The sequence below is a fragment of the Leptodactylus fuscus genome, chromosome 6 (assembly GCF_031893055.1).
Source record: "Leptodactylus fuscus isolate aLepFus1 chromosome 6, aLepFus1.hap2, whole genome shotgun sequence".
In the NCBI taxonomy this organism is placed as follows: domain Eukaryota; kingdom Metazoa; phylum Chordata; class Amphibia; order Anura; family Leptodactylidae; genus Leptodactylus; species Leptodactylus fuscus.
Genome location: NC_134270.1, coordinates 54,923,396 through 54,995,484, shown reverse-complemented (window position 1 = coordinate 54,995,484; position 72,089 = coordinate 54,923,396).

Genomic DNA, 72,089 nt, shown 5'->3' with positions numbered 1-72,089 from the left:
TATGATTAAGAACCTCTAAAAGGCCGGAAATGCGTCAGAGTGTTCGTACTTTGGACTTAGGGAACTATGTGAATAAAGCCTACAATTTTACTTGAAGAATACATCTAAATGCTCGACTAATTTTTTTCTCATTTTCTACTCTGTTCTGGCCAAGCATGTCCATGCATTCAAAGCAGAAATAGGCAAGGATTAGTTATTGCTATGCCATAATATAATATAATATAATATAATATAATATAATATAATATACAAGAACATAACTACTATAATACTGCCCCCTATGTTCAAGAATGTAAGTGCTATAATACTATCTTCTATGTACAAAAATATAATTACTATAAGACTTCCCCCTATGTACAAAAACATAATACTGCATCTGGTGGACTAGAGTTGTCACTATCAATATTACTTATTCTACTTTTTTAGTAATTTCCTTTTAAATAGTATATTTCAGTACTTGAGATAATCTGCACTTTGTCTTCTTCTTACTTGGACAAGTGACATGTTGGAGCTGGACTTTTAGTAATTGAGGCATTAATGGCAGCCATTACTTAGCGCTTATCTGCGGAATACATAATGAACAGTATTTCAGTGGCAGATGAATCAGTCTCCAGCATGGCTGAAAAATAATGACGCCTCCAGCTAATCTTGCCTTGGGTTACCTTGACATGGAAAAGCTTTTTGTATCTCTGTTCTGTGCAATGCGTATTTGTGTGGCTGGTACTGTATTTGTGTTAGATGCAGATGGCAGAATCCTGGTTTATTGGTTCTCACAGCGGGCATATTCAGTGTCTACTGAACAGTTGCCAACATGAATAATTGAGCCTGAAAACAAAGGTATTTCATTTATTACCTGTCCTGTGTTAATCATGAGCTGCATTCTATTCACATTACGCAATCTGCATGCAGAATGGTCACTTAGTACTTGTGCCCTGAATCTGTCAGCTGTGTGATGTCTAATACCCAATAGATATAGCTAAGGTTCCCTAATACACTCTGCAGTGCATTGTGGAAAGTTTTATACGTGTAAATATGCACACAATGCAGTGAATACATGCTATACTATAGGTGAGCACAGTGTCGGACTGGAATGTCTAAGGCCCACCAGTGGAAAGGTATCTAGGGGCCCACTGCCGGGACCCCTGCAGATCAGCTGTACCAAGACAGCGTGGCTACAGGTAATATCAATGTCATGCTGCTCACCCGCCATATGATGTACACCATTGCACTACCTAAACTCACTACTACACTCTGAATGGCAAGCGAGCAGCGTGGCTCTTGGAATTGTTAACATTACCTGTAGCCACACTGTCCTGGAAAAGCTGATCTGCAGGGGTCCTGCCAGTCAGCCCCCCCCCCCACACACACACACACACAGATTTAATATTGATAGACCCACCATCAATATTAGAACGATGGATAAGCCCTTTAAAGAGGTCCAGGAGGGGTGTGGTGTGAAGCTACAGGCGACCAGACGTATATTGCATCTGCCCTGGCCCTACAACTGTTACACTACCAGATATTGGGGTCCCCACCTCCTATCATATGTGAATACGTTGCTGACCCCAAGGATTTCACCCGACAAGGTCTGAAAGTCTGTCGGCTGCTGCACTGCAGCTGAATCAGCATCCCACTCCTCCACGTGATGCGGCCACCATATTATTATCACTGAAGCGGCCTTGCCTGATCGCTCTACTGGCTGTCTTCCTGAAGTTGTTCTCAGTACCATCAGTTTGCTGCAAGTTTTCCCATGGCATCTATTCTGTGCCCGAGAGCTGTGCACTCTCGAGTGTTTCTCAGCCGCCGACTGATCCTCTGCCTGAGAGGCTCAAGGTACTCAATTAGTGCTCTATACCTCCCTGCCTCTCCAAAGGTGCCTGCTTCTACCTAAACTATATAAGAGTCCATTCACACGGAGTAACGTGCCGCGTGATGTGGCACGTATACGGCGTGTAAGACTATGCGCGCCGTAAAAGCTCCCATTGATTTCAATGGGAGCCTGGATCCTATACGCGGCGTTATTTTGCAGCCGTATACGATGATTTCAATGGGAGCTTTTATGGCGCACATAGTCTTACACGCCGTATACGTGCCACATAACGCGGCACGTTACTCCATGTGAATGGACCCTTAGTGTGTCTTCCATCCTCAGCCTTATGTTTCCTCCTGGATATTAAGATCCCCTTAGTAATGGCTACTATATGTTGCTGTTGCCCTAGTAGATTTGCACTCTTGTTCTTTGGCTGGTGAACAATTTGGACTAATTAATTTTACACTATACTTCACACTCTTGTCAGGCGCTCTTGGAGACATATCTGGGTACTTGCTGGATTGAGTGCCCCACTCTGTGCAAAGCTGTGACATGCCAATACCTGCTATGATGTACTTAATGTGGCCTATGGCCTACAAGTCAGGGAGTGTTAGAGCCTGTGGCTTACTGCTCTACCAGTAGCAGAACTGGGTAGGGGTGTCACTTCTCCCTTGTTCTGTAAACTGATTGTGTTTTTAACAACTGGATAGGCAGAACTAGGAAGAACTGGCTGCATCACTTACCCATCCCCACGTCTGCTCATGACCTCCTCTTCCCTCTTTAGCTTTCAATGGACCCTGCCTGCTGCACATCATAACGTAATATGCAGTGCACAGGGGCCGACTGGAGGTTGAAGAGGAAGACTACAGTGAGCAGGAGCGGGGATAGACAAGTTAGAAAGCAGTTGGGGTCGGTAGAGCCCTCTAAAGGTTCGGGGCCCACTGGTGGATTCCCTGTTACGCCAGTGGACCTGTCCAAGCCTGGGTGAAAATGCAGGGTACAATGGTTGAGTTCAGCTCTCTTAACAGTATTTGTGAGTAAGTGGAAAGATGAGCCCACCATAGGAATCACTCTCTTCTATGTGAGTCAGTCTGAACCTATTCTCTTGTTAGTCTTAACTAAAAAATAAAAAATCATTGGATTTGCATATTTCCATACTGCCATACCCAAGCCATGTTTTTGGAGAAAAAAAAAAAAAGCGTAGAAGGTCACATGGGCCCCTATGGAGATTTTAATTGTCCACGAGATATCAACATTATACTTTATACTCTAGTTGCATACAAAACCAGAAACATAATTCTGGCTATAGAATATCCAAAAAGAAAAAAAGACATGGCCCGCACATCCCAATCTAATACATTGATCTTGTGCTTCTCAGCAAATTCTACAATACTGAATATGAGGTTCTTAGTATACATATTGAGCAAGGTGTAGAAGCCATATATCCACTTCACGGCGACCTCTTTATGGTGAGTCCTTACACCACTGGATGCTGCACTGAGCAGCCACTGCCACCACGACAATACAGCTCTCACAGGCAGGGCCGCCATCAGGAATTTTGGGGCCCCATACAGCCTAAGTGTCTGGGCCCCCCCCTCCCCCGCCATTTTAAAACTACCTTATTTTGCGTCATACCCATTATGTATTACATTTCCCTTTATTTAGCAGCATTACAAGGCTTAATCAGATTCTATTTGCAGGTAAAATCTGCTATGTGTGACAGTGCATATAGAGAGCCAACACCATCTATAAGAGCCCTCTTAATAAATCCTCAGGGCTTTTTCACATTGCGTTTTTGGCCTCCCTTGCCGGGATACGTTGGTAACCAGTCAGAATCAGCTGTCAACTTATCCTGCACGAAGAACTGGCCATTAAAAAAAAAGGGGGGCCTGCAGTTCTCTGTGCAGGGATAAGTGGGGAGCTGATTGTGACTGGTTACCAATGTATCCTGGCAAGGGAGGCCAAAAGCGCAATGTGAACACTCCTTTAAAGTGAAAGTCCCACCCCCAAACAGGCTGCTATGCTAGTAGCATAGCAGCCTACATCATTATTATTCTCCAGCTAAAAACTTATATATTATATATGATTGTCCCAGTTCCCTCTCTGCTGTGCCGCACACCCGATGTCCCAACAATCCCCCCCCCCGTCCACCTTCTAACATCTTTCCATTGCCCCCTGTACCCATACCTCTCAACTTTTGAAGAACCAAAAGAGGGATAAAATGTGTGGCGCGCTTTGCGCGCCGTGGGAAATTTAGCCCCACCCACTGTTATGTTGACTCCGCCCACTCATTAATTTTCCATTTGCCCGCACACTGTATAATCCTCCTACAGTCACCCGTAAATTATATGTCCCCCCTCCGTCTCTCCCCCAGCTTCATATAGACCCTTCATCTGCCCCCAGATTCATGTCCCTCCATCTCTGCCCCCAGATTCATGTCCCCTCCATTTCTGCCCACAGATTCATGTCCCCACATCTCTGCCCCCAGATTCACGTCCTCTCCATCTCTGCCCCCAGATTCATGTCCCCTCTATCTCTGCCCCCAGATTCATGTCTCCTCCATCTCTTCCCCCAGATTCATGTCCCCACATCTCTTCCCCCAGATTCATGTCCCCACATCTCTGCCCCCAGATTCATGTCCCCCATCTCTGCCCCCAGATTCATGTCCCCTCCATTTCTGCCCACAGATTTATGTCCCCACATCTCTGCCCCCAGATTCATGTCCTCTCCATCTCTGCCCCCAGATTCATGTCCTCTCCAGCTCTGCCCCCAGATTCATGTCCCCTCCATTTCTGCCCACAGATTCATGTCCCCACATCTCTGCCCTCAGATTCATGTCCCTCCATCTCTGCCCCCAGATTCATGTCCTCCCATCGCTGCCCCCAGATTAATGTCCCCTCCATCTCTGCCCCCAGATTCATGTCCTCTCCATCTCTTCCCCCAGATCCATGTCCCCTCCATTTCTGCCCCCAGATTCATGTCCCTCCATCTCTGCCCCCAGATTCATGTCCCTCTATCTCTGCCCCTAGTGTCATGCCGTCCTCTACTTCATCTGCCCCCAGTTTCACGTTCCACCTCCACATTACACTTACCTTCTCCTTCGTTCTCCCGCTGCTCTCTGCGCGCCTCTCTCTCTTACTGGCGCACAGTTGTAGACGCGATGTGACGTCATCACATCGTGTCTACACTGCCAGGTAGCCGGCGGCAGCGGCGAAGTGAGGAGCATGACACAGGTCAGCTCCTCGCTTCAGCGGCTAAAGCGAGCTGACCTGTGTCAGCTCCTCGCTTCGCCGCTGCCGCCTCTCTCGCTGATGCTGACACATATGCGGCTGAAGCGAGGAGCTGGCCTGTGTCAGCTCCTCACTTCGCCGCTGCCGCCTCTCTCGCTGACACATATGCGGCTCCTCGCTTCAGCCGCGTATGTGTTCAACTCAGATCTGCGATCAGATCCAGGGGGCCGGCACACGGTGGCGGGCCAAAACCGGGCCCCCCCCATTTTTAAATTTGGCCGGGCCCCTGAGCAGTAGCAGTAGTACTGGCCTATCGGCAGCCCTGCTCACAGGGAGAGAGGCCCAGCAGCAACACCCCTGCCCCCAGCCTAGGCCCTCCAGGCTCTGGGCCACATTCCCTCATAAGACTGCACCCAGAAATGGCAGACACCACACAGCACCGCACCATGTGAATAGATCACAAAAAAGTTCACCTTACCATATGGTGTCAAAGGACTGCAACATGTGAACAGGTCTCAAAGAATTCACCTTGCCATATGGTCTCAGTGAAAGGACTGGGCCAGTAAAAGGCTTCCTTAATTCAAATACACCTGGGCCGAATGGTAAGACTGCTGGTACCAAGGCCAAAAAATAAATAAATAAATAAAAAAAAAAAAATATATATATATATATATATATATATATATATATATATATATATGGGATAGAAAATATTGCATAAAATATTCAAACAGAAAAAATACATGGCTATTTAGAAGCTCTTCCATTAAGCTACTGAACAGCAAGCTTTAAGTGTCAATCTGCTACATTACAATGTGGGAGTTGTAGCGTTTATCCTAAAGGCTCTCATGTGGTTTCATAAAGAACTGATACATAAAGTATACTGCAAAATAGTATAATGTTTTAGTATACCAAGAGTAACATTTGCTGTATTTACTGAAACTGGACAACCCTTTGGCTAAGGTCCCATGTTTCAGAAATGCAGAATTTTTCACTACCAGCAAAGTGCATGAGATTTCATTAATCTCATTCACATGGGATGAGGGGATGTGGGACAAAAAGAAGCTGCAGAAAAGTGGAGGTGAGTGAAACGATTCCTCATAAGTCAGATTCAACCCCAAAATTCCAAATTGTTTAGTTTTTAACGAAACCTAATAAATGGTGATTTTTTTTCTTGGACAAACTAACATGTATCATGCAGGAATAATGCAGAAGAGAGATATATCTTGTGAGTCACTGTGACATTCTGGCATCACCTGATATCAGCTGATAGCGCCTTAACCAATATTCAGTGGTACATAGGCACCTTACAGATTCAGTGGTAAGTAGGCACCGTACAGATTCAGTGGTACGTAGGCACCTTACAGATTCAGTGGTAAGTAGGCACCTTACAGATTCAGTGGTACATAGGCACCTTACAGATTCAGTGGTACATAGGCACCTTACAGATTTAGTGGTACATAGGCACCTTACAGATTCAGTGGTAAGTAGGCACCTTACAGATTCAGTGGTACGTAGGCACCTTACAGATTCAGTGGTAAGTAGGCACCTTACAGATTCAGTGGTACATAGGCACCTTACAGATTCAGTGGTACGTAGGCACCTTACAGATTCAGTGGTAAGTAGGCACCTTACAGATTCAGTGGTACATAGGCACCTTACAGATTTAGTGGTACATAGGCACCTTACAGATTCAGTGGTAAGTAGGCACCTTACAGATTCAGTGGTACGTAGGCACCTTACAGATTCAGTGGTAAGTAGGCACCTTACAGATTCAGTGGTACATAGGCACCTTACAGATTTAGTGGTACATAGGCACCTTACAGATTCAGTGGTAAGTAGGCACCTTACAGATTCAGTGTTAAGTAGGCACCTTACAGTGCTCATGTCACATACACTATATAAGGTGCTGTGGGGCTGAACACAAGACATTTAAGTAATGGTGGATTTAGGGATGGATGTGTTATTCATCTCACTGCATGCTACAGAACACTATGTGCTGCAAAGCTTGCAAATCGAAAAAGAGCTAAAGGATTTTAAAAGTAGGCGAGTTTAGTCCGATTTAATCAATTACAGACAGATTAGTGATTTAACTCTTGAATAGGAGCGAGGGAGACTATTCATACTGTGTGAGCCTGACTGCAATAGTAATACAGACAGATTTAAGGACAGTTAACCCTTTAATTGTCAATAATCTAATTTTGTCTAAGTCTCTTTCACAATAAAGCAGTTTCAGCTGCCTATAGAGGGTTTAAACATAGTTTGTACTGACAATCAGTAATGTTGGTGAAAAATCTGAGCAATTGTTTAAGATTTTTTTTCATGAATACATACAAACCGCTGCTCTAACAGCAAAACAATTATTCTAACTGCGCTAATCTGAAGAAAAAAAAAGACAAAAACAGACATGACATATGGAACCTGCTTACTTGTTTCAGGACATGAGCCCCTTAGTCATAGCACTCAGTTCACAAAGAAAACTGGCTACTTAAAGAGGACCTTTCATGGTCCGGGGCACAGGCAGTTCCATATACTGCTGCAAAGCTGACAGTGCGCTGAATTCAGCGCACTATTGGCTTTCCCGATCTATGCCCCGGGTAAAGAGCTTTCGGTCCCGTACACCCCCTCCCTCTGCTCACAGTGCTCGTCCATAGATGAGTATTACCAGGAGGGGAGGGGGTGTTCCTCCCCACTCACACTATACAGCGCGATAGGCGCTGCTTTGAAGAAGGACATACCTGACTGACTGTCAGGAACGCCCTTCTGACTGTAAAGAGCTATGGTACCAGGACCAAAAGTTCTTTACCTGGGGCACAGATTGGGAAAGCTGACAACGCTCTGAATTCAGCGCACTGTTGGCTTTCCAGCAGTATATAGAACTGCCTGTGCCCCGGACCATGAAAGGTCCTCTTTAAGACCAAAGTTTAAACCAATCAGGTCAACACATTAATTCATAAAACAATTGCAAGGATTTAATCTTGAAAAAAAAAAAAAAAACACCACCCTATAAGACATATACCAATGAGCAGGTGAAAAATAATCATACATGATAGAACATTGTATAAAAAATTACAAAAAAGAAAAAAAGACTAGCTATTAAAATACAACATCTATGCAATATACATACACTATATAAAATATTCATGTTTTTCTAACATGAAATCAGAATAAACCTTTTGCATTTTAGTTCAATTAGGATTACCAAAATTATTTATATTTGCCAAATGCCAGAATAAATTTTTGCAACTTTTACATACATTTCAGTGACCCTGGAAGTATGGTTCCGATCCCAGGAGGAGACCAGAATCTCCTGCGAACTATTGCGGAGGTTTTGGCCGTCCTCCTCTAGGGCCCAGAAGTGCTGGACCCGGTACAGAAGACAGAACAGGCCGGCAGCCTCCATGCAGCGCAGCTAAGGCTCTGGGCCAAAGTGTAACAATACTCTTCCTGTTATGTTGGCTGACTTCTTTAGATTTTCCAATGATGTTACACAAAGGAGCGGTGTGTTTCAGGTTTGCTTTAAAATATATCCACAGAAGCTTCCAAAGACATGACATCATCATATGGGCTGTCTCAAATTGTTTAAAGGCATAGTAAACTTAGTGTATGTAAATTTTTGACTCTGCAGAAAGTTATAAAAATGGCTTCAAAAATTCTCTCTCATTATACTGGCATTTGGCAAATATAAAAAATTTGGGTTATCCTAATTGACCTATTCTGATTTCATGTCAGATAGTAAGAAAAACGTGCATATGTATCTTATTATATAGTGTATATAAACTTCTGGTTTCAACTGTATACCGTATTTTCCGGACTATAAAATCCTACAATTTCCTCAGAAATCGTAAGTGCGCCTTATAGTCCGGTGCACCTTATATATGGAAGCGGCGGCACACGAGGAGTTAAGCGGCGGCCACCGGCAAAGTCTGCCTGCCGCTTCCATACATTGCAATGGGAGCGCGCTATTCAAATAGTATTCGTTCATCTCTAAATTCAATTGTAACTTCTTACAATTGAAGTTAGAGATGCGCGAATACTATTTGAATAGCGCGCTCCCATTGCAATGTATGGAAGCGACCGCCGCCGGCAAAGTCTGCCTGCCGCTTCAAACGATTCTACCATTAAAATAAGTTCTTTCCTCTGACCACGTCGGAATATCCTTAAAGGCTATTCGTCTCCTACCTTTAGCCAGCGCCACCTTCTTCCCGAGCTGCGTCCTCCCCTTCTGTGTTGTCTTCTATGGGCCTCATGGATGACGCATGCGCAGTCGGCTCTGGCTGCGAGAGCCTGTTAGAGCCGACTGTGCATGCGTCATCCATGAGGCCCAAAGAAAACAACACAGAAGGGGCGGACGCAGCTCAGGAAGAAGGCGGCGGCTGGCTATGGTAACAGGTAGGAGATGAATAGCCTTTAAGGCTATTCCGACGTGGTCAAGAGGACAGAACTTTTTAATGGTAGAATCCCTTTAACTCCTCGCGTGCCGAGCGCTTCCATTCATTTCAATGGAAGCGTGCCATTGAAATGAATAGAAGCGGCTGGCACGTGGGGGGTTAAGCGGCCGCCGGCAAAATCGGCGTGCCGCCGCTTTCCATCACATAAAGGCGCACCGGACAGCGCTGCGCCTTATAGTTCGGTGCGCTTATAGTCCGGTGCGCCTTATATACGAACCTAGGCAGGACTATAAGGCGCTCATGGGCAATGCACCTTATAGTCCGGTGCGCCTTATAGTCCGCAAAATACGGTACATTCAAGTTAAAAAAAAACTAAAAAATTTCAACTGTCAATACAAATATAATAGGCGCCCTATTTCATCAGATCAATAAAAAAACCAAAATACTCTGAATAAATAACGATAGCAGAAACTTTTATAGCTGACGCAGTTATATATTATATACTAGCTTTTACCCGCGACTTCGTCTGCGGTGAGTTGAGTATTGGGTGGACACAGACGTGTGAAACTGTAAAAGTGCTTTAAAAAGTTTGGTGGGCTAGCAAATGTGATTTGATGTGTTATATTGTGTATGTTGTGATACAGACAATGTGATGTGTTATACAGCCTGTGTACAGGAGTATACACTCACCGGCCACTTTATTAGGTACACCATGCTAGTAACGGGTTGGACCCCCTTTTGCCTTCAGAACTGCCTCAATTCTTCGTGGCATAGATTCAACAAGGTGCTGGAAGCATTCCTCAGAGATTTTGGTCCATATTGACATGATGGCATCACACAGTTGCCGCAGATTTGTCGGCTGCACATCCATGATGCGAATCTCCCGTTCCACCACATCCCAAAGATGCTCTATTGGATTGAGATCTGGTGACTGTGGAGGCCATTGGAGTACAGTGAACTCATTGTCATGTTCAAGAAACCAGTCTGAGATGATTCCAGCTTTATGACATGGCGCATTATCCTGCTGAAAGTAGCCATCAGATGTTGGGTACATTGTGGTCATAAAGGGATGGACATGGTCAGCAACAATACTCAGGTAGGCTTTTGCGTTGCAACGATGCTCAATTGGTACCAAGGGGCCCAAAGAGTGCCAAGAAAATATTCCCCACACCATGACACCACCACCACCAGCCTGAACCGTTGATACAAGGCAGGATGGATCCATGCTTTCATGTTGTTGACGCCAAATTCTGACCCTACCATCCGAATGTCGCAGCAGAAATCGAGACTCATCAGACCAGGCAACGTTTTTCCAATCTTCAATTGTCCAATTTCGATGAGCTTGTGCAAATTGTAGCCTCAGTTTCCTGTTCTTAGCTGAAAGGAGTGGCACCCGGTGTGGTCTTCTGCTGCTGTAGCCCATCTGCCTCAAAGTTCGACGTACTGTGCGTTCAGAGATGCTCTTCTGGCTACCTTGGTTGTAACGGGTGGCTATTTGAGTCACTGTTGCCTTTCTATCAGCTCGAACCAGTCTGGCCATTCTCCTCTGACCTCTGGCATCAACAACGCATTTCCGCCCACAGAACTGCCGCTCACTGGATGTTTTTTCTTTTTCGGACCATTCTCTGTAAACCCTAGAGATGGTTGTGCGTGAAAATCCCAGTAGATCAGCAGTTTCTGAAATACTCAGACCAGCCCTTCTGGCACCAACAACCATGCCACGTTCAAAGGCACTCAAATCACCTTTCTTCCCCATACTGATGCTCGGTTTGAACTGCAGGAGATTGTCTTCACCATGTCTACATGCCGAAATGCACTGAGTTGCCGCCATGTGATTGGCTGATTAGAAATTAAGTGTTAATGAGCAGTTGGACAGGTGTACCTAATAAAGTGGCCGGTGAGTGTATATGTATCAGGCACTGTATATAGCAGTGATAGGTAATACATGTAATTATATAGTATATACAGCCTGTGTACAGGAGTATATATGTATCAGCACTGTATATAGCAGTGATAGGTAATACATGTAATTATATAGTATATACAGTCTGTGTACAGGAGTATATATGTATCAGGCACTGTATATAGCAGTGATAGGTAATACATGTAATTATATAGTATATACAGTCTGTGTACAGGAGTATATATGTATCAGGTACTGTATATAGCAGTGATAGGTAATACATGTAATTACAATGTGATGTGTTGTATTGTGTATGTCGTGATACAGAAAAGGTGATGTGTTATATAGTGGAAAGCTATATGTAAATGTGAGTGAGTAGAGTGAGGGCTACTCCTGAGGAGACAGTAAGGAGTGTGCAGGCAGGTTGAGGCAGGAAATGCCAGGCAGTGTGTGTGAGTCTATAGCTGGGGCTAGGAGTCCTGCTTTTGTGAGTCTCCTGCTAGGAAGCCATGTTGTTTAGTGGCACCAAAAGTAGCCTGTGACTCAATCCTGAGGGAAAACTATGTTTGTGGAAAATTGCACGCAAATCCGTCCAGGCGTTTTAGCGTGATTGAGGAACAAACATCCAAACTCACAAACATCCAAACATCCAAACACACAAACTTTCACATTTATAATATTAGTAGGATTAAGCTCATACTGATATGATACTAAATAGCTAATGCTGTAAAACTGCACAGGGACAAAATGAAAGGAAAAATAAAGAGAAGAAAAAACAATGTTCTTACCTACTTGTGACCAACTTCTGATTTCAAAGAAAAAATCTCCATAGGTATTTCCAAAAATCCAATAAATAAAAAAAAAAAAAGAACAAACAAGGAAAATAAAAACACATTTTATCAAAAAACATTCTGTATTGCTGTGTCTAAAGGGGAAAAAAAATTAAAAAAACGATCAAAAGAAAAATCAGAAAAGCCTATTAATAGGCCTGTATCAAAATAATAAATCCACAAACAAAGATGATGCTGACCGTAAAGATAATATCCAGAAATAACATTGTCCCCAGTAACTAACACTAACATGTGGCCAGAAAGATCACCTGACATTTTGGCACAGCCAATATAGAAAACATACCCCACTAGACCAATAAGTATAACTGTAAGAAGAAAAACTCTTAGACTAAAGGAAAAAATTCTCTCCATATGAGAGACTCGATAGTTATTTGGTTTCAAGGATGGAGGGTTTGGACTTCCCTCCTAATGACAACACTCAGGGAGGAGACTGGGAGAGTGAAATGGTCCCCACTGAGGGACAAAGATCTCTTCCTGGATAGATGTGAGGCATGTCATTCTGTGGACTTAAACCAGTGCCCTAAGGCCTAACAGTGAGGCCTAGGAGTACTGAACTGGAAGCCATGTGAGCAGACTGAGGCTCCCTTATTGACTTAAGCATACGTCCTGAGGCCTAGAAGTCAGGTATTGTTTCTTTTCTATCTTTTATTCCCATATTATTTTATGCATTATAATGTGCTTTTATCTATATTTGCTTGTCATTCACTGATATGTATTTCTGTATATTTTAGTGGCTAGTACTGACACACTCGGGTTAATAGATATCAAAAATTATTAAAGCTTGTTTCATATTATCTTATAAACCCAGGCAAATTCACGGGACGTGAGTGGAAAGTAAGAAAGGTGATCGCGGGTGTGCCAAGCCACTTGGTAAGGCAATATCCTTCACAGGGAGTGGGGCTAAGACCTGTCATGAGGGCGTGGTATTGATATATAATTTTATTTATTTTTTACATTATTTTACTTAATTTTTTTTTCTCTTCTATTCATTTTATTTATTTATAGTTTTTTTTTTTTTTTTTTACATTGTGTCCCCATAAGGTCATAATAGACCTTTGGGGACACCTGATCACTATTTTTTTTTTCCCTGTAATCGGAGCTGGTACACTTAGCTCTAGTTGCAGGAGGAATACAGCCTCCTGCCCATGACTGCTTAGCTAATTCAGGTCTTCTAGGACCCAGCAGCTTTAGCAGTCTCTCAACCCCGGCAGATCACGTGACCAGATATGTTGCAGCTCCCATAGCTGTTTATACAGGTCATTGAATGCTGAGTCTACAGGTATCGGGAAGGCAAGAACGGCAATAAACCATCCCTGCCTTCTCCATGGGAGCTCTGGCAGTAGTAACAGCCGACTTCCAGCTTCTGCAGCTGCATAATTTCCGCCGAGCGGAGCGAGAGTCTTTAGCAAGCAGAGAGCAGGCAGGGAGAGGACCTGCTCTCTGCCTGAGCGTGAGGGGTGGCCGTTGGAGCAGCGCTGCTCCAACATCCTCCCCAATCCACTGCTCAGTGACGGTGACCCTAAGCCAGTCCAGGGGCCCTGGCATAGTGCCCCCTTAAGTGGTCGCCTCATGGGAGGTGCGGCGCTGATCACTTCTGTACCCTAGCTTGAGTACCACAAAATGACTGTTTTCTTTGTTGCAGAGAGTAATATATTCTGCCTGTGACATCAGCACTGTATGACCTCCCCTTACCTCTTATTATTGGCTAATGATAGGTGATGCCGAAACATCATACACATCTCCTGTGTATTTTCACTGTGCAATCCATGTTGCTTTGGCCATTTGAATTGCAAAATATAGGTTTAATTAAAAACGGAACAATTTGGAATATTTAAGTTGAATCTGGCTCCTCCATTAAAGTAGGTAGTCTGGAGCTGCTTATGGGAACACGGTGACTAAGTTACTGCAGGCATTCTGGTATTCTATATGGAGCACTTTGGGGTTTGTCTCTATGATATGACTACCAGTGCCAAGCTACACGTAGATATAGAATGACTTTATTTCAGATTTTCTGACAATGTGACATCTTTAGGCTCCGCTCCACCAATAGGGGGTCATCCATATTAGATTCTAATCTGTCCAGTCCTTTGACCCATAAATGACATCAGAAGTGTCTGTTAACTACAAATCCTCTCCATAGAAATAATATGCCACTTTGAGCAACTGAACAGGCATGTTAAATGGAGTTGTCTATCTATGTCTAGTGGTATACAACCTTCCAGCTTCTTCTATTTATATATTTTGCTTACTTATATAGCACCACATATTCCACAGCGCTTTACAGAGATATTGTCAGTCTCTGTCCCAGATAGGGCTCACAATCCCTATTAGTATGTCTTTGGAGTGTAGGAGGAAACCAGATAAAAAGCCATGCAAACGCAAGGAGAATATACAAACTTCTTGCAAACGTTGCCCTTTGGCTGGATTCGAACCCAGGACTCCAACGTTGCAAGACATAAAGACAACCAGGAAATAAAATATAATATTAAATTAAAGGATTAAATGGTAAAGACAACACGAATATGATTTACTTAAGTTATATACTACCTGCCTTAATCCAGAAAAAAAGGGTTAACAACAGAGGGGTCAGTTCACCCCTAAATTTCCCTTCCTTAGCCAAGAAGCCTGCGGGTTTGGTTATTGTTGCATAGGCAGTGATAAAATGTTGAGTGACTCTAAAATCACATTGCTAAATGCCGCATACTGTGGTTTATTGATAATAACGTGTGAGGTTCCCTGCAGGGACGCCATTATCTTTTCAACTGGCATACAATATATCAATTGCGCAGTGGTGAATATCCTGCTTCAGAAAAGAAAGGTTCTTGAATATCATTGTGCGACTGTAAAATATTATGATAATAGATGGAAAACAATGCCTCCTATTAAGAGGATTTGGTGAAGAGCTCTGACTGTCACATGTGAACAACTCTGTGCATAAGTAAATAGAAGCTGCTTTCGTAATACCACTTACCATGGCGTGTTAGTAAGGAGGAAAGGGATTTGGGATACAGCACAGGGTCCACTTCAGTAAACCAGGGTCTAAATACACTTGCAGTACTTAAAAAGACACGTGGTACGAGTATCATATAGAATATCTGTTTCTTTCTCTTCCTGTAGATGATACTATATGTAATCAGTTTACCAAGTTCTCTTCCTGTCCACTATATATGCACTGAGGTGGTGGCAGCAGGTCCCATCACCAAGTAAAATGGTAAAATTCTTTCTACCACCACTAGAGGGAGAGAACTACTTATCAATTTATGATTGAATTCTATAGGAACTCTATAAATTCTGTGCAGTGAGCTCCCCCTAGTGGTGACAACTGGCAGGCAGAATGTTAACATGTCAATCAATTGTGTAAAGTTAATAATTAATAAAATAAAAAACAGAGAGAAACTCCTTATAAAGTATTATAGAGATATTTAGAACAACCTCTTCAACCTTCTACACTGCCAGAAATTGTAAATGCTAACCCTTAAATCTCTAGGAATATTACATATTTAAGGAGTTTTCCAGGTTAAAGATATTGACTAACTATCCTGAGGATTGGTCATCAATATTTGATCGGTGAGGATGTTGGACCATTCACTTGAATGCGAGCTAAGATGTAGGGATTCAGCGGACCCCTACTTCCAGCATCTTTCGCTGTACTAGTTCTAGGAAACAGCCGCTATTGCGATATGTTTATTGTAGTTGGGTGTTGGACCCCTACTGATCTGAAACTAAGGACAGGTCATCAATATCTTTTATCCAATACATCCCTCTACTAGCAACCGTCTTGGACCACCATCAATATAAAAGTTGCCTTTAACCCCCAAGTTGGCCTAACCACATTTCTACAGCAGAATAAAGAGAACTGGAGGATGGGAGTAGCAGATGTGATATGATGTAAACCAAAGACTCTCCAGCGACAAGTGTTGCTCATCTCCCAAGCAGGGAAGTATTGAGGGTGCCTGTGAGTGAACCCAATGATTGTGGAAGTTCTCCTGGGGTGCTGTTATTTATTTATTTTTTATATATATATATATATATATATATATATATATATATATATATATATATATATATATACTTTATTTTGAGCAAGGTTTTACAATTTTCCATGAGAAAGTGTCAGTATCAAGGCAGAAATAATACAAAATTACAAAATTGTGGAATAATGTAGTCGAGACATATGATAAACAAAGAACAAAATATGAGAGCCTAGTAAACGCAAAAAGGCAATAAAGTAATAGTGCAATAATGTAATATAACACATTGAAAGTATGAGAACAACAGCTCCTGTATTTCAGTAGTCGGTATTCCAAGTAATTGGGTGGAAGGAAGAGGGGGGGGAGGAGGTAAGCACATAAAAGCGAGAGTAGAAGTATGAAAGAAAACGGGAAGACGGAGATGGAAAAAGGTCAATCAGCCAGTATCAGTTGTCTTAGGTAGCGACGACTATCAACAATGGAGACATGGAGACCATAATTTGAGGTAGCGATCATGGGTCCTGTTGGTCCAACTCACAATTTCCTCGAATTTAGAGAGTTGAAACACTTTCTCCAACCAGAGTTTGATTGAGGGTGGGCGTTGTTGTAACCAGAAGAGAGGAATAAGGATTTTTGCTGCTTCCAAGAGAATGGTTGGTAAGTCTTTTGAGGAAGGACAAAAGGGGTGCTGTTATTTTAAGAGTTGTCCTTTCTTCTCCTGAGCCAGTGATGGTGGTCAAAAGGGCCCTGATGGTACCGGAGGCAGCAGTACAGTTGAACCAATGATGTAAATTTACTGAGGTAACAAGGAACCAATACAGCTTCCCAATGGGGGTGGTAGCTCAGAGTTCCACTCTAGGTTCTAGACCAGACTTGTTATTCGTAAATGAGCCTGGCTATTCGCGAGTTAACTCCTGGCTGGAAGCTGACAGCTCACTTAACCGCATCCCTTAACAACTAACCCCCACTCATATGTGGATAATCCCATCCCCTATATTCCTAACCCCTCCTCTGTATGGCTAACCATGTACGGCTAAACCCACCTCGAAAATTGTTCAACCTCCTTTAAACCTAATATAACAATGCCCTATGGCTGACAGCAGTCAAGGGGTCACACCATTAGGATAAAAGGAGTGGATGGGGATTTCTGAGTGTTTACACATGGTAGACAGTATTAATTTATAAGGAGCCGTTTGGGAGACAAAACAGCCGGCTCTTTTTAGACAGCAGATCTAAATGATCAAGCTCAATAAAACGAGCCAAGTTCTCATCACTTCTAAGGAGACTTCAAGTACCCTCCTTAAAGTCCCAGCCAGGGATTGGCGGGAAGAAACTAAGTCCTCTAAAATTAGAGGAGGGTACCAGATCGGAGTGGAATACCCCTAAAACAGGTGGAAATATAACAGTATGGAAGCTGCAAAACAATACAGTTATACAATATGTACAGACAGCAGCACAGAACATAACAAAATAAAGTAAAAACAGTTTAGCAGAGTCCATAGAGATGTGGCGAGACGGACAAAGAAAGTGTAAATTTGGGAATAGACTGGACATTTCTACTTTTGAGCTTTAGTTAGTTTCTCATATTTTGGGTTACTTTAAGATGATTGTCACTTTAGACCTCACATTCTGTATAACAAGACGTCTGCCAGCGCTTGAGAAGCAATTTAATAATGTTATCTATCAGACTTCAGTCGGGAAGACTTTAAATAACAGTACTGAGAGGCAATCACAACATATTGATTTTACCTGTAGATGTGAGGTTAAACCAAACCGTTTTAGACCTAAACACAATGTACAAGAAAATCTGGGAAGAAACAGCCGCTACATAAAACTTCCTGCGTAAGTTAAAGATGTTATATTCAATTTGGTTGTAGTCACCGCTCCAGGGAAGGCAAACAAGCTGGAAGACTGCTCTTCATTGGCGAAACATCCATACTCAGGGCAACCCCTGCTAACGTTTTTCATGCACAACTAATATAATGAACAATATATATACATTCTAGTAGAAGGACCTGATTTCACACAGGTATATTTCATTCTTTGTTTGTGTAGTGGCCCCAAAAGAATTAGCACTGGTCTATTTTGTAAGTTGATTGTGTGTAGTTTAAATACGTTTCAATTTATAAGAATGCTGACATCTAGTATGGCAGTCCAGTATAGGTACAGTCTATTTATGGCTATGGATGTTATGGAAACCTAGTAAATTAAATGTGAACTTATATTGGCTGATACACGTCATATAATTGAATATTTTATGGACCTGCGAACTGCTACTGACCAATAGATTGGTTGCTATGGAAACCTGGTGTATGTGAAGACTCAAGAACCTGTGAGTTTCCTTTGATCCATAAGTGCCATGTGATCATGTGTATCTCAGTTGGATATCAGTGGAAAAACTTGCAATCAGTTGTTGTGGAAACCTGGAGTAAAGCTGTGTGTATGTGACCTTATGTTATAGTGTCATCCACAGCGTCCTGCCCCTTTAAAGTTGACCTATAGCAGTAAAGAAAAATGGTGGGATTGTTATGGAAACCTAAGCAACATAAGTGACATATTCTGCAGTATCCTGAAAACCAAAGGAGAGAGCTTGTTAGTGCAATAATGGACACTGCACACACAGCTCTGCTACATCTCTACGTACACAGCTCTGCTACATCTCTACATACCCACGCAGGCTCTGATACATCTCTACATACTCATAGCACACACAACTTTGCTACATCTCTACATATGCACACAGTCTGCATTGCTGTGGGTGTATTGTAGAAAAATTGTACGGTTGTTATGGAAACCTGAAATACAGTTGTGTGTATGTGAAGACTAAGCACCTGCGAGTTTAAAGAATAGACAGACAGAAACTCATTTTTATATATATACTAGCCTCTGCCTGCAATTTCGTCTGTGTGTTGTTGGTATTGATGATCCGCCTATATTCAGCAAATTGCTGCCATCGATGGTTTGCCTGCTCCAGTGTTTTGGCAGCTCTCAAGCTGGCCTGCCACTGACCTTGTTGCTCGCACCGTGCCTGTGATTGTTCTGGCATCTCAGCAGGTTGCTGGGATGCCATATAATGAGTGTGTTGTTGGCATCGATGATCCCCCTCAGCTCCGCTTGAGGAGAACTCTGTGACTTCTGGCTACCTTCACAGCTCTCGTTGTTTGCGACAAATGTTTAAAATTGGCAAACTGCCAATTTGGATTAAAGGTGTTTTCCCATCCAGTGTGTCAGTACTGCCTGGAGCAGATCAGATAATATGCAAATGTATGTACAATCCACTGAGGGTTAGCTGTGTATTTACATAGAGAGATAACAGACCTGACTTTATCAGAAGCTGAGATAAGTTGCTGCAAGGGCAGTGTAATTTAGTATATGAACATAAATTCATAACAGTCGTGAAGCCATGTCATTTACCGGGATAAAATGGAGCCTATGTATTAATCGAGGTTACAAACTATCTATGTACCAAATTTCATCCAAATCTGTTCTCCTGTTTTTGCGTGATCGAGTAACAAACATCCAAACACACAAACTTTCACATTTAGTAGTAAGAGAACAGACAAGTAATAATGTGCAGTTATCTTAAAATACTTATGCTCTAATCATATCCATAACTGCAATAAAAGCTATGGTGAATTCATACATATAACTACTATTATATTGCTCAACATACACAAAAATCTAACTATTACAATCCTGTCCTATGTACAAAAATACAACTGCTATAATAATGCCCATTACTATTTTATACTGTGTACTGTATATTGTATGTTCCTTATGTACAATAATATCACTATCATAATAATGTCCCCATGTTTATGAATATAACTACTGTAATACTGCTTCTTACAGTGCAGTATGTACATAATATAACTATTTTAATACTTCCTCCAATGTACAAGAATATAACTCATATAATAGCGTCTTCTATGTACATGAATATAATTACTGGAATCATACTGCCATCTATGTACTAGAATATAACTATTATAATGCTGCTTCTATGTATAATTATATAATAACTGTAATATTACCCTCTGTATAAAATATAATTGCTATACTATCACTACCATATTTTCTTCTGCCCAATCTACCAGAACATACAGTAACTACAAGTTGATTGGTGCTATGGAAATAATGGGGTTCTGCTATTTAGCACATTCACTAGCAGTAAGAGTTCCTCTTTAAACAGTCACTATATTCCTATTAAATATCTGATTCTCTGGTACAGAGTGAAGGAGAATCATACATCCAGCATTCAGTAATGATACACATATCAGGGAAGATGTCTGACCTTTTAACACAGCAGAAAATTCGGATGGTTCAGATCACACAGGAAAGAACTTTCTATCCCAGTTGATTTCCATATGTTTACTTCAGAAATGTCGCTTCATTTGCCTGGCGCTCTATTAATTTAGGAGTCGACCATTATTATAACATTTTCACAGCAATGCTAAAAATTCTCACTATGATGGTGCAGCAATGGATCTTCAGAAAGGACATTTTCCCTATTACCAGATAGCAGGAGCTAAAAGGCATGAAGTTGTATAATAAAAGCTATGGGGGATTGTACATTACATTGGAGGGGTTAACAATCATTCAAAAGGTGGTATCAAGAAGAGAAGATTAAGGCTAAGGTCCCACGTTGCGGAAACACAGCTTTTTTTGTTGCAGAGTTTGCTACGGGTTTTTTGAGCCAAAACCCGGAGTGGATTGAGCAGAAGGTAGAGGTATAAGGACTTCCTATATATTTCCCATTTCTTTTGTATCCGTTTTTGGTTTCAGCTCAAAAAAACGCAACAAAAAAAAAAAAGCTAAGTTTCCACAGCATCCCTTTACAGGGACTGTAAAACACTGCAGGGACTGTACAAACATTATTTGCCACAAAGTTTCTGCCACAGCCAAACCGTGGTGCTTACACCACATGGGGCCCCAGCCTGAAGGGGTTTCTGGCACCGAATGGAATTTTCATACTGATGATCTTTCCAACTGTATGTGATCTAATGGCATCCAACAACAGGACCATACACAGATTAGCTGTTGGTGCAGTCTCCAGTTGCCGGAAGCTACTAGCAGACAGTTATCTCATTCATCATCGCTCCTATTCAAGTGCAGCAACCATTTTCACTGCATAATGATTTTTCTAGTGAGATTTCTAGGAAGTTTCAGTGCCGCTCCTATTATTTGAATAGAAGCCATGTTTCATGCACACCCAAAGGCTGCTCTAATAGCTGATCAGTGTGGGTTCTGGGTGCCCCACACAATAGGTCATCAGTATGAAAAGTCCATTTGATGCAGAAAAATCACTTTACATGGCATTCATGCAAACCTCCGAACCGTCCCAGATTCTGTGGGACATTTCCAGATTTTGGGTCCTGTCCCACAGTCTTGGTCGGCAGGAGGTATGTCCTGGCTTCAACTCATCTGCATCCGAAAGAAACAGATGAGTTGAATACACTGGTGAATGAAGCAGGAGCTGTCGGCAGGGCTGTCAGCAGGAGCTGTGCTTTGGCCCCGGGAGCTGTAGGCGATATGTGAGGACGTCATTCACATTGCGCCTACAGCTCCAAGAACATTCCGTGACTGAGACTGCACACAAAGCGGCAGAGGAGCAAGAAAAGGTGAGTATCAGTGTTTTTGTTAAACTTTGAGGGCAAATTAAGGGGGAACATGATGAAGGGGGCACATGAAACTAGGGACAGATGAGATGGGGGCAGATGGAGGAGGAAATTAAACTGGTGGCAGATGAAGGCAGGTATGAAACTGGGGGGGGGGGGCATTAAATTGCCCTCTATGTGAAATGAGAGCTTTAGCATCAAGAATACTTTTTATCGTGCAATTTTTAAGTCCTGCATTATGTCCCGACTCATGTACATGTACATACCTAATGCAGTTTGGCCTCTCATTTTTTAATACAGAGCTTCAAATTCCTATCCAAGTTAAAGAAACAGTCAAAAAATGTTTCTGATGTCTAATGGCAACTGAACAGCAATATTCTCCCAGTTCCGTATCCATATATTTTAGCCCTTTCATTATGGGCAGATGGGTTATGTAATCAATAATATGAAAACCAGTCCTAGTCTTTCATTGACTATCATATCTCTCCAGACCAGGGGTGAGCCTAGCCTCTCTGCTGCCTGAGGCGAACTATAGAAAAGCACGCCCCGCCACCCTCAAAATAAAGCACGGCTTTGTTTAGGCTCTTAGTATATAACAGCGCAACTTCACACATGCGCATAAGCTTGGGCTCTCTCTAATGTTCGATCTCCATACTTTTCTTTAAGCGCATCTTGACGCATGCGCAGTCTGATTTTTTTACGTACAGGCGCCACGGCGCCTGCGCGTTGTTCGGACACAGTCCGTACAAGCTCTATTGAGCTTGTGCACACCGGACCAATGAGAACGGTCCGGTGTCCACACCTTCTTCCTTTTAAAGCACAGAATCCAGACGGCATTCCCGCGCCACTTTCACAGCTGTCAGCAGCATTACTCAGTGCCAGTGCGAGCTCATAGCCATTTTTGCCATCCCATATTCAAACATCATATCCTTCTTGCGGGCCTGGTCGGGACTGACTGGAGGTAAGCACCCCTGGACACGAGCATCTATCCCTTATGTACAGCACTGTACAGCTTGTACAGTAATATGCGCACCATGTACAGTATTATGATATATACTTACCATTAACATGTTATTCCAGATCCATTAAGTGGCAAAGCCAGTCCGGAGTTTTTTCTACAAAGTTCTCATTCCATTGTTTAAGGTGATTATCTTATCTTCTGTATATTAGCATATGGTCATCCTAATCAACTTCTGTATGGGTACTATATATACTGATAAGCACAGCTCCTTGATGAAATGTTTTTCTTAACATTGGTACTGTAGCTTACATGCCCAGGTGTATGAACTATTATAGTGCTATACTCCACCATATACCAGATTCGGCTCCTTTTTGTATATTTTGTATATAATGTATATAACTCATCACGAGTGTGTGGTTTCCTTTTTTGTATACTTTTCTTTTATGGATTTTGCTCTATGAATTTTGTTTATTTGATATCTTATATTTGTTATTTTGCATTTATGTAGAGTCTGAGGAAGGTCTTAGTGACCGAAAACGTTCACTCATTCTTTACTGAATAAAACGGTGATTGGTTAACGCATACCCAAGTGTGAAGCTCTTCTTTACCTATACCGAAAGGGGTGGGACCCTAGCTTCATCTCACAGGATCAGCACTTGTATCCCTATAAATACAATAATATTATACTGTGTGGTGGCACATGGAGAAATAGATGAGAATGGGCGGAGTCAATGTAGAGGCGGGAGGAGCTAAATTTCCTGCACCACACGTTTGTCCATTTTGTCCCTTTGAAAGTTGGGAGGTATGATTGATGAGATAAGTATATGCTGAGCCCTCCAGCTTTAGTTAGTCCTTATAGTAAAGTTCTATTCTGACTAATAGGTGGGGCACATAGCAGAGCAGAGGAAGTAGTGACATGGTGCACAGCAGAGCTGAGAAGAGTTTGTCTTGAATGAAAGGAGCCATAAAAACATGGCTGGTGCATGGTGTGGCAGATGGATGACCTCCGTGTGTTCCTGCTCCGCCCGTGTCTTCATTCACTGCAGCCGGTTAGCAAGCAGTCATGTGCTTTAGATGTGTTCTCTTAACTGTCGTGTTGCAAAAACATTTAAAATACCTTATACATGTATGCAGCCCCACTGCTGACCCTATAAAACGCATATCACTGCACCTGGAAATGGATTGCAAACCCCTTCGGTGCAAATGCCATCTATTACATGGGTTATTTCTTCCATTCTTTGCCTTCTATCATCCAGAATTATGTCTTTTAATTAAAATCCAACCGGCAGAATCCAAAAAAGATCACCATCTCTCTTGTGTCATTGCTATAAAAATCCAATTTGCCATCTTTTCTGTGGAGAATGTCTCTTCAGATAGGTCAGCAGTAAGGTCAGGAGCATTAGTGTTGGTGAGCATGGATCCAGCCTTTTAGAGACTCATTTCTAGGCTCTGACAAGCCGGTATTGATCACTAAATACAAAATGAATTAGCCTTTAGTACTTGTGTCAAGTAATCCTTGGCCGAACGCTTGACTGGTCTTATAATTATTTATTCCATCAAAATCCTTCATAAGCCTTATAGGTTAGTGTCAGGCTTTCCAACTAAATTACATATATGTGGTGTCATGGCATCCGACTTCAGGATCTATGTGAAATGAGAACTTTAGCATTAAGGATACTTTTTATTGTGCAATTTTTAGGTCCTGCATTATGCCCAGACTCATGTACATGTACACACCTATTGCAGTCCGGCCTCTCATTTTTTAATACAGAGCTTCAAATTCCTATCCAAGTTAAAGAAACAGTCAAAAAATGTTTCTGATATCTAATGGCAACTGAACAGCAATATTCTCCCAGTTCCATCGTATCCATATATTGTAGCCCTTTCATTATGGGCAGATGGGTTATGTAATCAATAATGTGAAAAGCAGTCCTAGTCTTTCAATGACTATCATATCTCTCCAGACCAGGGGTGAGCCTAGCCTCTCTGCTGCCTGAGGCGAACTATAGAAAAGCACGCCCCGCCACCCTCAAAATAACAAAGATGCCCAGTCTGGCTATCTTCAGTTGTGTAATGGGCCTCCCCTACATAGGACATGCACACCCCATTGGGAAATAAAAAAATAATCTTTTCGCCCCCCACATAGTATAACACTCCCTTTAATTTTAACCACTACATGATACTTGACCCTCTCTTTCTGGCTCACCACACTGTATTTGACCCCCTTTTTTGCCCCCCACAGTATATGACCCCCTTGTTTGCGCCACACATTGTTTGACCCTGTTTTTTGCACCCCACATAGTATATGATGACTTTTTATGACCCCCACACAGTATATGACCCTTTTTCCCCACATATAGCATATGATCCCCCATTTTTTGGCCCCCACACAGTATATAACCCCTTTTTATGGCCCCCACTAAGTATATGACCCCCAAGAGTGTGTTGTAGCTGACGCTGAAGAACATCAGGATGCTGCATATAGATTCCTGGCGTTCTTCAGTGTCATGATGTAAGTGCAGCAATGCCAGAGGCAGAGGCTGGAAAGGAGAGTGGACAGGAGAGTAAAAATTATCGGCCTCTATCTATTGCAATAATACAATAAGTAGTGGCCGATTTAAAAAATACCATCCCCCAGTTTATTACATGAGTTGCGGTCTTAGGCCATCACCTCAGCTCATCTCACGGAAATTGCTGTCCTGGTACTGGCAGTTCTCCCCTTCCCGCTAAGCTCCTTGCTGGAGTGCTTCTTTAATTGATGAAATGCTGCCTGTCTGCCACCAGTAGAGGGAGCTTATGAACTTTCTGCAAGCTGTTTTGGTATTCAGGTGCAAAAGTATGAGCTCCAGTACAAGTATATGACCGCCAACTTAAAGGGGTAGTCCCATCTTGCAAATTAGGGAGAGACACTTATAGAGTACTTCAAAGTATAGGCCAGCAAGTAGTCTTAACTTTTCAGACGTCTGTGCGAGTGAATGGAGAGACTTGCACATGTGCACACACTGCCATTCATTGAATATATATGGTTCTTGAAATAGATATGGTTCTTGAAATTGATATGGTTCTTGAAATTGATATGGGTCCTGGAGGTGGTCTCGGGAGAAGCAGTGTGGTAGTGGTGGGATAAAATAGGCTGAAGATGCAAAATGGCTTTTTCTTCACACTGGTCATGAACCTCTTGTAGACCTTAGGGCAGCACAGTCAATCTATCAAGTGTTTTAGACAGTTTAACAGCTTGTAGAAAAAAAGGGACATCACCTATTGGGACCGGGGTGTGGCCTAAGTTGTGAAAGTGTGTGCCAAAAATGCACTTAAATTTTGGTGCATGTTTTTGGCATTAACTAAGCCAACTAATAGACTATCTAGTCCAACCTTACACCTTCTAATAATTCAATATATTTATTATACAGCATCATATACTTTGATAAATCTGGTGCAGTTTAAGACAACTTGCAATCTAAACTGAATAACCCGAAAATAGTAATCTGTTATCATACTCCAATTCGCCCATTCCCCTAATTATCTTGGTTGTCCTTCTCTGCAGTTTCTCTAGATATGTCCTTGTACACTGGGGTGCAAAATTGTACACAATAGTCTATATCTGACAATATCAAAAGTTGAAAAGAGAAAGTATTTTTAGTTTACCGTATGAGTCTTAAAAAAACTGCAAGCCTTGGGGTGGACGGATCCTCTCCAAACTTAAGGAGTACTTGATGAACATCGACTGTGGAATAAAAGCCAGCATCGCTCTGAGTTACAATAAAATTTTACTTTTAATCCATGTTTTTAAAAAGTGGACATGTACAAAAGAAGAAGATAGAAAAACATAGAAAAAAACCCTAAAAATACTCTGAGCTTATGCGTGTCAAGGCTAACTGCCTCTTACTCATAGCTTGTCTGCGTCTTAGTTATTTCTTTCTTATATACCCTGGAATTCCTGGCACTGTATATACCATTTTCACTAGAGAACTGAGTATACTGCTCAGTGTGCTCAATTCTCCAGTGAACTACACCAAAATGGCGCTCGGACATGCTCGGAACGGAGCGGCACTGCACATGCCCGAGATTTGAACTCCAAGATCTGGGGGGCAGAATATCAGTGGAGGAGGAGGGCAGAGAGAGGACAAGCAGTGGAGAAGCGTGATGAAAGGTATGACGTGTGTGTGTGTGTGGGGGGGGTGCTCGGAGGCCCTGGGGAACGCCCAGGATGCTCTGTGGGGTTCATTAGCATAAATTATTATAGTGATTTATACGGTGTGGTCTCTTGAAAATGTAAAGGCAGCAGTAGAATAGCCTTTAGGATATTCAGGCATGTGTTTAGTTAAAAATGCATTTTCCCAATGAGAGACTTCCTATAAATACTCCTCCAACCATCTAGTCATCTTCTCCCCCAGCACAGCTGCACCCTCCTCACTGAGGTGCAGCCCATCCTACCATAGAACCACTAGCCCACAGCAAAGTTGTCCCAGTTCTCCAAGAACCCAAATCTCTCCTTCCTACACCAACTATAAGCCACTTGTTTACCCCTAATCCCTAAAAAAATATCACCTTTGAGGTCCTTGTCTTCAACTTGCATCCTAGGTCCCTGAAATCATTTTTAAGGACCTTCCACCTACCTATAGCTTTGTCATTTGTGCCAATGTGCACCATGACTGCTGGATCATTATCAGACCTCTCATTAATCTATTATCCCAATGCACAATGTATCAAACTTGAGCACCACAAAGGTAACACACCGTATGACGATCCCGGTCTTTGTGACAGATTGTTCTCCTAATAATTGAATCTCGCACTACCAGCACCTGTCTAGTCTTCTCTGCACTTCTGTCCCCCTTCTTACTGGAGCAGACATTCCCCTGGCTTTCCGAAGAAGTGTCATGCTGCAGCAGTGTTACCCCTGTACTAACATCCCTCTCATCTGCCAATTTAGCAAACTTGTTGGGCTGTTCCTATTCAGGACTATCCTCTCTGGCACTCTTCCCTCACCCTGCCATTTTCTGTCACTCAGCTAGATGGCTCCTGTTCCTTCACCTCCACGCTACCACCCCCCTCTGCACTTACCCCTGAGAGTCCCTTCTCTGTTAGCAGCAAACTCCTTTCCGAGTTATCAATAGATCTAAGTCTTACTATATGCTCTTTTAGATCCAAGATCTGGGCTTCCAAATGTTCAACATGCTTACATCTTGCTCAGCAGTAAACTCCATCAAACGGCTGCTCAAGCAGAGTGTACATGGCACAAGATATACACGGACCACATTGCTAAGCGTGAAGCATATCTTATCTAAATAATATTCCTTATTACACAAAAACAAATAAAAATATAATTTTTTACATCACAGTTCATATAAGAAATATACACAAAACACTTTCACTGCATCAGTTATCTTTTAAAGCTGTTCTGAGATGCACTGACTTTAGTAAATGCTTCCTCTGGTTGCAATGGATAGCATACCTTTGAGCAGACAGTGGCACTTTATCAAATTTCTTATGGTTTGAGCTTTGATATTGCATGTTGTAGTCAAGTCCAATGCTACGATTTCCAAAACCATGCATTTTTTATTGCAAAACACCATGACTTTTCCTGAAGCGTTTCCGCTGTGACCGTATTGTGGCATTTCCGTCCCATGGGGCCCCGACCTAAAACAGGAATCTAGTTGAAATGTATCCTCCTTCTACCACTTTCCCCTAATCCTGTATATATGTATAATATGCATGTGCGTTTACTCCTTGGCATGTCATGTCATCTCTGGCCTGAGGTCTGTATTTAACCAGTCTGGATAATTTTAGGAATCTGGTCTTGGGTCTAAATTTATTTAGAGTATGCATGTATTTGTGTTATTATAGAGGCTCGTGACGGGTGCAGATGTGAAGGGGTTAAAGAAAAGTGTATATAAAGGTCTTTTTCCAGATAGAGTAGAAGTGGTAAGAGAATATAAGAATATTGCTGACCCTGAATCTGACCTGTCTACAATGCCTGACTGGAAGAAGAAGAATTTAGATTTTGAATTCCCCTTTAAGAAACCAACCAATTAAAGGGATTCAAAAAACTGTTGCTCTCTTCCCAAAACAGTTTCACTTGTATCCATGAGTTGCTTGTACAGTAGTAATGCAGATCAACCACATTCTCTTTAGCGTGTTGCTCCAGTTATAAACAGCTTTTTATAAATGAAACTTTTTATTAAGAACATCTATTACCCTTTCAAGCTTTTAGGCTATTTGGTTACTCCCCTCTCCCCCCTTCCTTATTATCAGGCTTCTATCTCTGTATTAAAGAAGACCTTTCACCTCCTGGGGCACATGAGGTGTAATACACCACTAGAAAGCCGACAGTGCACTGAATTCAGCGGTACCAGCACCGATAGCTCTTCACCGATGACACAGAACATGAAAGCTGATAGTGCGCTGAATTCAGTGCACTGTCAGCTTTCTAGTGGTATATAAAACCGCATGTGCTCCAGGAGGTGAAAGGTCCTCTTTACCTGCACACACAAAGCTCTATAGAGAGGAGAGGGTGGAGAGGCGGCTGCTGTTGGCTGGTTAATTGATCCATTGCCTCATTCTGTGCAGTGGTAAAGATACAGCAGTGTCAAAAGAGCTAGAGAGCCTCATAGAGTAGCAAAGAGTAACAGCAGCAATTATTTGAGTCTTTTCCAGCAGCCTCCTCCCATCTTCATAAAAAGGAAAAGGAAAGATATTCCTTTAAGAAAATAGATTACAGAGATTAATTTATGAAACGTTGAAGGTACGCTGAGCAGCAAACCCATTGACAGGTGTAGAGCTAACATGCTTATATAGGGCTCCTATATTTCTGTCCATATGTTTAAGTAAGAGATTAATAGCATGGCAATGCCACACTCATCTTGACACTCTATATATTCATCTGCAGCCTAAGCGACATCATAAATAAATATTGGGATGTAATGTAGACAGTGAGAGGAGGACGGCTGCGGGGACAAGATGGTGAAATAAATGAATTGATTTGCATAGAGAGCTGAGATGCCATAGATCACCCAGTGGAGGGTAATATTAATTACAGCAATGATCGGGGCTTGGATGAGAGTTTAATCTGTTAGATTAGAGGAGAAGGTCACCGCTGTGGCAGCCTATAACTATTGGCTCAGGATTTACATAAACGTACAATATGTGTCAAGATGCAAATGCAGATGGTGATGTTAATAAATTTCCACCCTTTTAATCTCAATAGTTCTAGAACTATGAGCTCATTCATTTCTTACTACTGCATATTTTCATGGCCGCTGGTACTTTGTTTCGCTGATCTAGAACTCTACATCCCTTACATGGACATAAAGCTAGATCAGATAATTTTTATTGCTTGTTACCACTAGAGGGAGCTAAGGAGTGTATTGCATACTGATGATACATTTAACTCAATACAAGTATGTTCCCACAGAATAATTTGTTCCGGCAGAAAAAAATCACTTTCGGAATTTGGAGCAAACTTTTGAAGCTGATTTTGATGTGTTTTCCAAAATTCTGCTGCAAAAGAACGCTATAATGTATAATGAATAGTAACATTGTATTGACCCCCTAGTAACCATTTGTCATGTTACTTTTTTGTTTATTTCGTGGCATTCACTTCATCTCTAGAAGCATTAAATAAAATAAAGATACATTGAGGCTTTCTGCTAACAGAAAAGAACTTCTTAGTATGAGAAACAGCGGGAGATGCGGGATTGTTGGGGAGTGCTGGAGGAGCCCTGCAGTGTGAGATTTAGTTATGGAAAGTTCAGACACATTTCTTGTTGTCAAGGCATTTGACAAGATGTCAAGTCATCAGATATCTTAGGACAGCTGATCAGAAACTCTCCTATTCTGTGAAAAACATGACTATTGTTCTATTGTCTCTTGAGAAATATAATGGATTTTCTTAAAGGGAGTCTACCACCAGGAAGCTCTAATACTTCTATCTCCGCTCAATCCACTTCTGGCTTTGGCTCAAAAAAACACAGAAAAATCTGCAACAAAAAAAAAAAAATCTGTGTTTCCGCAACGTGGGGCCTCAGCCTTACTGTAAATTTATTACACATCAATTCTCCATAAACACCCTGGGCATGACTGATTCTGGAGCAACACCAGTTTTTGCTTGTGCTCGCTCCATATTACACTTTTCAGTTATGTGTTGTCCTCAGCCAAAAATAGTTCCTCTGATGGGCATGGACTCGAGGGGCACCAAAAATTCATTTGCATATGGATTAAAAGTTGATACTCTTAGCAGCAAGATTGCACTTTAACAAGGAACAGTCATGAGAAAGGCAGAATATACTATCTACATATCGGGCCATAATTTTAAGAAATCTGGTCCTTAGAAGGTCCTAAAAATAGGTAAATACACCAACAGCGATAACTGTAGGTAATAGTTTTCTCTATGACTTTATCAGTCTTCCCCCTCTTTGTAGAGGAATTTTGGACCACTCTTTTGTAGGATGTTGTTGTAGTTCATTGAGGATTATGGGCATTCCTTAATGTACTTCTTTCTTAAGGTCCTTCATAGCATTGCAATTGGGTTAAGCTCTGAACTTTATCTGGGCCATTGCAACACCTTTATTCTGCTTTTTCAGATACTCTGTTGTAGATTTGCTAGCGTGCTTGAGATTAGTCTCCTTTTGCATGACCAAGCTTTAGCTGATGGATAGATGGCCTCACATTCAACTCTACAATACTTTGGTATGCAAAGAAGTTCATGGTTGACCCCATGATTCCAAGGTCGGTGCCACGATCTTTTTAGAAAGAAGATGCTTTCTCCTGGCAACACTTCCAAACAAGCAATTCTAGTCTTTTGTACAGTCTTTTTCCAATTATAAGCTCATGAAGGTAAACATTTCACATGTTAACAGAGGCCTTTAGGGTCCTAAATGTTGCTCTTGGGTTTTTTCCTGATTTGTCTGAGCATTGCATAGTTTATCCTTGGGGTGAATTTTCTGGCACATCCACTCCTGGGAATACGTTTAACTGTCTTAAATATTTTCAACTTGCGAATATTATAAAATCCTATGACAATACAATAAAATAAACCATAACTTTCTTTTTTACATAGAGCTGTATGGGGGCTTAATTATAATTAATTATTTAGCTGATGGATAGATGGCCTCGCATTCAACTCTGCAATACTTTGGTATGCAAAGAAGTTCATGGTTGACTCAATGATTGCAAGGTCGGTCGGTATAATTATTGCAGGACAAATTATACTTCATAGTGGTAACATGTACTATGCCATACAATGTACTGGGCAGCTGGAAAATATACCCAATGGAATGGGGTAGAATTGGATGATTTTCTTATGTGCATTGTTTTCACTGCGTTCACTCCACAGCCAAAATGACATCAACTGTATTCTATGGGTTGGTATGATTCAGGTGATACCAAATTTACATAACTTTTTATGGAGATTTTAACCCCATAAAAAATCCAAAAATTTGCAAAAAAATTTAAAAAATTCTTAGAATTACCATACTCTGAAGCTCATAATTTTTCTTATATTTCAGTACAGGTGTCTTTTTTTGCAGGGCCAGATGTACTTATTACCAATTTGGGGATTTTTTTATTGCTTTGAGAGGCAAAAGAGCGAAAAATGGCAGTTTGATTCTTTCAACACTACGACAATCACCTTATGGGATTTTTTTTTTTTTAATGACACTTGTATACCTGTGTGTGTGTTTTACTTTTTATGTTATTTTATTTGCGTTCTAGGGAAAGGGACCCCCTTGATTTTATTTTATTATTTTTTTTAATTTAACTTATTTTTTTCACACAGTAATTATTAAACCCCCTAAATCCACCCCAAAATGGCAGTGCCCATGTACTACTGGGAAAAATGTCACCTGTGTCAACTTTGACTGGGGGTTAAAGCTATTACAGCAGATATGAGGAAAACATGGAGAGACGTAGCTCCTACATTTGTTCCTGTATGACCACAGTTTCTGTTTGCAGTTTTTTCACATTGCAATGTGCAATCATTTGGTAATCTACAAATAAAAATCCCACATGGGAGATGAGCATGTGTAGTTGCTGCTGCCAACAGCAGTAGCACTGGAAACTTGTCTTCCAATACCTCTACCAGTGCCACTACTACTTCCACCACGTCTTCCTCTTCCACCTCTGCCTCCTCTACTTCCAAAATGCTTACTATAATGCTCTAAAGCATCAAAAAGCAGAGGAAGACTTAGACTAGGAGAAATATTTTTCTCAGCAGGTTCCACATCACTACTAGGGATATGTGTTCATGAAAATAAAAATACATGATTGACACTCTAGAAAGGCGCTGCCGTAAATTATGTGACGCAATGTTAGAAGAGGAAAAGAAACACACAGAAGCCTGACTCAACTTACACTTGCAGCATCACTGTCTTAAGTATTATACTCCTGTGACTAAGATGAGGAAGTGAACAATTTTTCAGCTACTGGCAGAGCCACCAAAATCAGAAGTACTGTTCCTGTTGTCACCCACATTCTTGGTGTTAGTACTTACAGTTGTGAATTACATGATTGTAGCTAAGGTTGAGCCGATCTTGACTTTAAAATCCGATTTCTGATCATTTTTCATTCGAACCCGATCTCAATCCCAATTCCGATCCCAATGCAAGTCAATGGGATTTTTTTATTAATCAGAGATCGGATTTTAAAAGCAATCCTATTCACTATACAGTATGGAATCTAACAATTGAACGCTTTAATTGTTAGAATCCAGGCTGTGTAGTGAATCACTAAGTAGCCAGAGGATTTTTTTTTAATCCTCTGGCTACTTAGTCCCCCCTGGTGTCCACTTACCTCCAGAGATGGCTGCTCCGCTGCTCCGGTGTCCTTCTCGCTGCCACTCCACACTGCAGTCTTCTTTGCCTCGCTGCTCCCTGCCTCCCTGCGTCACGTCTCCCCGCCCTGTACCCGCCCACACTCTCCTAAGCCACAAGGCGGGGCAGTGAGGCAAAGAAGACTGCAGCATGGAGTGGCAGCGAGAAGAACACCGGAGCAGCCATGTCTGGAGGTAAGTAGCTACGAGACATTTTAGTTTAGTCTCCCTTTAGAATGAATGAAGGAAGCCGGCGCGCAGGGGGTTAAGGCTTTGTGCCGGCTGCTTCCATTCATTCCTATGGAACCGCAGTGAAGCCTTCACACTGAGTATACACTATATACTCAGTGTGAAGGCTAAGGGGAAATAGTGGGGAAATAATCCTCGATCTCGATCCCACCTAAATAGATCATGTTCGGAATTCCGATCGCGATCGTGAAATTTTCTCGATCGCCGATCGGAATCCGATCTTTTCCGAACACGATCGCTCAACCCCAATTGTAGCACAAGTGTTTATTCCTCCTCCTTTAGCATGTTCTCTGCCCTGTATTGCTCCAGTCATTTTACTGCATTGGTTATACAATAGTGATTGGCAAAAATTCTGGCACTGTATTCTTTATACAAAAATCTCTATTTGAAGAATCAGATTGGGCACTAGTAATGTAAGAATGAAGATGAGGCAAGGAGACAGGAGACAAGAATGATCTCTTTGTAGACTCATCCAAATGGAATGCCCCTTTAAGGACCTGTAGGTGATAGACTACATGTAGCATCAAGTGGCTAACAATTTAGAGGTGAATAGAGGGCAGACATAGGTCCTTATTATCATGCATGCCATGGTGGTACCACCGCTCATTTTCAGCTTGTCAAGGATCATAAAATAAATTGCAATATAAAATCCAGCAATGGCAGAATAATGAGGAATTCATATTAAATGTAGAATAAATAGGTAAATCTCCGGTGCGGCTGCAGAGTAAGTGGCATTTAGATGACATTTGGTGATTAAATTAAACAGTAATGAAGTTGTGAGTAATGGACAGCAGCGTCGCGCTTCCTGGGTCGCGTCTTGATCAGATCTCAAGCTCATTCAGAATGTAGGATTCATCTGAATCTCATTTCAAAAACAAATTCTTCTTATTGACACAGACATGTGATAGGATTGTGTCTACAGGATAACAGATACTGACGTAATATTTATAGTAGTGGACTAGATGCAATGTTTAAAGAGATGAATAACCTTGAAAGACCCTTGGCTATCATGAATATGTTAACATAGCCAAAAAAGCTCCCCTTCACATAGCTATCCCCCATGCCAACAATTCCTATTCTTTGCTTTAGCCATGCAGTATTTACATTCAGTCTTTGTAGGGATTCCATATCTTAGTATGTGACAGCCCGGGACTGTGTGTCTGACACTGTGATCTGTAGTACGGGGGCACCACAAGTTACGGTTCTTGTCCCTTGACTCTTCACACTGTACACTGCTGACTTTAGGCACAACTCATCCAGTTGTTACTTACAGAAGTACTCCGATGGCTCCGCAATAGTAAGCCTTATCACAGATGGAGGAAACAGGGAGTACAGGGAATTAAACCGGGACTATGTGGAATGGTGTCAGCGGAACCACCTCAGGATTAATGCTGGGAAGACAAAGTAGATGGTGGTGAACTTTAGTAAGTGGACGAGTGCCCCGAATCCGGTGGTCAAAACCCATAAGTACGTGGGTGTGCTCCTCAATAATAAGCTGGACTGGGCTGATCAGCTGGAGACACTGCACAGAAAGAGTCACAGCAGGCTCTACCTGCTCAGGAGCCTGAGGGCCTTTGGAGTTTAGGAGGCAGTTCTGAGGGCCTTTTTCAACTCTGTAGTAGTATCAGCCAAATTCTTCAGAGTGGCCTGCTGAGTAGCATACCAGCCAGGGACAGAAATAGACTTGACAGGCTGATTAGAAGGGCCAGCTCTGTCCTGGGGAGCACCCTAGACCCAGTACAGGTGGTGGGTGACAGAAGAATACTGTCCGTGGTGAGCTCCATGCTGGAGAACAACTCCCATCCCATGTATTAGGCCAGGACAGCAATGGGCAGCACTGTCAGTGACTGACTGCTTCACTCCAGATGTGAGAAGGAGCGCTATTGAAGATCTTTCCTCCCAACCGCAGTCAGGCTATGTAATCAACTTCAGGCTAAGTGAAGATCACTCCGCACAGAGAACTAAATGATCCTGAGTCTTCTTTTCTTTTCAGTTGCTTTGACTCCTAGTATCTTTTTCTATCTGTTATTCTGAGCTTGTACATGTTCTTTCTTGTAATATATTACTGTATTATCCATGCTGCTGTAACACACTGAATTTCCCTGTGGTAGGACTGTTAAAGGATTATTTTATCTTATCTTATCCCATATTTTTATGGGGCACTGGAGTGTTTGTACACATTGTATATTATATACACAATGCTTCCTTAACCCAAATCAGAATAGACTCCACCTAGTTTCTCCTGGATTATGCTAATGAGAACAATCTGCACAATCATTGGCTATGTTAATATGATTGCTCCTTCCAGTGATCCCACAAATGTAGGTTTCAGGAGTTCCAACCTTTGCAGATATAGTTTCCTAAAGTTTACACATGGATTACAATTTTGTGTTTATTATATTAGTCTCATTTTTCCTTTCTGAGTCTCAGATGTGCACTCAGCAAATCTCCAGGACGATTATAACCTCAGTAAACCCGATTATTTCTCTGACAGAAACATTTACAGCTGCAATAGTGGAAACATGATCAATTTTGCTCTCACTCCTGAATAGTCCCATGTCCAGACATAAAGCAATTACACATAACTATCAATCACTGGCGGCAACGCGCGCCTCCTATAGCAAGACTGGATGAGAGGATTAAACTTTTATTAAGCCTCAGGGCCATAAAACAATTTCTACAACTTAAAATATATAATTGCATATTGGTAATACACAAATGTTGCAAGGCTTGAGGTTGCCACATTGAAGTACTGTACATGCATAAGACGTATCAGCAAAAATACTGCAGAATGAAGTGAATGAGCACAATATTGGCACATAGTCCTTTAGGATTATCCTAAAGGTGGGAAGTGAAACGTAAAGCTCCTGGCATCCACTGCGCTGAAAAATTCTACAAAGTACAAATTATAGCAGTGGTTCCCAAACTTTCTGAAAGTAGGACCTTCTTTTGTGTGAGACTTTGATTCAGGGACTGCCATCGCCTTAGTCCCATTCAAAACAAAACAAAACAAAAAAACCCTCAGCTATATTTGGCTTCCATTATGCTCTTTGACTGTATGCTTCTCTGCAATGCTTATTCTTCCTTTAAAGAGGACCTTTCACCATTTTTCCCACAGGCAGTTCTATATACTGCCGGAAAGCTGACAGGGCGCTGAGTTCAGCGCACTGTCGGCTTTCCCGATCTGTGCTCGGTGTGAAGAGCTTACGGTCCCGGTACCGTAGCTCTTCTATGGTCAGAAGGGCGTTTCTGACAGTTAGCCAGAGACGTGCTTCTTCACAGCACAGCCAATCGCGCTGTGCTGTGAGAGCCGGGAGGAACTCCCCCCTCCCTCCCTGATAATGCTCGTCTATGGACGAGTACTGCGGGCAGATGGAGGGGGCATTCCTCCCGGTTCTCACAGCACAGCGCGATTGGCTGTGCTGTGAAGAAGGACGTCTCTGGCTAACTGTGAGAAACGCCCTTCTGACCATAGAGCACTACGGTACCGGGACCGTAAGCTCTTCACACCGAGCACAGATCGGGAAAGCCGACAGTGCGCTGAACTCAGCGCACTGTCAGCTTTCCGGCAGTATATAACACTGCATGTGCCCAAAAGTGGTGAAAGGTCCTCTTTAACTGAGTGCCCTGGACTACAATTCATGCATGCATTAAGGCCCCCTCCCACTCCCACCCCCTCCACTGGGAAAAATGGTGAAAGGTCCTCTTTAAACATGCCCTGCTACCTCCATGATCTCCCCCATGCACGGCTTTCTTAGCTCCACATTCCCTACACACTCACACCTGCTACCTCCCAATTCCCTACTCACACTGCTGTTTCTATATTTTCCATAATCACAGCTCTCCTACCTCCATGTTTCCCCCTCCATACCCACAAAACCCTGCTGCCCCATGTGTTCCTTTCTGCTCACACAGCTCTGCGACCTCAGTGCTCCCCTTACACTCACAATTTTGCTCCTTTCATGTTTCTTTCCTGCATACAGCCTGCTCCCAACATATACTCAGATCTGTTTTCATCATGCCCTCCACACACATTCAGCTCTGCTACCTTCCCAATTCCCTTCACACACTCATTTCCGGTACTCCACTTTTCCCTCTACATCAGCGGTTCTCAACCTGTGGGTCGCGACCCTGGCGAGGGTCGAACAACCAAAACATAGGGGTCGCCAATAACCTCCCAACCGTCCCGGTCGGTAGGAGGTAGGTCCCGGATTCAACTGATCAGCGCCCGGAGGACGCCGATGAGTTGAAAACACAGGAGATTAAAGCAGGAGCTGACACAGCCAGCTCCTGCTTTAACGCTGTGCTGCGGCTTCTGTATGTGTAGCTGCGATGTGATGACGTCACATCGCGGCTACAACTATATGAGTGAGCGGGCAGCGGGGGAGCATTGGATGGTGAGTATAAGTGTTTTTTTTTTTGTTTTAAACATTAAGGTGGAACATAATGAAGGGGCAGATGAAGGGGGGATGGCATGACACTGGGGACAGAGATGGAGGGACATGAAACTCTGGGCAGATGAATGGGGGACGGCATGACACTGGGGGCAGAGATGGAGGGACATGAAGCTCTGGGCAGAGATGGGGGAACATGAATCTGGGGGCAGATGAAGGGGGGGACGGCATGACACTGGGGGCAGAGATGGATCGACATGAAGCTCTGGGCAGAGATGGGGGAACATGACACCGGGGAACAGATGGGGACATAAAACTGGGGGAAGAGATGGGGGGGACGTGAAATTGTGGGCAGATGAAGGGGGGGTACAGCATGACACTGGGGACAGAGATGGAGGGACATGAAACTGTGGGCAGATGAAGGGGGGGGGGGATGGCATGACAGTTGGGGGCAGAGATGGAGGGACATGAAGCTCTGGGCAGAGATGGGGGAACATGACACCAGGGAACAGATGGGGACATAAAACTGGGGGAAGAGATGGGGGGACGTGAAATTGTGGGCAGATGAAGGGGGGGTACAGCATGACACTGGGGACAGAGATGGAGGGACATGAAACTGTGGGCAGATGAAGGGGGGATGGCATGACACTTGGGGGCAGAGATGGAGGGACATGAAGATCTGGACAGAGATGGGGGAACATGAAACTGGGGAACAGATGGGGACATGAAACTGGGGGAAGAGATGGGGGACATGAAACTGTGGGCAGATGAAGGGGGGTACAGCTTGACACTGAAGGCAGAGATGGGGGGACATGAAACTGGGGAACAGATGGGGGACATGAAACTGGGGGCAGAGATGGGGGACATGAAACTGGGGGCAGAGATGGGGGACATGAAACTGGGGGCAGAGATGGAGGGGGGACATGAAACTGGGGGCAGATGAAGGGGTTATATGAAACTGGGGGAGAGATGGCGGGGGGGACATATAATGTACGGGTGACTGTAGGAGGATTATACTGTGTGGGAGCACATGAAAAATGAATGAGAATGGACGGAGTCAACATAAAAGTGGGCGGATCTAAATTTGCCGCTGCGCACGCTGCATATTTTATCTCTCTTTCTAATCTTCAAAAGTTGGGAGGTATGCCTAAAGCCATCAGAGAATACATATTTTTGATGGCTTTAGCCACTGAGAAGCTACTCTCTGCAGCAGCGCTATGGATGTGTGTTCCAAACTGAATGGGGTCACCGCAACATGAGGAACTGTATTGCGGGGTCACGGCATTGGAAAGGTTGAGAACCACTGCTCTACATACTCAGCTTTGTACATTTACACTCCTCACTCATCCCTGCTACATCCACTTTCCCCATGCACACATTCAGCTCTGTTACTTCCACCCTTCCCCCATACTTAGCACTCTCATGTCCATGCTTCTTCCCATACAGGCAGCCCTGAACAGACATTGTATATGGAGCTACTGTACAAGCTTCGTCCCACATTTGACTGTTCACATGACTGTAACATCATCAAAGGTTCTTTTACATGACTGTGAATTACCAACAATTATAGCCGCAGTTTGAGAAACAGTGATTTGCTGCATTGCAGTGGTGTAATAGAGCCAGGGTTTTCCAAGGTGTACAGGTGAGTATAATATACTGAATATGATTATGTATGCTTGCATAGACAATTAGCCAAGGGGCTTCATTGTGCAAAGATCACCTTGAGATTCCTTCACTAATATTAGTTAATGGAGTTGCATTGAGACTCCTAGTGTGCCATGACTTTGACTTCTAGTCGCAAAAAAGTCTAGCCGTATTCAGCATTTTTTGCAACTAGAAGTCATAGTCATGGCATATTAGGGGTCGTAATGTGACTCCATTCACTGAAATTACTGAAGGAATCCTAGGGTGATCCAGTGATCTTTGGTTTTACTTTAGGAATTGCCACCAAAATCACTGTGCAGCCTTAGCCCTGCCTGCTCATAATTCAGGCAAACACTCTGCTGGGACTGTGCACCTGCACTGAAATCTATGCCAGCTCATGGTGTCAATTTCAGACACCATTTATTCCACTTTTCTTCCCTATTGTTTTCATTTTTGTATGAGAGCTCAGATGGTATCGTAGTTCTCACAGAACTGAATGGAGAAAAGTGTGCATTTGTGGCCACCTATCCATTTGTAGCAACCCAGGAAGGACATGGGGCTTGTTCATATGACATAAATGTTTAAGATGGGAATATGCTTTAAATGCTTTTCCCAAACTAGAGGTATATAGGAATTTTAGGAAAAATTTGCTCATAACAGAACACCTATCAATAGAGGCACCTAGCAATAGAACGTAATGAAAAATATGCCCTACCATTGACATAATATAATAGATGAATGGATTCAGGAGGCAGTCAAAACTGTTCTAAATATAGAATAGAGAATATAAGGAATAGTAGCATTCTTGGCAAATATCCCAGGAGATGTAGTTCAGATTTAAACTCTACTGTCAGGGTCTGGGGTTACTAGGTGGGGTGGCATAGACACACAAGTCCAGCTTCTTTAGTCCAAAACAAAGGCAGAGTTTTATTTTCACTCAAAAAGGTAGTACAGCAACAAAAGGAAACAATACAAAAATAAATACCTGCCCGGCTAGGCGCTAACTAAACATAGAATAGGTTACCTCACCTAGAATAACAGAAATCCAAAAGCCAGTAGAATCACTCAGGACACAGCTCCAAAAATATGACCTCTCTCTTTGGCTCTCCAGCCAAAACTCTGCCCCCAGTCTGCTGCTGGAGCTGGCTTCTTAAGCCTCCTTGACGAGGAGACTCTCAACAGCTGAGTCGCTGCCGGGACATCCCCAAAGTGTGGACTGGAGGGGGGTGGAATGACAGGTCCCACTACCAACCTACCTGCCATTCCTAAAAATCCAGCCCAGTAACCGGAACTTTGAAATAACACTCAGCAGAAAGAATTATCTGCTAAGAAACATTCTTTCTGGAGTTTTCTCATCTCACCCACCTTAGTAGTCTGGGTGAGATGTACAGCCCCTCCATTACCTGACCAGCCATCGGCTTACACTACATACTCAAAATGCAGATAGATTTGAAAAGAATGGTGAAGCAAGTGGCTATCAGCTACCTGCTCTACCATATGCCTTTCTCTCTTACAACACACTGTGTGTTTGTGTGTGTATGAGGGGCATTGTACTGGGTGTGGGGGTACAATACTGAACTACATTATGTGGGAGGCCATGAGAAGGTACTATATTGTGTATTGGGCATAAAGCAAGACTATACTGCGTGAGGGACAACAAAAAGGCTCTATTGTCAGGAGTTGGGCTGGAACCTCCCTGGCGATGCATGGAGGTTGCCAGCCGTCTCCTGTTGCACTGCCCGCTCTGGTGCTTCCAGGTTGCTTAAGTGGAGGACCGGAACCTCTGCAGTAGCTTGTGGGGGTTGACAGTCTTCTGCTTGTCCCAAAGCATGGACTTTCAGGTTAGGGGTCAGGTGGCAGGCTGAAGTCTATTTAAGTTTGACTATGGCTCCAATCTGCATTTTGTCCTGGTGTTCTGTTTGCCTTCTGACCTCGATTCCTGCCTGCCGATTCTGTACCTCCATTTGCCTTCTGTTGTGACCCTACTTGCCTTCCAGACCACCTCTCCTTGACCTGCGAATTTGTACTGCGTGACCTCCAGTGGTTGACCCGGCTAGCCTGAATATTTTTTTGATCCATTCTTCTGTACCACGTGACCTCCTGTGTGTGACCTGGCTTGTCTGACTACGTCTTGTCTCTTCCCTGGATACTACGTGACCTCCTGGACCTCCTTGGCTAGTACGACAATTCCACGGTCCTTCTGCCATCTTCTTGTGAACCCCTGATACTGCACTCACTTCTGCTGACCAGTTTCATTTGCTTCCACATCCTCCAAGGTGAGTGGTTTTCAGGTTTCTGGCTCCTGCTGTGACTTGCGTTGCGTTGTGTGGTGACATCCTCTGGACGGCTGCGGTTCTAGATCCCAGAATTTACCTAGTCCATCTCCACAATCAGGAGCTCTGGCGAAGACCTCTGGGGCTTGGTTCTGCTCTGGTTTTGAGGGCGTTGGATGCTCAGTGTGCAGGGGAGTCTGGTTGCTCGGGACTAACTATCTGTTCTATACTGCATTTAGTTCTTAACATCTATTTTATGTGAGGGTACTATGAGGCAGTATATATGTTGGGGGCAGTAAGGGGCATTATATGAGGTTATTAATCGATCATTATACTTTGATGGAAAACTAAGGGGTCATTATTATGTGTGATGACACTAAAGGGACTTTATACTGTGATGACACTAAAGGGACATTATACTGGGTGGGGGGCACGAAGAGGGCATTATAATCTATGTTATACTATTTTCTCTCTTTCTTTAACTTTTAAACAGGGTGTGACATGGAAAAGGAGAGAGAGTAATCTATAACAGTTCTGTGTGCAATCAATTTCCAAAGGTTGGCGAGTAAGAATAATAGAATTTATAGTCCCAACATAGTTGACGGACAGTGGCCAGGACTAAAATGTTAGTTTTATGCCCTTTCCACTTGATTTTCTGCACAGACATATCAATAGCTAAGGATATGAGACCAAGCAGGCCTTATGTCTATAGGAGCAGTATTTACAACTGCACTAATTTTGGGCTTGGTCTGCAGTATGGGCCCTATATTGGCATAGAGGCAGACTAAGGCCTCCCGAGCTAGTGTCTCGTATAAGAGATTGAAGTATCTATGTGGACTTGCTAGAAAAGTGTTATATGCATTTGGAAGGATGTCTATTTTATTTTCTAGAAGCAGCACGGTGGGAGGTGTCTGGTGGAATTGCAGAATTCTAGTGTAGAGTCTGAACTGCATTACCAGACATAGCTAATAGTACTGTTTTTCAAAAAAAAGCTTTTCTCTAATGTTATACATCCCTTTTATAGACGGATTCCAGTAAAAAACTTAAAGGTAGATTTACTGACCATGTCTAATAGCTAGACAGTGTAACTTAGACTAGACAGTCTTAAACCATGCCAGATTTATCACAGTGGTTGATGCTGGATGATAAATCAAGCGTATCTTTATACCGTCTATTCTAGCTTTACACCACCTATTATTTGGCTGAGCTTCTGACAAAAAAAGCAACTAAATTTTGGAGTATTTTTTGTTGTATCGTAAACAGGACTCTTCATGTTGTCAAGCCCCATAAGCATTAAAGGTTTGTTTTTTTCGGGCTTTTCAGTTGTTGATTCATCCTTAGGATAAGCCGTCAATTGAAGACAGGGGGTCTGACACCTGGTCCCCCCACCGATCAGCTGTTTGAAGAAAACACAGTTCTCAGAAAAGCACTGCGGTCTCTTCACAGGAAACCAAGTGTAGTACACTGCAGTGCCCCCCAGCTCACCACTACTAAGTACTAAACTGCTATCAATACATGCTGTACGTATTTTGTACTGTAAAATACTAACTTTTTGATTTATCCACCTTCATGCTGGACACTCAGAAGTTAATGAGAAGTTTCTGTACTGCTGCATAGACAGGAGTGGGTTCTGCACTGAGGTTTCCAGAAGGCAGGAGGAGTTTAGAAGTTGTTACTAGAGATGAGCGAACACTAAAATGTCCGAGGTTCGAAATCCGATTCGAACAGCCGCACACTTTTCAGCTGTTCGAACGGATTTCGAACCCCATTATAGTCTATGGGGGGAAATGCTTGTTTCAGGGGTAGGCAAAATTCGATACAATTATACTTACCAAGTCCACGAGTGACGGTCGGACTGCATTCCCCTTGAAGTCTTCTCCCAGCGCAGCGCCCCCGCGGCGTCTTCTGGCTGGAATTCACTCTGTCTAGGCATCGGGGCCTAGGCAGAGCCAACTGCGCATGCACGGTCGGCTCTGCCCGGCCCGACGCCTGAGCAGAGCTGACTGCGCATGTGAGGGCGTGAATTCCACCCGGAAGAAAACACGGGGATACAGCGTGGAAAAGACTTCGGAAAGGTAAGAGAAGAACCAGCGTTGATTGGCAGAATGTATAGCATTCTGCCAATCAACGCTGGTTCTGCATCGAACCTTAAACTTCGAACAGCTAGTAGTGTTCGATCGAGTACGAGTATTTCGAATACCGTAGGTATTCGATCGAACACCTACTCGATCGAACACTACTCGCTCGTCTCTAGTTGGTACGAGATCCTATTCTTCAGCCAGAGAGTTAAGTAGCTTTAAAGGGGTGGTCTGGTCGCTGGTCATCTGACCACCTGAAAGCCCCCTTTAAAGCCTCCTTGTGAATAGAGCACCATGATCGGCACTCCATTCACTGCTCTGGGTATGCCTGAACTGTAATCTCCAGCAGCGCCCACAGCCCCATTGCAGTTAACGGAGCACCAGTCTCCCATTGACCTGATTGCTGGGGTTCGGCTGTCAGACCCCTAGTGGTTGGACACCTATTCCTTATCCTGTGTCATAAGTGGCCTCAATGGCACAATCAAGCTACAGTCATTTGAGTGAAGTAGTGATAAGTGGTTCATTGTTCTCATGGCTGTTGCACCATGGATTTCTCATAGATTTGAGTCTATTGCGATTCTTGAAAATGGGCAAAAATAGGACATGTCCAATTAAAACAGGACATCAAAAAGTCAGTAATATTTATAGCCCCATTCACATGTATGTACTGTATCTTAATGCAGCTGTGTGATGGCTGTTAAAATAATGACCATCACATAGCCAACAACATTTGTGTGAATACAGGCTTAGACATGGGCACTAGCTTGTGGAATAACACCATTAGCTCTTCTGGTCAGTTAGTGGCAGTCAGGGCTACAACGGCCAGTGTATTGTCACTGAATCCCCTGCTCGCACAACCAAGCTATAAACCTGATCCATGATGAACATCTCCACTCCAATTGCAGTGGGGAAACTCTGGTGTCCACAGATTAAATGTATCCTGCATTTCCCCAAATGTGGTTAAAAGAGAGAACTACATCCCAGGGGTTACCCCAGATCACATTGGTGGAAAGAGTCAGAGACTTGAGGAACAAGGGAGGATGTTCATACCAAGCCAGGTTCCACTGCAATATTCCAAATTGTTACGTTTCGAGAAACAGAGATTTGTCTCGGGTGAACTAAAACGGCCTCCTCATTATATTCTAGTAGTATAACAGACCCAGGGAAGGTGAAAATAATAATAATAAAAAAATATTCATTCTCACCTTCCTGTACCCCTTTTGTACCTTCTCATGGCGTTCTGCGCTCTCCGGGTGATGTTCAGCCCTCTTTTGTGACATCATCAGCCTGGGCTCATGTCTGAGGCATGTGATTGGGCCTCATCGAGGACATGGGCACACCGATCATTATGACGTCATGATGCTTAGCATGGCCTTTGTGATCGCCACCAGTAGATTGACGGACGTCACGAGGAGGCCCAAGGAGGTAAGTGAAGGTGATTGTGAATGTTGTTCTTATTTTATTCACCTCCCCTGAGCCTCTGAAGAGACCACAGAGTACAATGATATTACTTTCTCTTTGACATAACTTCGGCTGCCTTTGCCTTAGAGATCTACAAATTGGATAGATAAGTTTGTAGGAGCCCTGACAATGTTCTACGATATGTTTTAAGCCAATTTAAGGTGTAGTTCGTATCAAACTTGTTCGACCTGAAACAAGTCTGGGACCCAAGCCACCCAAACCTGGAACTAAACAAATCCCGATGGGTTTGCCCATCTCTAGTGCAACACAATAGTCACTCATGTTTGTGCATCTAAAATGCCTTATGCATGAAACCTGCTGCTATAAGTGAACGTGCCTCCATGTTGCTTTGTAACTAGGTGACCCTTGCCAAGTCCTACTCCACATTTCAACTGCCTGCCGGTCTCCTGTGGCTTCATTTGCACCGAACACCAAGGGCACTCCTGTTAATCTGTTAATGCAAGTGATATAAGCCATTATTTTCATGAATAAATCTTATATCTAGTGCAGGCCCAAGGTAAGTGTTCTGTTAATGTAAGAGCTATGGGTATTGACTACTGTGCACAGTCTACCTCTAATGGGGCTTGATCCACGAGCGCCCCTCAAGTGCCTGCCTGCTCAGTACACCCCTCGCAGACAGAATCTACCAGCTGCCGAAGTTTCAGAAATTGAGGACAAAGTAATTAAAGAGTTTCCTATCCAGCATTTATAGGATCATTATACTGATTGTTTTACTGCTGGATCTTCCTTAATGGCAGCTGTAAAATACCCTATGTGGGCATCCCATTATATTCTTATGCTGGGACTTTTCAACGCTTTTGTAGGAAAGTGACTGCCGTAGGCTGCTATGGAAATCCTCCGGCCAAACTCCAAATCACTGTAATTTGTATGAAAAGCCGCTCTGGGAATCCAGGATTAGAACGTGGCGTTCTGTGATTATCATGAAGAGTGGCACAAAACAACAAGAAAACCGGCATGGAGGAAAGTTTCAGATAAATGATGAAATTAACATCTCTGGTCTGGGCGTTGTGCCCAGTGACTCTCACCTAGATGCTAATGGTTGAACAATAAAGCTCTATTATATGACCCCAGTATAGTAAATCACAATGTGTCATATTATTTCATAGAATGAAGAGTTTAAGCCTCAAGCGATGTGTGCCAATCTATTACTCCGCTTTCCACAGATCCTGAATAGCATAGAAATCAGCATTACCATTTCTCCTGTTCAACTAGTGTCAGTCTTTACTGTAATTTCAACATTCGATCCGGAGGCTCACTATGAACATATTATTAGATTCCCACACTGCTGTATAGAAGCCAAAGGTGACAATTTTTAGCTTTTAGTAGCCTAAATGCTAGATTAGCACAAAATTGTACAAAAAGACTAATCTTAGGACCTGTTCACACAGAGTAAACGCACGTGTATTTTGGCAAAATACACGTGTAAAAATAAGACTCCCATTGACTCCAATGACATTTTTCACATGTATTTTGATGTGTATTTTGACGTGTTTGTTTCACATGTGTGAAAAAATGTCATTGAAGTCAATGAGAGTTTTATATTTACACGTGTATTTTGCCAAAATACACGCGCGTTTATTCCGTGTGAACGGGCCCTAAGTAGTATGTCTTCAGGGTGAAGCATATTAAAGCAGCAATATAGGAGGCTCTCCTGAATGTAAAACTTTTCACCCCATGAAAATTTGTGCTTATTTCAAAATATGCAAATTGATGTTTGGAGCACTTTGGGTCCATTCACAAGGAGGAAAATGGTGAGGAATTTGGTAGAGATGAGCGAACACCGTTCGATCGAATACAGATTCGATCGAATATCAGGCCGTTCGAGGTATTCGATTACAATCGAATACCACGAGGCAAACGCAGTAAAAATTCGTATCCCCTCCCACCTTCCATGGTGCGTTTTTTGCACCAATAACTGCGCTGGGGAGGTGGGACAGGAACTACGACAATGGAGGCAGTAAAAAAAATCGGAAAAAGGAATTGGCGGCCGGAAACAGATAACCTCCAATTTAGACGAATGGTGGATTTAACATTCGACTAATTTGAGACTGTGAACTATGTGACTGTGAGACAGGGATAGATGTACAGGCATGGTTAGCTAGGGATTACCTTTATTTAGGGGGGAATGTTACTCAAACAGCTCTTTGGGGCTCTATCTGGTCGGGATCCCTGTCAGCTTGCGATATGCGTGAGCTGACTTTTTCGCATAGGAATGCATTGACCAGCGTTGATTGGCCAAATGCCATACAGAAGTACGGCATTCGGCCAATCAACGATGGTCAATGCATTCCTATGCAGAGAAGAAGCAGAGCTGAACCTGCTACACACTCAGGTCTACCGATGCTACATTGGACACTGCTACATCAGCCAGCACTTAGGGTTGAGCTGATCTTGACATTTCAGGATCGTTTTTAAAATCCAATTTCCGATCATTCGGAGATTGAAATTTTAAAAACGATCCTATTCACTACACAGCATGTAGTCCAAAAACTCCCTGCATCTCTCATATGCTAGTCTAGGGAGGTGGGGTCCTCTGTCCTCTTTAGAGTGCCCTGCGCTCCACCTCCCTAGACTAGTATTGTAGAGATGCAGGGAGTAGGCGGGGCTTAGTGCAGCTGGAGAGTGTGGGCGGGGAGACGTGAGTGCATCACTCACGTCTCCCCTCCCAGTTCCCGCCCACACTCTCCTAAGTCCCGCCTTCTCTATAATATTAGTTGGGGGAGAGGGGGGCAGGGCACTCTGAAGACCGGACAGAGGACCGGACCGGACCAAGAAGAACAGGGAGCTGCAGGTAAGCGGACACCAGTGGAGGGGAGGGGGTTAATCCAATACTGCACACTCAGCTCAACTACTCCGGAGTAGTTGAGCTGAGCGCACGGCTCGATGTAGGAGAGCTTGCATCTGCTAGCTCTTCTACATCGGGCCGTGTGCTCAGCTCAACTCCGGAGTAGTTGAGCTGAGTGTGCAGTATCGTCTATAGAGTCTAGTTGAGCTGAGTGTGCATTATCCAAAACTGCACACTCAGCTCAACTACTCTGGAGTAGTTAAGCTGAGCACACGGCCCGATGTAGGAGAGCTGGCAGATGTAGCAGTTCGATGCAGCAGACTAACACAGTCAGCTCTGCTGCATCCGACTGCTAACATCGGTCAGCTTTGCTACATCTCTGGTGTAACAGCTCTGCACTACTCCCAACCATCCCTCCATCTACTCCTCCTGTCACACACATCTCGTGTATAGCAGAGCTCAGCACACACTCAGTTCTACTACATCTCTACAACAGAGTGTAGAGATGTAGCAGAGCTAAGTGTGTGCTGAGCTCTGTTACACCAGAGATGTGTGTGACAGGAGGAGTAGCTGTAGGGATGGTTGGCAGTAGTACAGAGCTGTGTGTGTGACAGGAGGAGTAGCTGGAGGGATGGTTGGGTGTAGCAGAGCTGAGCTTTGCTTCATCTCCGGTGTCCGGAGTAGCCGAGCTAACCGCACGGCTAGCTCTGCTTCATCTCGCCATAGGAATGCATTGGCCAGCGTTGATTGGCCAGTGTACAGCATTCGGCCAATCAACGCTGGTTCTGCCGGAGGAGGCGGAGTCTAAAATCGTACCAGAATGGAAACTGCTGTGGACCGATTTTAGACTCTGCCTCCTCAGGTAGAACCAGCGTTGATTGGCCGAATGCTGTACACTGGCCAATCAATGCTGGTCAATGCATTCCTATGGGAAAAAGTCAGCAAGCTGACATCGCAAGCTGACAGGGGAAAATGCTGATCAAAACTTTATATGGATCCAAAAATGGTGTGAAATGGAAGTAGAATTAAGAATATGCCTTCCTTTAGATTGATCATCCATGTTTGATAACGGTCTCACATCCAGCACCCCCATTGATCAGCTGGCATTGATACCAAGGCTCACGGTCTTGCAAGAATTAAAAGGAAAATTGCATTGTGTAGCTTCCATCAAAGTGACCGAAATAATAATGAAACCTGACTGTGGTATACTTATCAGTGGTGTACCTAGTGCATTATAAACAACAAGCACAATGTAAGTGTGAACATAGCTGTAATGAACACAATCTCTTATGGTCATGGACTTGCCCCTTAACAGAGTATGTGGACCACTATGTGGACAATAAAAAGAAGAGACCCTTTCCCCAGATACTGACATTGCCATTATGGATGGTGAAGGGATGGGGCTAGTTCAGGATATATTAAAGTAGGATCTTGAATGCCCCAATATAATAATTGCCATGCATTCGTCAGTATATACAAAAGTAATAATGTATATGAACCCTTATTCTCCCTCTACTAATTAGTAATGTACTTTAATTAATTGAATGAATGGACTTCATTTATTTTCCATCTATTTATTTTCTGAGACTTTTTTCCACTTCATTGAATAAATCCACAAAACAGCAAATAATAGATGTTGCTAGAAATTAATTATTCACGTCTTACGAATAAAATGTTCTAGTGGCTACACAAATAATTGCTGCAGCGCGGTGCACAGTATGTGCACATTTGTCCCCAAAACATGATTTTTAGCTATTTTTCTGTGTATCTGGAGAGGTTTAAGCTGCACTGTATTTTGTATGGCTGCTCAGTGGGCTTTCCAGGTGAGCTGCTGTCCTACCGTCTCTCAATGCTCTAACCTTTCTTTCCTCCTCCCTTTTATGTAATGTGTAATATGTAATCTCTGTATTGCGAGATTTCTTCTAATATACTTTTGGTGCACCTGCTAGTTCAGAGCTCAGTGGGTGCCCCTGTGAATTTGCCCTCTTCCTCCCTTCTTTCAGTGCTTAAGCTTGTGTCCCTTCTCCCTCTTGCACTGACATAACTGTGCAATATGTGATTCTATACGAGAATGTAGCTCAGCCGTCTCCTCCGAGTTATATAACCAGCTGTTTAGCACTTTCCCAAGTTACAGATACATTTACAAAGCTCAGGCGGTGGTCAGTAAGAAGCAGGGAAGTAGCTGCAGAATTACACTGTGCATATGGTTTACGTTTGTAGCTCCTTGTTTGTAGCCTGTTGAGACACAGAGAAACAGCTGCATCAACCAGGTCTACATAGCAGCTCTATACTCAACGCAGTAGCAAAGAAAAATTGACTATAAAGGTGCACACAGCATATTTTTATGAAGAGGTGAATAGAAGTCTGGATAAAGCTGTGAAAGTGTTTTTGTACCTTGCATAGGTGTTTGATATGGTCTCTCATAGACACCTAATTCTTATCCTTCTAATATTATAAATATGAAAGTTTGTATGTTTAAATGTTTGTTACTCGATCACGCAAAAACGGCTGAATGGATTTGGATGAAATTTAGCAAATTGCTAGATTGTAACTTGATTGTAATTTGCCATATTTTATCCCAGTAAATGACATGGCTTCACAACTGTTATGAATTTATGTTCATATAATATATTAAACTGCTCTTTCCAGCAAGAGAATCAGCTAATTGGAGATTGCTGATAAAGCCTGGTCTGTTATCTCTCTATGTAAAGACACACATAACACTGAATCCATTCTGTACAAGTATTTGCATTATTTGCATATTATCTGATCTTCTCCAGACACTGACATGGGAAAACACCTTTAATCCAAATTGGCAGTTTGCCAATTTCAAACATGCCGGGAACAATAAAATCTAATTTGTCGCAAAATTCTAAAACAACGAGAGCTATGAAGGTAGCCAGAAGTCAACAGAATTCTCCTCTAGTGGAGTTGAGGAGGATTGAGCAAAGCGTCAAGCGGCTCTTAGAGAAGCCAAAACGCCGACACAGGCGAATCATCGACACCAGCAACACACTCATTATATGGCGTTCTAGCGAGCTACTGAGATGCTGTAATAATCAAAGGCACGGTGCGAGGAACAAGTTTAGTGGCAGGCCAGCTTGATAGCTGCTGAAACATTGGAGCAGGCGCATCATCGACACCAACAAAATGCTTATTATATGGCGTCCCAGCGAGCTGTTGAGATACCGGAACAATCACGGGCATGGCGTGAGGAACGAGTTCAGCGACAGGCCAGCTTGACAGCTGCTGGAACACCGGAGCAGGCGGCTCATCGACACCAATATAATTGAGAGTACTAATTGGGATGCCTCCTGTAGCCCACAAGATAGGAGGGTTTGGCATAACTTTTGGGTGTTTTTAACATCTAACACCAACAATGTATCTCTCATTTTATTTATAATTTTATACTTCGTGGGGGAGGTAGCTTGGTAGCAGCAAAGGTGCAGACCCAAACAGTAAAAGACAGGGACACGAAATAGGCAGCAAATAGTTTTATTTAGAAAAAAACTGAAAAATAGATAAACCTTGACTTCAGGCACATAATGCAAAATAAAATACAACCTTAACGTCAGACAAAAACAAAACAAAATCCTGCTAGTCTGAGCGACACATTTAAAAAACGCCGACGCGTTTCGGAACACGCAGTTCCTTAGTCATGGCTTTTTTAAAAAAGCCATGACTAAGGAACTGCGTGTTCCGAAACGCGTCGGCGTTTTTTAAATGTGTTTTTTGTCATCACTTTTTCTTCATTGTTATATGTTTTTTACGTTGGAAATGGAATAAAGAATTTTTCTACGCCTTCCTCCGAGTGATGCTGATCTTCATCCTTTGTTCACATTTTATTACCTTCATAGCTATCGTGGTTTTAGTATTTGGCGATAAATTAGATTTTCTGTTTCCGAGCATGTTTAAAAGTAGCAAACTACCAACTTGGATTAAAGGGGATTTCCCATCCAGTTTGTCAGTACTGGAACAGATCAGATAATATGCAAATACTTGTTCACAATGAACTCAGTGTTATGTGTGTGTTTACATAGAGAGATAACAGACCAAGCTTTGTCAGCAACCTCCAATTAGCTGAGACACTGCTGCTGGTAAGAGCACTTTAATATAGCATATGAATATAAATTCATAATAGTCGTGAAGTTATGTCGTTTACCGGAATAAAAAGTAGCCTATTTTTTATTGAGCTTACAAACTATATATGTGCCAAATTTCATCCAAATCAATTCAGCCATTTTTGCATGAAAGAGGAACAAACACAAGCACACAAACCCACAACCTTTCACATTTGTAATATTAGTAGGATAGGATGTGATGTACTTATAAGGATAATTTTTTGATTTATATTTATAGAAAAATTAGCCCGTTTCAATGATTTGTCAGGGCTACAGGCTTATTATTTGCGAGACAAATTTGTGGCTGTGAGCCTAGTTGAAAATTGATAAAGAAATGGGTTTTCAAAATAAAAAGCCATCAAAAATCATCCCTTCTTGAGAGCAGATGTAAAATCAACATGGGGTTGGCACTGAAAAATGCAGTGGCATGGGTTTCTGATGACTTTTTTCAATCATAGGCCGGTTGCAGACGACGTGTGCTTTTCCGCGGCCGTAAATTAAAGGCACAGGAGGCGCATGTGTGCCGCGTGGATGTCACTCTTGTGCCGCCCATGCACTAGTTGTGCTTCCGTGGACCCGTTCATTAAAAGAATAGGAGCCATGTCTGACTGAGTGGTGACAGTGGTGGTAGCTGTGGCAACATGATTGGCAGTACAGTATGGAATAACATGATGGACTGGGCTACAAGAGATAATGTTCGACTGTTTAGCAGTAGAAGGCAGCATCTGCAATACAGTAAATGAAACAAGATACAGGGAGACAGTGGCAGCTTGCATTTTACAGTGCCTGCAATATGGATGAGATTCTAGCTGATCCCTTCCACACTTTGCAGAAAAATACGTGCAGCTGTAACGCTGCACCGGCAGTTTATCTATAGGTATAATTGAAGCAGAGGGTCTGCAGAACCAACCCCTATGACTTTCTGTGACATTCTTGCTCACCCAATAAACAGTGATGCACCTTGCTAGTTTGAAAAATCTCTGTTTGTTAGGCTAAAGCCACACATAGCAGGCTGCAGCCAAAAAGCGCTGCAGGAAAAATTCCGGAGGAAACGCATTGTGGTTTTTCCCGCAGCACTTTTCCACTGTAGCCTGCTTCCTTGGGCTTTAGCCTAACAAACAGAGATTTTTCAGACTCGCAAGGTGCGTCACTGTTTATTGGGTGAGCAAAAAAAACCTTAACAAACAATATTTTTCAGGTTAGCAGGGTGTGCCACTAGGGTTGAGCGATCGTGTTCGGAAAAGATCAGATTCCGATTGATGATCGAGAAAATTTCACGATCGCCATCGGAATTCCGAACACGATCTTTTTATGTGGGATCGAGATCGGTGATTTTTCCCACAATGCATTGCTTAGCCTTCACACTGAGTATACGCTGTATATTCAGTGTGAAGGCTCCGCTGCAGTTCCATAGGAATGAATACAAGCATCCGACACACAGCCTTAACCCCCTGCTCGCCGGCTGCCTCCATTCATTCGAATGGAAGGCTAAACTAAATCTCTAGCAGCTACTTACCTCTAGAGATGGCTGCTCCGGTGCCCTCCTTCTTCTTGCCTCGCTGCCCCGCCTCCCAGGTTAGTGTTTAAAACGCTAGTTAGGCGGGGCTTGTGGCTTAGAGTGTGGGCGGGTACAGGGCAGGGAGACATGACGTCTCCCCTCCCAGTACCCGCCCACACTCTCCTAACCCGCCCACACTCTCCTAACCTGGCAGGGAGGGGGCAGCGAAGGAAGAAAAGCAGCGTGGAGCAGCAGCGAGGCGAAGAATGAAGGCACGGGGCACAGGACCAGCCATCTCTGGAGGTAAGTGGACACCAGGGGGTAGGATTGCTTTTAAAATCCGATCTCCGATTAAAAAAAAAATCCCATTGACTTGCATTGGGATCAGAATTGGGATCGAGATCTGGTTAGAATGAAAAATGATCGGAAATAGGATTTTAAAATCGATCCTGAAAAGTCAAGATCGGCTCAACCCTATGTGCCACTATTGAATGAGCAAGAAAAAACCCTTGACTAATATGGAGATTTTTTAGATTAGCAAGTGCCACTATTTATTGGGTGAACAAAAACAAACAAACATAATAAACAGAGATTTTTCAGATTAGCAGGTTGCAAACTGTTTACTGTGTGACCAAGATAAAAACCCCATAAGAGACAGATTAACGCAGGTGGAATCAGTGTTTTGCTATTAGAATAGCAGTTTGTATGTATTTAATGGAAAAAAACCTTACCCCCCAAAATTTGGTCACTAACCGCCGGTCACTATCTTTAATTGATTAAATCTGACTTACTTTGTTCTACTTCTCCTACTTCTATGATTCGTAAGCTGTAAGAACGTATGCTCCTCCTCATAAACGAAGCCCACCTTCTGCCAACAGAGATAACTTTCCAAGTTTTACAAGGAGACATTAGTATTATCCCATTATAGCAAAGATGTATCTTGGCTTGTGTTCATTTTGTCATGCATGTATTAATGGTTCGTACAATAGTAAACTTTGTTGCAACTGGTGACATTTAACCCTTAAATGGTCTTCATATTGCATTGTTTCACGGAAACCTCAGAAAGATGGATACATTGTATCATATATGTAATCAATAGTTATCTTAAAGATATTAACCAAAAGAGAAGAACAATATCTACAGATATTCAACAGCAAATTGAGCAGATGACCTGCCATTAGATAGAAAAATTGGGATAATGAATGTGAAATTGACTCGGTGAAATGATACGTTCTGCTGTTCAGTGCTTGTAATCTGCTGCCGCAGTGTGTGCTGCCCTAGGATCAGGATATAAGTGAAGTAGCGAGGAAGCAGCAATGTGTTCCCTCCATAAGAGCTGACCTGAGATCAGCACTGAAAAGAATTAATAATCAGATGAAAATGATAAAAGTGGTGTCAGATTTATCTCTATACATTGTGAACATGTTATTACAAGGCTGGGGTCATATCTTTGTTTTGGCGTCTCTTAAAAAGGGTTGTCACAATGCTGTGTCTGATCCATCATGCAGTGGATACTAAGATGCCGGTTCACAAAATTGTGCAACCAGGGGCAACACGGTGGCTCAGTGGTTAGCACTGCAGTCTTGCAGCGCTAGGAACAATATCTGCAAGGAGTTTGTATGTTCTCCCTGTGTTTGCGTGGATTTCCTCCCCTTCTAAAAAAAACATACGGATAGGAAAAAATTGTACATTGTGATCCCTATATGGGGCTCACAATCTACATAAAAAAAACCAAAATTGTGCAGCCATTTGCCATCGGAATGATTTTGGTTGCTTATGGCATCAGGACTGTGAGCTCATACCCATACAGACCTTAACTTTGAAGTGGGGTACATTCCAGATTTTGTTATGGGAACTTATCATTTTTGTCTATACTCCTGCTTTGTAGGCTCTGGGTGCTTCACTGGATCTTCTGCTGCATCATTCCCGCTCTGTAGGAACCTAACACAACTTGGGTTTCACACCATTACTTCATAGATACATGATAAGATCTGCAGGGCTCCAAAATTACCCCCTTATATAGATAGTGGGCACCAACTCTAAATGCTGTGGTGTAACTCCCAGGACCCCTGCATTGACTTACAAGGCCCTTGCCTAGAAGAAGACTCCTATGCAAGTATTGTTATTTGTCCTGATACCTTGTTGCAATACTATGGATTGGCATACAACTGCTGCTAGAAATGCCAAAAGACCACTTGACCCACAAAACATATAACTTCAGTGTTAAAATTATATCTTGTCGTACAGTATCAAATAATATAAATTCTAATAGTCTATTCAGTAGGATTATCAGCTGTGTATCCACCTGACTTCTGCACAACACAAGTGATGGTCCCAACCCCATTCATAAGGCGAGAAATCCCACTTATTAAACCTGACAGAGCACACCTGTGAAGTGAAAACTATTTCCGATGACTACCTCTTGAAGCTCATCAAGAGAATGCCAAGAGTGTGCAAAGCAGGAATCAAAGCGAAAGGTGGCTACTTTGAAGAACCTAGAATATAAAACATATTTTCATTTGTTTCACACTTTTTTGTTAAGTATATAATTCCACATGTGTTAATTCAGAGTTTTGATGCCTTCAGTGTGAATCTACAATACTCATAGTCATGAAAATATAGAAAACTCTTTGAATGAGAAGGAGTGTCCAAACTTTTGGTCTGTACTGTATTTACCAACAAAGTTCCAGTAAAATGTACATGAAAGATCCCAGGGTAAGGGCTAGTTCACATGGGGGGTGGATTTTGGCACCGAGAGTGACGCGGGGAGCCACGTCACTCTCGGGTCAAAACCCGCCAGCCATGACAGTCGCGGTCATGGCTTTCCCCTCCGATGTTGGCTCAAATGAATGGGCAGACCCCGGAGGTTGCTGCCGCCTGGTAAAGAACGCTAGTGGTCTCCATAGACCACCATTATGAGGGGGCGTATTATGACGTGGATTACGCACCATAATCCGCCCCCTCTTTGCCCGTGTGAACGGGCCCTAAGACTGGTAGCAAAGGTGTGTCACCTATTGAGCCTTATACCCTTTACAGGGTGTTGAAAGGCCAAGCAGATAGATCTAAATACATTGTGTAACATCTCTGCCTGTTCGGGTCTCTGCGTCACCCTCTGCTCGCGTGCTGCGGCGCAGGAGGCGGGTGTAGTTTGATAATTTGCTTGAAGTTTTTAGTTGCACTGTGTGCACACGGCTCTAGTTCTGTAATTGGATTTGCACCACACCCGTCTTCTGCCCTTGTTGCCTCTGTCCATTCAGTGGTTTGATTTTGTCTTGCCTGTGATTGACAGCTTTCCTTCCTGTCAGGTTCAGGGCGGGTTCTTCCTCCCCTATTTAGTCTTGGCTCACATTCACACTGGTGCCGGTTATTGCCTCTTGCTTGCTGGTTTCCTTTGCTGTTTATTTACTTGTATTCTAATCCTTGACCTCTGGCTTCCCTACTGATTATTCTTTTGGACTCTGATTTGGCACTGCATCTCTCTACTGTTACCGAACTCTGGCTAGCTGACCTCCCTTTGTTGTTGTTCGTCTTGTCTGTGTTTTGTGTATCACTTATACAGGAAGAGACTGTCTTCGTGGTTGCCGCCTATTACGTAGGATAGGGCCTGGCAATAGGAAGGGTCAGTTGGGGGCTTCAGCTTAGGGCTCACTGTCCCTTGTGCCCCTTCCTCCAGGGTTCGCCAGCAGCTTCTGGGGAATTATCATCTGGCTATTCCCTAACACATTGCATATTATATGAAAAATGACACTGTGTATAGGATTATAGTATGGTGTAGGCCACAACACTGAGCTGCATCAGTAGGTTAGCATAGTGTTACATTTACGGTGGTCCAGGCCTGCGGGAGTACATTCTTGGTACTGACCTAAGGCTAAGTTTGCTAGTAATGGTAAGCAAGACCCCAGTTTACAAATACTAAAATACTTAGCCGTGAGCATGGGTTACCCACTGAATGCTAATATAGCGCCCTGTAGCTTTCACGTTTGTGAAACGTCAGGACTTGGAGTAATGTCAAGTCAAAGGGAACTGACCAGCTAGCTTGTGTGCCACCATATATTGTGAATGAAACATGCTCATCAATACTGGACTGTGAGATTCCTGACAGTATCGAGACTGAGCTGAGTGTAAGTGCCTTTATTACTGTGTCTATAAAGAAGACTGCAAAAATGACTACATACAAACACATTCGGGGCATTAGTTCCCCAACACCCCATCCTAAGAATACACCTTAAATTATCTAAACTTTGGAAAATCCCTTTAATTTTCATTTATGATCACCACTTTATATTGGTCTTTAGATTCTCTCTATTAACCCCTTCCCGACATGTGCCGTAATAGTACGGCGCGTGTCGGGTCTGTAACTATGGCGACCGCCCGGGAGCCGGGCGGCCGTCATAGCCGCCGGGTGTCTACTGCTTTAAGCAGTAGACAACCGGCTCTAATGCCTCCGATCGGTCCCCGGACCGATCAGAGGCATTAACCCCTCCGGCGCTGCTGTCAAAGGCGCCGGAGGCGCCATCTTCCCGGCGGCGCATGGGCGCCGCCATTTTGGCAGGGATCGCCGGCTCCTGGAGCATGCTCCAGGGCCGACCCCCCGTTGCCATGACAGCCGGGAGCCTTGTTAAAGGCTCCCAGCCGGTCTGCAAATTCTCTCTTTTGCAGGCTGGTGTATACAGCCTGCAAAAGAGATGATGATTTTTTGCAATGCATTGCAATGCATTAGCATTGTAATGCATTGCATTAGTGATCAGACCCCCTGGGGTTCAACACCCCTAGGGGGTCTAATAAATGCAAAAAAAAAAATAAAAAAAAAGTAAAAAAAAATATAAAAAAATATAAAAAGTATTAAAAGTTCAAATCACCCCCCTTTCTCTAGAACAAATATAAAAGTAGTTAAAAACTGTGAAACATATACATGTTAGGTATCCCCGCGTCCGAAATCGCCCGCTCTACAAATCTATAAAAATATTTTTCCTGTTCGGTAAACGCCGTAGCAGGAAAAATAGTCAAAAGTGCCAAACCGCCGTTTTTTCACTGTTTTAATTCTGATAAAAATTTGAATAAAAAGTGATCAAAGCAATAACATTTCCCGAAAATGGTAGAACTAAAAAGTACACCCGGCCCCGCAAAAAAAGACGCCCTATGCATCCCCGTACACCTATGTATAAAAAAGTTACGGCCGTCGGAATATGGCGACTTTTAGAAAAAAAATTTTTTAACACCGTTTTGGAATTTTTTTTAGGGGTCAAAATGTAAATAAAACCATATATATTTGGTATCCCTGGAACTGTACCGAAACACAGAATACAGGGGACATGTCATTTTGGCTGCACAGTGAACGCCGTAAAACCAAAGCCCGTAAGAAAGTCGCAGAAATGCATTTTTTCTTCAAATCCACCCCATTCTGAATTTTTTTCCTGCTTCCCAGTACATTATATAGAATAATTAATGGTGGCATCATGAAGAAAAAATTGTCCCGCAAAAATTAAGACCTCATATGACTCTGGGAGCGGAGAAATAAAAAAGTTATGGGGTTTAGAAGGAGGGGAGTCAAAAACAAAAAACGAAAATCAAAAAATGCCATCGGCGGGAAGGGGTTAATATCACCTGCAAGCTAACAATGTTGTGATGGATATACTTACAGCATTCTTATTGGCAACAATAGTGAGTTGTCTTATAAAGTGTAGGGTAAATGCTCTTTTTTCTCTCTTTTTGTTTCTGGGGATAATATCACTCCTTAAGGAGAGATCACCTCCACAGGCGTATGGAGACTTACAAAAGCCTTTTTTGCTCCACTGGGGGATTATGGGAAACATATGCAAATCTGTTTTCCAAGATGTAAATAGGAAAACATTGTCTCTGCTTGCTGTTTATAAGATAAGTGTTAGACGACTCTCCGATGTGCCAATACTATGATGTAAATATATCCATGGTATCACAACATTTTAGGGATTAGTTTATGGATCATTGAATAGAGAGACTCTTCAAACCCAGAGGAGGTGATCAGAATAGAAAATTAAAGGGCAAAAAATTACAGATCAGAACCCCGAGGGAAGAGCTTAATTTAATTAGCCTAATTTGCAATAAATACGTTTTTTTACCGATTCTGGATCCACCAGAATGTATTTGATTTTGAATATAGTTGACAGCACAATAAAGAATCAGTTTCTTAATGTGAACCTTAAAGGGGTTGTCCAGTTTCAGACCAATATTGAGAGACAAATGTTATGGTTTGTACAATAAAATGATATACAATTTTCCAATATACTTCCTGTATCAATTTCTAATGGTTTTCTAGATCTATGCTTGCTGTCATTCATTATGTTTCTTCTAAACATAAACTATAAATTTCTAAAAATTCTATAAAATTCTGACCAGGGTCATGTGATTTATGCTCCATGGTCATGTGGTGGACACATAGGTGAACAGTTCGTTACCAGGCAGATGTCTGATTGAGCTGTGACTATAATGAGCCGTGCACCTGTGTATTCATCACATGACCATGGAGTGTATATCACATGACCATGGAGTGTATATCACATGACCATGGACTGAATATCCCATAAACATGGAGTGTATATCACATGACCATGGACTGAATATCACATGACCATGGTCACACTGTTATCCACTAGAGGTAAGCAGAATGAATGAAAACTGTGCGAAATTGATACAGAAAGTATATTGGAAAATTGTACAGCTTTTTATTATACAAACCATAACATTTGTCTCTCAATATTAGCCTGAAAGTGGACAAACCCTTTAAGATGACCTGTGTCCACATAAAATAAAAGGTACTGCCTCCTCTGCCTAGTTTAAATTTGGTATCTGGATATACACTTACTTTTATGCAGTGTGTTGCGAGGATGTTTCCAAAAAACTGAAATGTTGCAGCAGAAAATCTGCAGCGTTTCTACTGGAAATGTACCAAGTGGTGCAAATTGTGTGAAATACACACATTTGTGTGTTTTTTTCTGCAGAAAGTGGATCAGATCGCTGCTAATAAATGTTATAGTTGTCCCGTACAGAAATTGTAATTGAAAATTCTGCAGTATTTCAGATCCCTGAGATTTACTAGATTTTTATTAACTGGCCCTTTAAATTTCATCTCAGTCTTTATGTTGTATATCTGCCTCACATACACAATGCCTTGTCCTGCTTAGCCAGCAGATTTTCACTCGCTACTGACATTTTGGGAGCAAAGACATTAGAGGCGAGAGTAAAGAGAATGCAGGCAATTTGTGGACAGCAGTAACCTGCTCTTAAAACGTCTCACTTGTTATATTCCAGACGTTTTTCTCGCTTTCTCCCTGGAATTGTGTGAAAATACAGCGAGCTGGCTTCCTGCAGACTAATATGTTTCCGAAGGACATAGTTAATATTTCAGAGGCTGTAAATACTGTGAAAACACATGGATCATGGTTATGATGGAGGCGACCAGATGTACCAGATGTCCATTCTGATTTCTGCTTCGCACTGTCGGGGGTGGGGTGGGGGGGTGGAGGGTTACCACAACTCACCAGTCTCCTTCACAGTGTTGTGGCTTCCCTAAATACAAGGCATAGAGACCAGCATCCTTAGGGTCCTCAGGTACAGATTTTACCAAAGACTGGACAAAATGCTTCCTGCATATATGGGAATGGGAATTAATGACTGATTTATGTAAATGTGTGATATATAATTAGTTGTATGTGTTTACTGTTGACCAGGCCTGATACACCCCACATAAATAGTTCCAACAAAACCGGACTTGTTAGAAATTTGCAGATGTTGACCTTTGTTTACCACCATTTAAAGCCCTTATTTTAAGTAGAGATGAACAAACCAGTTGGGCTCAAACAAGAATGGACAAACCCCACAAATATTCTTAAAATTGAATTTTGTGAGGTTTACCCATTTCCAATTGTCTGGCGCTGGGCCGGAACCTCCATGGCAATGCACAGAGGTTGCTGGCCCTCTACTCTTGCAGTTCCCGGTCCAGGGCTTTCGGGCTCCTTAGGTGGAGGACCGGAACCTCCTCAGTAGCTTGCGGGGGTTGCTGGTCTCCTGTTTGTACTGGAACGTGGACTTCCAGGTCAGGGGGTTAGGTGGGCCTGAGTCTAGTTAAGTTTGACTCTGGCCCCAGCTCACTGCTGGTTATGCAGTTCTCCTGTGTATCAGCTCCAGTCTATGGTTTTTTTCCTGCTGTCCTGTTACCTGACTATCTGTTCTGCCTTCTCACCACGATGCTTGGCTGCCGATTCTGTTCCTACGTTTGCTTTCTGTTGTGACCCTGCTTGCCTTCCCGACCACCTCTCCTTCACCAGCGTATTTGTACCGCATAACCTTCAGTGTTTGACCCGGCTTGCCTGACTATCCTTTTGCTCCATCCTTCTGTACCACGTGAATTCCTGAGTGTGACCTGGCTTGTCTGACTACCTCTAGTCTCATACCTGGAAACTTTTGGGAAATTCAGCAAAGCTGCCAAATCAAATTTTTAAGATATTCACTCATTTGTAACTGTGACCATGACTTCTAGATGGAAAAAAGTTGAATGTTGCTCAACTTTTTTGCAATAGTAGCGGACCCTTCTTCGCAATACATCTCCATTTGCTAATATGAATGAAGGAATCACAGGGTGACCCTATGATATTTTGGTTGCATGACAGGAGTTGCAGCCAAAGTCTCCATGTAGCACTAGCCTAATCGAGGTGTCTTAGTGGGCAAAAGGCATTTCAGGCCGAAAATAGTCAAAAAAGGGCACAGGCGTGACTGGTGTCTGTATGGTTACTGTGTCTACATTTCTGTTTGGCACTGAAGACTTTAATATCCTATGGCTCAACATCCAACTTGGATGAAATCAGGTCCAATGTGTCAACATTGATATTCCAATGCTGTAACTTTTTGTAGTTTAAATGAACAAATACCTATGGAGGATCAGCGTCTCCCTCTGTCCACTGCTCACATACTGTAACAGAAACCTCTTACGTTAATTCAATGTGTTTTATGTTGAGAGAAATGTAACAATAAGAATAAAAAGCATATATGAAAGAAAAAGTTTCCGTGTCCGATATGATGAGAAAACCTAGTAATTATAGATATTGCTTAATTATTTATAGAATTTAATTGGACCATGGCGCAGTACATTTCAGCAGACTAAATGGCAGATGAAAAGACGTCCTCGCCGCCATGCTGGCCTGATGATCACCGTAATATTTTTAATATGTACGAACAAGTATTTCATAATGAGAAACCTTTGGCGCTGTGTATTGTCTCATCCCTTCTCGTACTTACTCGCTTTCTGCCTGCTCTTTTCTTTCAACATGTAATTAGCTCTAGGAGTTAGATTACACCCAGCACAAGACACTGACACAAGAAGCTTGCACAAGACACTCGCCAAAATGTGGCCAGTACTAATTAGTGACATTTAGTAAATGCTAAATTCTTTCTTTTAGACAAGAGGAGAGGGGGGTCAGTCTATGATCAGGAGCAATCCAAAATTACAGTCCAGAATCTCTTCTGTATTTAAAGGGGAAGTCAGTATCGTGGACTTGTCATCACCACCACCTAGAAATACCTGACCTTCACAAATGATAATGCCCCCTCGATAGCCCCCACTTAGCATAACACCTGTTAGTGGCTCTCACACAGTATAATGCCCCTCATGACCCATTCCAGATTGCCTCCACAGATTCATATCCCCCCCGGGTTGTGTCCACAGTGCCATGCCCCGCCCCCCCAAATTGCCTTCACAGTATCGTGTCTCCCTCAGTTTGCCCCCATATTATGTCCCCCCACACTGTTATGACCCCCTCAAGGTTTCCTCCACAACTCCATGTCCCCCACCAGGTTGCCACCACAGTGTCATGTCCTCCTCAGGTTGCCCTCACAGTATCTTGTCCACTTTCCTCCCAGGGTTGCCCCCACTTTTTCATGTTCTCCCCACAGCTTCATGTCGTCCTCCTGCTCAGGTTACCCTCACTGTATATAACCATAGAAAAAAATCAAACCTTAATACTCACTTTTCCCCAATCCCACCCATTCCCTCCTCTCTCTGATCCCGGGTCTTCCAGGAGCAACAGGCACATTGTAAGTGACGTCACTATATTGTGCCTCCTGCTCCCAGGACTCCGTAAGCAAAGACAGCGGCCGGGTGGTGTAGCAGGGAGCGGACGGCTCCCTGCTTCATTGCTGACTGCAACTCTCTGATGAATTGGGGCAGCCCGGACCCACTGCTATGGACAGGGGGACAGCAAATGCAGGACTGTCCTGCTGTCCAAAGGGGGCTCCCGCTACCATAGGGCCTGGTGCAAATTCACTGTTGGCCCTATGGATAAAGCGACCCTGCTAGGAGAGTATGATGATATTGGGGAGAAACGAAGATTTCCATGCACTCTGGATTACTGCATGTTTAATTATGCGGAGAATTTTACAGTCTAATTTCTTTAAATTGTCATTAAAAAAATCTAGAATTTTCCTAATCCAGAACTTGCAATTATTACCTGAACATTATAGTTTCAGTGTCTGGTCTTTCTGAAGGTTCTTCTCCCTACAAGGGAGCTTTCTATACATTTTTTTTTTTCGGCCGACCATAATCCATCATATCTGGAACTCAGTAGTTACAGTAAATTTTGTAAACTGGTGGGAAATCCGATTTGTAATAATTTATTTGTCTCTTTAACGTTAATTTTCCCAAGCAGGCTCCCATTATGTCCCTCTCCACCCACTTCTTCTTCTTCCATGCCGCATCGGCCCCAGCTCTGGCCCAGCGCTGCTCTGAAGGGCAGGACCGCTATAAAAGGAATGAAGCAGTAAATTGGGTAATTACTACTTGCTTAGGAGAATAATCTGATCTTACTGTATAAGTTATATATCACTTCACATATGATTATTATTATTATAACAAGGTCATCAGAATATGGGAGAAATTAGAAACACAAAAAAGCACAAGATAGTGAGGCCGGACTGAAGGCAAAGCCGTAAAGAAGAGGCCTTCATGGCAGGGGATGACAGGAGAAGACTGACACAAAAGGGGGGGAGTGGATAAGGTTAAATAAGGCCATTACAGTGGAGGAGAAGAAGATGCTGAGTAAGAGGAGGGCACGGAGAAGGGGGGAGGGGAGAATATTTAAATAAAGAGCAGGAAAATTCCTGCTACTTCTTAGGAGACAACACAGGATCTAGCCCCCCACCCTCCCTCCCTGATTTTGGGAATCATGTTTTCTAAAAGGGGGTTAATTAGAGGATAGACTATTGTCACAGTAGCCTTGGCGGTTGGTGGTCCTTCAGGCTGGTGGATTTGGTAATGCTTTTGGTGAGGAGGTTTGCAATTGGCAGGGTTTGGTTGGAATTGGCTTCTAGTTTAAAGTGGTTTAAAGGGTTTTGGCCAAGAGGACAGAATGAGCACCAAGGCGCTTAAATAAATTGGTGCCTCCAAACTGGCGTGGTACAGCTGGGGGTAAGATAGCTGGTGCTACAAGGGGACGTTAGTTTGAATTGGGTTTTGGGACTCGAGGACCTCTATTGTCGTTCAGGTGGTTTACAGATAAGGGATGTGTTAGATATGATGGGTGTTTGCAGTATTTATTGTTGGAAATGGTTGTATTTTATTTAATAAAATGGCTGTTCTGGCCAATTTAATTCAAGAAGTTGTCAAGTCTTTATGTCAGTTAATAAGGGTATGAAGAATGAGGAAGGATTGAATTGGCAGTACCCTAGTCAAGCAGTTAAGATAAGATGGATTACATTTTTATCTCTATACATCTATGCAGGGTATGAGGAAAGATGTGCAACTTTCAAGTTTTAATTCCTTACCATTTCTAAGTTCAGTTCAGTGAAATTGGGATGAAATAGAATATTGGATAGAAAATTCATTAGATTTAAAAATACATTGCTTTATTTATCTTCTACTAATCTGGAGTTTTATCATGTCTTATACTCCAATCACATGTAGAGCAGCCTGCAAAATATCTCTTATAAAGTACAGTGCAGAGGATCAGATGATATAAGTAGAGCAAAAGCTATTACTGTAAATTGATGTTATAAAAGTTTTAAATCATTAAAAGCTATAAGTATATGAGAATATTAGAAGCTTCAGACTAGTCACACTGTCCACTTGCTAATCACACCTCCTGGAAGTGCAGAGATGTCAGCCTAGGGGAGCCATTCACAGGGCGATTTGCGAATGGCAAGTCGCAGCCAGATCCGATTCTAGATTTTCTATTTCCTGAGGAGTAAATTGAAATGGCGGTCCTTGGAGTATAATTAGCAGAGGATCAGGGAAGGTAAGGATCATAAAAAACAGTGTTACTCAACTCTCCTGGGTTTCGGAGCTGGTCTTCGGGCCTCTTCAGGTCTCAGAGACATCAAAAGATAAGATAATCCTTTAATAGTCATATCATGGGGAATGACGCATAATGACAGACACGCCAAAAAAAACAGGGAGCCACACCGGAGTCCAGGGGAGGTGAGTTTGTTGTGTTTGATCACCTCTCCTGGGCCTCCACTCATTTTACTCTGGGGTCCCAGTGTATAATAATAATTTCTTTTCAGATGTGGTCAGGCCAAATGAAACCACTGGTCAAGTTCTCACAACATATATTGTCTCCGCCGGAGGGGAGATTATCTCACTTCATAACAGATATGGTCCCAGTCGTGGCAAAAGTGGGGGCGCCTTTTAAGTGGTATGACCTTTATAAAAAGGCACATTACATTTATTCAGACCCTATATGATAATATTAAACTCCAGATTGTTACAATTGCACCACTTTTATTTACACCATTCAGTGATCACTTTAAATATTCTGTATTCAGTACAATACTGTAGCTTGATATGAAAAAAACATGATGCGCCTGCAGCTGCGTGACGGGGTGAGGGGACCTGAAAACTGTGAGACTCCCGGGAATCCTGATGGAGTTGAAATATCTAGGAGTGTTGACATCTACCTCACCGTCCTTTCACTCCCTACTGTCTGAGGGAGATGTCAATCACATCCAGGAGGTGTGACTAGCAAGTGGAAAGTGTGACTAGGTTAAGGTATCCTTGTCCATTGTGACTACCGTACTTAGGTTAATTGCAACTTCACTTTACTATAACACAAAGATTGCAGGGGGGCACCAATGGAAATTACTTAATTCTGCAAATGATGGGGCCAGTTTATAGTGGAAAAAACACTTTAAATGCAGCTGTGGAAGTACCTGAACTGACTCATTCGGTATATCCTGGAATTTAACTTCTTATGTTACATTTTTCTTAAAACAGAGTATCTGCAATTTACTGCAAGAAAATCTTTGGCAACAGACTAATCTCTAATGAACTGTATATGCTAAATTCATTGTCAAGGTGTCCTAGGAAGAGACGCCAATGAAGCATCAAAGTAAATTAGCATTTGTGATTGCTTGATTCTCCGTGTCACTTAGGCTTACATATCTGTTTGCAGACTATCCAGTCTCATTTTCTTATGCTCATGAATTTTCAGAGGTTACATGGTAAAGGTCAAAGGCTTTATACATCTAGAGGTCTCGTAAACCAGGACCAGAACAATCCACTGTATGTGAAATGGGTTTATATAGCAGGGGGCCAAGAGGTTTCCTAGACTATGAGAGGCATTGAGGCATGGATTGACAGGTTAGCAGGAGAAATTTGTCATTTCCTAAGGATATCAGGAGGACACTGATATCAATTATGGGCATGTTGGTTTGCACATATACTCTGCTGCATATAATGTAACGGTGATTACTATCGACCCCTGATGAGTTAGTGCTCTAAATAACATGCGTAGGGTCTCCATAGTTGAGGATACAGGGCTATTGTCAGCATTGCTCCCTGCTGTGGGTCTGAGGATCGATCCCCTAGTATGGCATTAGGCCAGTAACCTTGGGATTTGTTGTTCCCTGGTGGATCTCGCTGGGACCAGCTCTGTATCCTTATATCATTGTCAGGCAGTCATTCCCCGTACTTATGACACACATAGAGGGAGTGGAGGCTGCCATTGGCTTTTTATATTGGTTAGATTTGGTTATACAGATGGAGTGCCAAAAGTTGCCTACCCTTGGTGCAAACTGTGCAATTTAAAGGGCAAATCTGAGCAGAATTGCCCTTTAAATACTTTATTAGGCCAACCCTGCCAAACCAGGTAGTACATATCTACTTACTGTCATCTCCTTGGGGATCCACATTAACATGGCTGCCTGCCTCTACTAATATTATATGAAATGAAAAGTTCAACTTAATGAGCCAAAACGTCTTCCTCAACCTTGATACTTATTTATCACCATAATTACAGCCAAGGCTCATTAATTCAATAAGTCCTGCGCTCTGTCATTGGTTTATATATACAGAACATGACAGTGAAGTATCAGAAGTCACTGGTGAAGCTAGAAGTGAAAAGAAGATACTTTAAAGCATATCTGCAGCTAAAATTAGATAAAAAAGTATAAATAAGACAAGCATGGAAAACCACTATGACCATACCTCCCAACTTTCAAAGAGCAGAAAGACGGACAGAATGCATGGCACGCTGTGTGCGCTGTGTAACTTTGACCCTGCCCGTTCCCATCCATTTCTGTTTGCACCCCCATACAGTATAACAGCTCTACAGTCTAATCACCCTGATGATGATAACCACATAACATGACCTCGGCAGTATAAAGTCCCCCCTAGCTATCCCCACAAATTAATGTTCATCTCCAGCTACCCCGACAGTTTAATATCCATCTCCAGCTACCCCTACAGTATAATGTCCCCCTTCAGCTGCCCCCATAGTTTAAAGTTTCCTTGCAGTTGCCCCCATTTTATTATGTTCCTCTCCTGGTACCAAACAAACATAAAAAAAATTAATACTCACCTCATCCTATTCTGCTGCTATTCTGTTTGCTGTCTCTGGAGGCTTCAGGGATCTGAAGGTCCAATGTATGTGATTTCACCACATCCCATGGAGCAGAGACTCATCTACCTGCTCTGACCAGGGCAGCAGGAGAGGACCTGGAATCTGAGACCATCCTGTTGAACCCGGGAGGAGAGACTATGACCGCTATTAATCTCATTGGAACTCCTACTTGTATTGTCACCTAGCATTTCTCCAGCCCTCTGAATGGAAAGTGACTTTTATTAGAAGATTCTCTCCATGTTGTAGTGGCCAGGATTTGGGTCTGCGGTCAGGCTTTGGTAAGTAAAATATTCCTTAGTTTCTAATATAAACAGAAAGGTGCAGGATCACTTTTACCAAACCTAATGTTTTACACATGAGATGAAAAAGAGGAGGGGAAGAAAATGAATCCTTCGGTGAAAATATATAGGACACTTCTAAGATTACTTTTGCTCTTTTGTAAAGTTAGCACTGATTTTACATACAAATAGAAAGCTAGACTTGTCCTCGCAAACAAGATATTCATAGGCTCAGTCTACAATAGTGGTATAGAGCTCATCTGTACAATTCCTCCTAGGGATCCAACATACAGAGTCATGCAAATATTACCTGATATTAGTTCACAAATTCTTATTTTTTTTTAGTTTCAGCTTACTTCCTAGTCCTTGCGAGTGTTTTTGACCCAGGAGCCTTGTCAGAAGCCTGCTTATTGTTTCTTACCTTGATCTAGGGCTGTCTTAGCTACAGTAGCTTGAGTTATATGCTCACATGGTAGCAGATCTCAGGCAATAGCAAGACATGTCAAGATGATTGATGAATGGGGCTTCTGCATAAAGGAAGGGGTAGAGGGGTATAACTACGGGGGTAGCTGCAGTAGCAGCTGCCACAGGGCCCGGGACATTGGGAGTAACTCCAGTAGGTAACGGGCCCTATTTACTTACCGATCCTGGCTCCTGCTCACGGACGCTGGTGCTTCCCCTTCTGCAGAGGCGGTTGTGAGCAGGAGTCTGGATCGGCGATCCCCAAAAACACCGCTATCATTATACTCGGGGATCTTTTCTGACCCTGGAGTATAATGATCAGAGGGCTAGGAGAGGTGAGGGAACAAAAAACTTACCTCTCCTGTGCTCCGGAAGGCTTCAGTCCTACTTGTGTGATGTCCCAGACGTGACGTGGGCCAAACTTGCGTGCTTATGTGTTGTGACGCAAACCTGGCTCAAGTGACATCACATCCTATCCATCATTGAAGATGGCTGACATCTGCGGGGAGTGCACCGGAGCCCAAGAGAGGTAAGTAACATTGTTTTTTATGTTGGTACCCTCTCCTGGGTCTCCGATTATTATACTCTGGGGTGCAAATGAAGTATTATACAGTGCCGATTGAATTTAAGGAATGGTCTGTGTAGCACAGAAATGGAGAGGTCCTAAAAAGAAGAGACACTCTTTATAGCCAGGCTCTGGCTAGCAGATAAGGATCCTGAACAGAAGAAACCCTCTATTAACTTTCTAAACTGAACAACATTTTTCAGGATGCCATGAGTGAATGATGGATCCATGTGGCATTTCAGGATGGTAAAGCTAAATTCTAGAGGGAAGGGGTGGGGTGGGGGGGGGGGGGGTGAATCTTTGTCCGGGGTGAAAGAATGTATACCTACACCTCTGATCAACTGAATAGAAAAAATGCCCTAAGCTCAAAATGAAATCTGTAAAAGGTTCCCCACTTACTATGTGCCATCTACCATGTTGGCCTTCACCTCCCTCAGACATCAGGGCATTGGTACAACTGCTAAACCCAATAGATATGTCCATAGAGGTTTCTTTATTGATAACTCCCTGCAACCGTGCTTTCTTGAGGTCATGATTAAAAAAATGATAAATAGCTACAAAAACATTCATAAAACCTGTGCCATAAGGGTTAACTGAATTTGTACACACTGATATTTTCTGTGAAGTTTTTAAATACCAGATTTATGTAGATCTACATGTGCAAATGTTATTTAAATTGTGTGAATTTGTTATTTTCTCTCTTTGAGAAAAGTTATAAAATAACAGCAAATTACGACTGCAAAGGGTAAATATATGTCAAGAATCCATGTGAAAAGTTGTAATCACCTTGATAAGATGAGACTACCAGTAGTCTGAAAAGCAGAAATCATCATATATGCACTCTCACCATTGCAAATCATCAAACTGATTACCTCTTATCATACGTCTTGTCCTTGGTGGAGGTCTGTAACAATCTCAATGCAGGTGACATGAGATATCTGCTTGGGTCCCGTGCTCCTCTCGCCCAAAAATGGAGACAAATAAATCAATACTCCGGAGAGTGAGTTAAAGGCGTTCATTATTTTTTTATTTATTTTTTTTTTTTTGACCACCATTAATGTATTTTATTGTTTACACCCCTTAATTTTAGCATATCTAAGATGGTCCATGCTTCAGAAATTGAAATCTACACCAGCTAGGGGCTTGGAATTGGACAAACCACAGAGGAGGCTGGAGTAGGTGAAATAAAAAATCAAAATAAAAAATGTAAATATATATCATACTCTCCTGTCCCTTGTTCCTGAGCACATGCTATGCCTTTCACATTGTGCTGCATGTGACTGCTGAGGCCAAACAGTATCCTCAGCAGTGGCAGGAAAGGTCCTGGTGACGTATGTCAGTGACATCACCAAGTCCTTTCCAACCACTGCTGAGGTCACATGAAAGACTTATGATGGGGAAGGCACAGCACACACTTGACAGAGGCAGTGGATGTTGGAGCGCTGGGGACAGATGAGTACCATTTTAGTTTTTTTATGTTTTACCATCACTGCCTCTTCTGCAATTTGGCCAAGTCCTGAACAACCCCTGTAAGGGGGTTATCTGGGAAATATTAAAGCTCACCAGTAAACTTTATATTCGCTGGAAAACCCCACCCCTTTAATACTGCCCCAATGCCCCATTACATTCATACTGCCCCCACTAACCATTATAAATTATTATTATTATTATTATTATTAGTTATGCCTCCTTATGTTGCCTAGGGTCCTTCCTTAAATATTAAACCCCCAATTCCCATCTTATATGTATTACCCAACTTGCTCTATGAATGCCCAAAGTATGCATACCTTCCAACTTTTGAAGAACCGAAAGAGGGACAAAATGTGCGGCGCGCTACGCGGGCCACGGCAAATTTAG